The 72,089-nt window shown below is 25.3% G+C and overlaps 4 protein-coding genes across 4 annotated transcripts; 3 read left to right on the top strand and 1 right to left on the bottom strand.

The window, feature by feature from the left end:
* Positions 1-31,060: 31,060 nt before the first annotated feature.
* LOC145834328 (pyrimidine-specific ribonucleoside hydrolase RihA-like) lies at positions 31,061-32,540 on the bottom strand. The gene has a single exon (XM_082941730.1). It carries the CDS (start codon positions 32,495-32,497, stop codon positions 31,457-31,459), a length of 1,041 nt encoding a protein of 346 aa, XP_082797856.1. The 5' UTR covers positions 32,498-32,540; the 3' UTR covers positions 31,061-31,456.
* A 12,692-nt stretch (positions 32,541-45,232) lies between these two features.
* Positions 45,233-46,075, top strand: LOC145834471 (SET domain-containing protein 9-like). Its single transcript, XM_082941907.1, has one exon. It carries the CDS (start codon positions 45,249-45,251, stop codon positions 45,975-45,977), a length of 729 nt encoding a protein of 242 aa, XP_082798033.1. The 5' UTR covers positions 45,233-45,248; the 3' UTR covers positions 45,978-46,075.
* Positions 46,076-48,192: 2,117 nt separating this feature from the next.
* LOC145833485 (CDP-diacylglycerol--glycerol-3-phosphate 3-phosphatidyltransferase, mitochondrial-like) lies at positions 48,193-49,742 on the top strand. Its single transcript, XM_082940659.1, has one exon. The coding sequence runs from the start codon at positions 48,193-48,195 to the stop codon at positions 49,582-49,584; it is 1,392 nt and encodes a 463-aa protein (XP_082796785.1). The 3' UTR covers positions 49,585-49,742.
* Positions 49,743-50,754: 1,012 nt separating this feature from the next.
* LOC145834131 (ATP-dependent RNA helicase DDX55-like) lies at positions 50,755-52,749 on the top strand. Its single transcript, XM_082941489.1, has one exon. It carries the CDS (start codon positions 50,775-50,777, stop codon positions 52,533-52,535), a length of 1,761 nt encoding a protein of 586 aa, XP_082797615.1. The 5' UTR covers positions 50,755-50,774; the 3' UTR covers positions 52,536-52,749.
* Positions 52,750-72,089: the final 19,340 nt, after the last annotated feature.

Raw genomic sequence — 72,089 nt, 5'->3', positions numbered from 1 at the left:
TCCTCAATTCAGTTTACAATACACAGTAGTGATTTTTAAATGAGTATTAAATGACGGACTTGCTCTTAAAGAAATGTTTTTCAAGCAATAACTTTTTTAATTTGCAAGAAAAAATGGTTGTACTTATCTTAATCAATGAAGTACTTACCAGTTAATATTAGAATAAACTCTTTAGCTTTCAAACTTGTTTAAAAGTTGAGAAATTTACAACAACGTTTATTATATAACAATAGTCATTGTAAAAATTATAACAAGTTTGTGATTTCTTTTGTTAAGTCCAGCTATAGTTACGTGACTATTACTGTATTGTTTCAAGGGAATTCACTTGTATTTATTGTATTTATGTTAAAACAAACAATTAATTCTTAAAAGTATAGTTTAAAATTGAATAAAACTAATTCAAATTTTAATAGATAAATTCCAAATATAAAAAAATGTTTTAATAAAATTTGCCAATATGTTAAAAAAAAATTAAACTAGATTTTAAGTTATATCCTTCAAAATATTTTTTTCAGCTTGTCTAAATTATTTATTTACTAACTTTTTTAAAAAATACGTTTTTTTTTTGATTAATGTCGATTGTAATGTTTTAAATTCTACAAATTTATTTAATATGCACATGAGTTACATAAGTTTTTTACGAAATACTTTTGCACGGGTTGATTTTTTTTTTGTTATTATCTTTAATTATTTTATTAATTTTTTTTTATTAACTTTAATTTTTTATTTATTCTGTTTTTACTACCAATGTTACTTCTAACCCTTACCCTCATTCGGTAACTTTTTTTTCATTAATTTTATTAATGTATTTTATTTTTTTAGTAAGTTCTCGTAGTTATTATTCGTCTGTTGTTTTTAATTTTTACTATCACTTTTAACACTAACCCTTACCCTCGGTCGATAACTTTATTTATTTATTTATTTTTGTATATTATTAGTTTTTTTTTTACTATCACTGTTACCCCTAATCCTTATTCTCGGTCGGTAACTTATTGTTTATTTTGTTTTTTTTAATAATATTTTATTTCTATTTTTTTTAATACTCTCGTGCAAAATTGACCCCTCGTGCAAAAATGACTCCTCGTGCAAAAGTTTCTTCGTGCGTATTTGACACGTTCCCGACAAAAAAGGTTGCAATAAGATGTTTTTATCTGCCAAAATAAGATCTTTTTATCTGGTTGTTCAAAAAAATACATTACACAAAACAAAAAAGAAAGTTTAATTTTGTGTCGTGTTTTTTGTAAGATGTACTAAGCAGTTTGAGGTAGACAATAACTAATTTTTAAAGCTCAAAACAATAGGTATAATACTCACTATCTGTTTTATCCATAACCAGCATCTTAAAATTGAATAAAAAAATATTGAAAGTAAAATTTTACAGTTTTTTTGTTAAAATTAAATTAAAAATACAAACGATTACTTTATCAATTTTAAGTTTACAAAAGTTATATATAGTTTTAATCGGTTATTAGGTAAAAAAAAACATTTGTTATGAGTTGTATTTTAAATAATTTATTGTGAAAACATGTCTTTATTGTTTCTTTTAAGTATAAGTTTACATTAAAGCGAACTTTTGTTTCTTATTTACCTTTTTTTTGTAGTTTTTAAATTCAAACAATACCATCTATATGCTTTTTCCTTAGTTATTAAAGCAACTTGACCAAAATTACTTAGACTCTCTTAGGCCAATCTGTATAATTTAAGAAGAAGAACACTTTGAAAAAATGTCAAAATAACAACTATTTGTGTACAATAGTAAATAAAAGAAGAATTTTAAAGCTCTTATTTAAATATACTTTTTAAAAGTGTGATTCTTAACTTATCTCTTTCTAAAGTCTACACTATTGTTTTTTTTAATACAATTTAGCTGAAAGCAAAGTAATCTTTTTAAAACAATTTCCTTAAAGTTTATATATTTCATAACTTATAACTAATATTATACGCTTTGAATTACGACTCTACATGATTTACATTAACAAGGTTTGATATGTATAGTCAACAGAAATAACTAAAACTTGTTTAATGTTAAACTAAACATTTGGTCAGAAAATAAGTAAAGTTAAATAGATAAGATTTTTTTAAACTTGCTATTTGTTAAACTAATCAAGTGTTAATAAGTCTAGTATCAATATTGTTTCAAAAAAATAAACAATTACTTTATCATTTAAAGTATTTTTTGACCATCGTTAGATTTTTTTCTCGTAAACAGACGTCGGTTTTTGGTTTGTAATTTCTGTTATAAAACAAGTGGCTGTAAGTTTTTTGAATCAAAATTCCTGTGATTCTTTTGTGAAAAAAACAAAAACCTTAACATGAACGTGAATTGTTTTAGTGCGGCTCAAAATTATGGACAAATTTGTTGGCCTGCTTCACATATACTCAGTTCGATAAGCTTAAATGAGTTTGTTTATTTATTTATTTCCATTTTCATTTTTATTATTTCATAATTTTAATTTTAGTTTACCGTTTTTTGACCCTTTACCTAAACGCGTACTCTAACGCTAACACACAGTCTAACTCTAACTGTAACAGATTTACTAAAAAGTAATTAACAAATGTCAGTTTAAAAATGCGTGTATTGATTTCCAACACTTTAAATTGAAGTCTTCTATATTTGAAAAGCAAAAATAGCTTGTGAGGCATTTTTACTACTCGTGTACAAAATAAACTTAGAATTCGTTAGTTTAAAAACTTAATATAACCTTTTAAAGTATACTTTATATATGGTATACGTGTTTTATATCCTTTAAATTGATAATGTTTAAAAACAACAACTGTTTAAAATATAATGATAACAACAATAGTAATAAATAAACGATTCCATAAAAATCTTAACTTTTTTTCTGGTAAATAAAGAAGAAGTTTTGTAAGCTTTAAGTTTTATTAAAATATTGAAAATGTTGAACAATCTAATATGCTTAAATTTTATTAACTTTTTAAGTATGTTTAAGACTTAAGTTCTAAGAAAATAAAAAGTTTTTTTTGTCAGTTATATGCAAAGGGTTTTTAGATCGTGTTATGTTAATTCTATAAAGGTTACAAAAAAGTCTTACAAAAGCAGAAGAAGAATGGATTGCAAAACTACAAAATTCATGGGAATAAATTTAGTAGAATTTATCACACATAATCACTAAACGTTAAAAAAAAGATTTACAATATGTTTTTTTGATTCAGAAAAAAAAACACGTTATAAGTTAAGTTTGTGTTTACAGGGCTAAACGATTTACAAAAGACGCTTATTTGTTTCTTTAACAAACTTTAGCTACTAATAAAAAAACTTCTCTGTAAAATATCCATGCAAAAAAACTATTAAAAAAATTAAAAAAAAAACCGATATCAAACTAATTTGCAAAACTATTGAAGTTAAGAAAGACGCTTTTATAATTTTTTGTCCGAAGTTATAAAAGTTACTTTTTACAGAAAATTTCCCAATAACAGTGTCTTTAGACGAAATACAAATTTTTATTTAGACGTCATATTAAAAACAGTAAAAATTTGTATTCAAAACTTAATTTTAAATCCTAACAAAAATGTTTACGATAAAATATTTTTAGGGATTTTTTTTATTGTTGATCTAACGTCATCAAAAAAAAAGAATATTTAAAAATCAACTACTTAATTTCAAATACTTTTATTTAATGAAATAGTTTATGACATTGTTTTAGAATAGTTTTATCTTTTTATATTAGAACTCTTTCATAAAAGCTTTGTTTTGTTAAAAAGCTTTAATTGTTGAATTTTTGGTAGGTTTTTAACGTCATTTACGACAAAAATGTTCAAAATATTTGAAAATCTTAAGACTAAAAGAAACAAGCTATACATTTTATCTTAGTTTGTTTTCTACAAAAGTATTTTGCATCTACTTTATTGAATACTAGACGAATAACAAACAAGATTCCGCATTTTAGTTATATAAAATGTTTTGCAACACTGCGAATTTAAAAAACCTATCAGCAGAAAAACAATTAGCTATGTAGTATAGAGAAAGTTATTGTAAAACTGATCTACTAAGTACAGTTTAGCTGCAATCTCAAACAGCTGAGTAGGAGGTCACATTTGTTCAAAATAAGTTAACTACATCGTGTGTTAGTTTATTCATAGTATAAAATATGTTTTGAATTGAATTGAATAATTAAGTTATTTAAGAAATATAAGAATTGAACAAAGATTAATTTATTAAACAATTTCAAAAATGTTGGTTCAGACTGTTAAGAATTGAAATATTTAATTTTATAAAATCTTATTAGTTTCCTTACTTACTAGCTTTATTAAGTTTATGGATTTATTTTAAAATTTTAATGCATGGATTTCTTTAATATTTTAAAAATAATACATATTATATCTGTTTTTACGTTGACAAATGTAGGTGTTTTTTAATTACTAAGGTTAAGTTCAGACAGACATGGCATTTTTAGTGAGTTATTTAAACAAACAGGTTCACAACTGTACATTTAAAAATATAAGAAAAAAAAAAGCTTTTTTATAAAAGAATTGTTTATCTTAAAGTGCTTTGGGTTATGGCCTGTACTTTTGAAAAGCAAATAAAGGAGTTTTTAAGGTGAGGTTCAGGCGAATGTAACATTTTTGAAACATTAGTCTAAACAAAAAAAAAGTGGTTTATACATGTAAATTTAACATCATGTCTGCAAAGTTTGAAGTGGTTTTAAAAAGAATTCTTTGTGTAAAAAGGCTTTGTCTGATTTAGTCCAATGAAAAATCAACTATACTTATTATAATAATTACAAAAACTGTTTGTTATTCGACATGTAGAAAACTGAAATTAATAGCTACTACACAAAACAATGGTGACTATTTAAAAATTTTTAGACTGAGTCTGAATTTAAATAAATATTTTCAGGTTTTCTATAGAATTGTTATTATAAAGTAATAATAAATGTGTTGAAAGTAAGAATTCCAACTCCATAACCTTTTTAAAGTACAGCTGTTTTCAGATTTACTTTTGCATCTTAAAAAAGTTATATTATTAATTATATAATTATAATAAATAGTTTTATTGCTAATAATTAAGAAAAATTCTTAGTAGATTTTAAATGAAATATAATAATACATACAATTTCTCAAACTTTTTTAGTTACCTTAATGGTTAGTTTTTAAATAACAGAAATTTTATGTCTTAAGCATAGTATTCTAATATCGATGGAAACTTATCATCACAATTGAAAAGACTATTCAAAACACTGTTTCTAAAAAAATGTTGTCCTAAACCTCAAGACTATTTTTTTTTACTTCAAAATCTACAAAGAGTTGTTATTCATATCTACATAATAAATATTTTTTATTTAAAAGAATTAAAAAGTTTTTAAGCTTAATTAATAGTTATACTTTTTCATTTTCATGTAAACTATTATATCAGACTGATTTTTTTAGCCTTATGATGGGACAACTCTTAAATCGTAGCTTAATAATTGGTCGAGGTATTGTTATTATCTTAATTATATTTTATGAGCTCGATTAAAACAAAATTTATAAAGCTAGATAACCTACTTAGATTTTCAAATATAAAACTTTAAGATATATCTTGTTGCTCTTTATACATTACAAAAATTTATAAAATAGAAAAACTAAATTTGGTACCAATTTTAACAAAAAAAATAAAAAGCTAATTAGTTGGAATTTTATAGCTTAAATCATAAGTGAGCAAAGGCCATTCTTTATCAAATACAGTAAGCAATTACAGATGTACGAACATACTTTTTTTGTAAGCCTTTCACATAAGACCAATTTCAAATCATTTGAAAATAAATTAATTTGTTAAATAACTAGTACCATACCTTTACATATTATATTAAGTTTGTTTTAGAAACCAATTAAATTACTCTCACTCCACACAAAAGTAAAAATTAAAAATTTTGAAAATTCAGTTAAAACGGAATTAACCTCTCTTTGAAATTATAAATAATATGAAGTTGTTTAAATCTGTAATAATAAATTAGTAACACTAGTAAGTATTTGTTCAAGATTAAATTTAATGAGTAATTACAAAACTATTAATTCTTAATCAAACATTAAAGTGTACTAAATGTTACAATGATTACCTATTAAATTTAAAGCAAAGTTTCATTTTAAGAAGGGTACTTGTTGCTTAATTTATTCAAATCAAAATACCACATACCAAATAACAACATATTAAGTGTAGATAATTCAAAGAGTTTAAAAATAACTTTTTTATTACTGTCAGAATTTTATTAAACTATACATTCTGTTGAATTTTTATTTTGTCTCGAATTAAAAACAATTTCAGACAGACTGAAACAAATTATTAAAGTTTTTAAAACCTGTTGAAGTATAGCTATTATCAACTAAGAATTAACAAACTCTTTTTTTACCATCACAATCTTTTCCAACTAGATCTTCTAGTATTGTTATTATTGATTTAATTTCAAGTTATAATTTTATATATGGCTTCTAAAAATTTGTATAAGAAATGCAGTGTTTCAAAGAGCTTAACATAATTAAAAATAAATAAAAGAAATATATTAGATATTTAGTATTTTTTTTAGTTATTGGTTTATTTTACTTAAATTTTAGATTGTATATACTCTTACTTCTTTTGTTGAAGTAACTCTGGTTCTGATGCCAGAGTCCAATAGCACAATAGTCAAAAATAAAGATAAAAGATTAAAAATTAAATAAAATAGTTAAGAGAAAAAAAAGTGTTATACACTGCTGTAATTTACAAACCTTAACAAGCTTAAAATGTTTATAGTGATGATAAAAAAAATAACTTCAAACTAGAAACATCGTAATACAATTAATATTTAACACTAAAACTTATGTAGCAATTATAAATTGTTTTTTATTGACAAAAATGCCTAAGCACTTTGACCAAAGAGAAGCTTACAAACGTAGTAAGTTGGATCTGATGGATGATCATCTGAAAAATATTGGGTTAAAACGGAAGCCATTACCAAAAGATGGTTCGTGCGTTTTTAGAGCAGTAGGTGAACAAGTAAGTCCATTGGGCAATTTATACGAATTAATTATTGTTAAAAATATATTATTAGGTTATGTAAACATAAATTAGTTAAAGTTAATCAGAAAGTATAAATGCAAAACTTGCTATATCACTTTACTAATATATTCAGTATGTATAAACAGACATGTTTCAAAGTTCTTTAAAAATCTGAAGTGAAATGCTGTAAAAGAATTGTTTTTAATTAATTAACCTAAAATTTAAGGTTTAAGAACTATGGAAAATTCTTAAAATTTAATCCAGCGCGAAAGTTTGGTAAGCTTATAGTATATACCTGAGTAGGTTTTGTATAACTTAAATAAAATTTGACAATTTAATAGTAAATGAAGAACAACCTTAGCAAAAACTTTAGTTTAAACAAGACTCTTTTATTTTTAATATATTAATTTTGTTTTAATATGTAATATTTAAAACTAGCTAATGATAATAATAACAAATTTTGAGACTAATTTTGAGACTAATTTATACCACATTTAAGCAATTTATTACACTTATTTCATTTTTTTAGCTCAATTATCAATATATAATACATAATAAAATGAGTTAACATAATGAAATACTTGCTACACAAGTTTTTTATTTTTTTTGAAATATTTAAGATATACTCAAGTTTAGACTAGAAAGTTAAAATTTTTACTAAAATTTTGATTTGAATTAAAAAATGATTAACTTGGCATATTTATGCTTAAAAATAAATAAGCAAAAAATTTTATCAAAAACTCAAAGGATGAAAAAAAAAGTCCATACAAGTTTTATTTAAATCAATATTTAGATCAAACTAAAATAATTTGTACTATAGCTTCAAAATAGGCAAACGTTGATTTTAAATTGACCAAATCTCTTTTAGCATTTCTTACTTTATAGTTAATAGAAAAAATAATGACTTACTATACCTGAATACTACTTAACTCACGTTTTTACAGTACATTGAAAAGTACTAAATAAAATTTAGAAATCTTTTTGTATATACAGGCTTGCCACTTAACCTGGAAACCTTGAAAAACCTAAAAAAATCTTGAATTTGACAATTTAGGCAAAAAAAACCTTGAATTTAAACAATTTTCACATGTTCAGTAGTAGAATTTTGATTTGACTCAAAAATTCTATCATTTAAATAAAAAAAATTTATCATAATCAAAATTTTTTTTATTAAAAAACATATTTAAAGTAGTTTTACAGTATCTTTTTTATGTTTTTTTACTATAAACACAGTTTTTTACCTTAAACTTAGATTTAAGCTACAAATAATCCCAAAAATGTGTACTTTTTAAAACCTGGAAAAAATTTGGAAAACCTGAAAAAAAAATTGGAAAACGAGTGGCAACCCTGTATATAGGGTTTTACTTTGTTTTATTAGTGGTGGAACAATTGGTAATATTGTATTCATTTGTATACTTAAATACAAAAACTAAAGTTCGGTCAAAGACCTTGTCAGTCCTTATGAATATTTTATATAAGCACTGACAAGGTCTTTGACCGAAAATTAAATTCCATAACTAAGTCTAAGTCGAACGAACAAAATATATTATTTATCTAGAAGTTGAGATCTTTTCATTTGTTTTCAAAAAATCTAAACATATAAAATATCTATTTGTTAGTAACAAAAATTTTATATGGTGATAAAGTTGAGTTAAATGTTTTAAATATGATCCATCAAAATTTAAATATATTTAATATAATTTTATTATTCGTAAGCTTTCATTTTTTAAAACATGTGTAGGAAATTTTAGAAGGAAAGTTGAGTGTTAAAGGTTAAATAAATTTTACAGTAGAACTTTTGTCTTAAAGCCTCAAAATTTTCACTAACTCCTGTCAAAAAACTAACTTGGTGATCAAACATATGTCTAAAATACTTTATTAAGATAGTACACTAACATAAACAAAAAATTCCGCAATTTAAAAAGTAAAGATAAAACATTAACTTAAACCAGTGATCTTTAAACTTGAGAAACATGAGCACAGTAGATTATTTAGCTAATACGTTTCCTATACAAAATAGAAAGAATGTTTGATTGTATTTATAATTGCATCAATTACAAAAAAAAGTCTAAATCTACCAAAAAACAGTTTTTAAAAACGAATTCAGTTAAAAATTATGTTTTATAAAGTGTTTCATTAACTGTTTGAAATTAATTGTTAATTTTAAGAAACTGCATAAAACAACAGTACTCAAAAAAAACTCTATTATGCGTTCTTGCTATTAATTAATTATAATATTTTTTTAAACTTAAAATTTAAACATAACACATTATTTTTCTTTAAAAAAGTAATATGTAACCTAGTTAAACAACGAATTAAAACAAAACTTATGTTACCTAAGTTCCTAATTTAGTTTAAGTTAATAGATTTTTCTTTGTACTTCATGATAGTAAATTATTTTAAAGTTAACAGTATAATGAAATTTTTTTTATGAATGAGCAATAAATGCTTGTGAATAACTTAAGATAATTTAAAATATACTTTCAGCTTTTTTCAACTCAATCCCATCATGTAAGCATTCGACAAGCTTGTGTTGGTTTTATTAGAAAGAATGAAAAGGATTTTGTAGAAGTAAGTTAAGACAGTTTGAAAGTTAATTTTATTGGAAAATTAATACTTAAAGATAGTTTTAAGAAATAAATGACTGAGTTGTAAACTTGTTACATAATAAGTTCTCTTGAACTTTTTAATATGCTTAAATAACATAAATTAACTGAAACTATGTTCATATTAGAATGTATCACTGGAAATATTTTTCTTCATTCAAAAGAAATCGTTAAGTACCTGTTGGAATAACTCACTTCAAAAAAAATTAATCTAAAATATTAAAGAAAAAAGAAACAGATTATTAAAAAAATATTATTGAAGTTTTAACTTCTCGAGGCTTTTAAAACCTTTCAATCTTCTTTTAAAATGAAGGTATCCAAGTTCAATAGTAAATAAAACAAACATAATAGGTTTAGAATTTTCTGTAAATCAACAAGGATAAAGTTTCAGTTTTTTTGAAGTTACTATTTCAGAAGTGAAATATTATTTTTATATTAAATAAAACTCTCTTACAGTTTAAAAACTTAAGGTTAAGTTATGTATAAGTTAAATATGTTAATTAACATAAAAAGTTTCTGGTTAGGTTTTAAGTTTGAAGTGTGGTAATAACATTAAGTTCTATTTTTTCACTTCAATTGCTTTGTTGATAAAATTTTAATTCTAAGGTCATCTTAAGCAGCTATTTATAATAGAAGTTTTACGTTTTAGGACGTTGATGGTTCGTTTGAAGATTATTTGGAGAGAATATCAAATACAAAAGAGCGTGTGGACAGAATCGAAATGAAAGCCTTATCAATGATGTACAGGTAAATTTTGTAGCTCAATTTTTTTTGGTTCAGGATGAGCTATATATGTATAACAAATAAACTAAATTTATTATTGTAAATACAAACTTGAAACTATAAGTATGTGATATACAAGACAAGTATGATGTATTGCTTACACTCAAGCAATTGATAAGTTATAGAAGCAAATTATTTTTGTTCATAACAAAATTTAATTCTAAAATAAATAAGATCTTAAGTATATCTACTTATTTTCTATTTTCAAGTACTCAGTTTCGTATTGAAACTTTTCAAATAAAATATATATCCTTTATACACGTTAAGGTCTCGAAAAGTTTCTTTAGTACTTAAAATAGTATGTATGAAAACCTTTTCAAACAGCTAATGTAGTAAATAGTTGATTGCTTAAGTGAGCACAAGTAACAAAAAAAAGTTGATGTTGTTTGTAATGATAAAAAAGAAAAAAGTTATGTATCTAAAACTAAAAACCGAATAATAAATAGTAGATTTTTTTATATATATCAAAAACCTCAACAAGTTAGATATGTTTTTCAGTAAAACAAACCTTAAATCAATTACAAAAATGAAATATAAATAAATTGTGTGCTTAAGCATATAAGTATTTCGAATATAAACATATTTTAAAAGAGAAGAACTAACTGTTTGTATTCAAGCTTCGCTATAAAAATAAATAATTCACATTAAAATTACTGTCATCAAATACTTAAAATAATACTTCGAAAGTTGTAATTTAGTTATTTGTTTTTAATTTTTAGTTCTGTAAGCAAGATTTAAACAGTATATTTAAATGACAACTTGACAACCAAGAGCAGTGATTTTCACGGTGTACACTTAAGTGCAGTAGTATGTTTGGAAACGATTTGTTGTGCTAAAAGAAAACAAAACCATGTTGTTTATCTTCTCATTTTCCATAAAAATAGTAATAAATTCACAAATTAACAGTTCCTTACAGGCTAATTAATAATTAGACAATCAAGAATAGAATATATTTTTTTATGATTAACTTAAATGTTTTACATAGTGAACTCAAATTATTTACGAGTAACAAGCTGTGCAAAAAAAGGTTGAAGATAAATAATCTAGAAATACAGACCAACAATAGTTAAGCTTAGTAAACAAATAACTTTAGTTTCTTATAATCCAATCTAATATTTTGATATTATAACTTTAATAATAATGAAGTTGTTAAATCAGTCGGTAAATTTTAGGGCCGACTTCTTTATATACCAGCACCCTGGTCAGTCATCGGAAAATATTACGGGTAAGGGCTATGGCAAGAAAGTTGTACTTTGCAATTCTGGCCTCCAACAGTACGATTCTGTATTTCCCATTGACTATTTCGAATCACATGCTGTTTGTCAATGTATGTTGTTGAATAAGTTTTATTTATTTTTTTTTAAATATATGTATTGGTATGTGCCAAAATCCTATTATTTAAAGTTAGTTTGACTAAATCACTGCAATACACTTTTTTTAAATGAAATTTTTATTTTATCATGACTTTTTAATAATAAAGAGTTATCTAAATTTTAAATATGATAACTTACTTCAGCGAAACATTTGTTTCTACGCAATAACAAATAGAAGAATGTTCATACAATTTGTTATTTGCTTATAAAACTTTTTTAACAGCAATAGTATTTGAAATACTTTTTGAGAAAGTTCTTGGGCATCAGTTGAGTAATCGGGAGAAGTTAATAAACACTTTCAGAATGCTGTCTAGTTTTCCAGCTAAGCCTGCTGTGAAATCTAATTGTAATGATGAAGATGCTGAAACGTTGCCTCCGCAAGATTTAATTCCGAGAGAACTTCTTTTTTCACCCTGCGTTGGTACTGTAGCTAAAAAGTTAGTCTATTTTTAAATTGTTATCTAAAATATTTGACAAAAAAAAAATGGATTGTTATTTAACGTGTTTGTGTTTTAATTTTTTTATATATAATGACTTTTACTTGAAATCACTTCAAATTTGTAGTAAACCAATTATGGCACAATTGGGATTGGGTTATAAGCTTCCTATTTCACTTAATTTTATTCGGGGACTTGATCCTGAAGTTTACAGAGATATTCCCTACGATCTGTGGATAGCTGCTAAGCGGAGTAAGTTATAGAAATTATTAGTGTAGTAACATAATGTATATTATAGTATAACTCATCAAATTGATTATTAACAGGTTTTTATAATTTTACACTGCTAGCTAAAAATACTTAAAATAAAGTACGAAGCAAGTTAGTTAAAACCCAATGCATATGGTACAATGATGGTGAAATATTTTTAGTGTTTAAAAGTTGAAATTTTTTGATACTAGCTTGACTTAAAAAACTAAATATGCGGCAAAACTCAAATTGAATTAAATTGTAAAATTTTAATATTATACATTTAGTAAGAAATTCTTTAGAAACTTGTCAACTTGATCTCAATGAAAATAAACAATCCTTTGTAAGACTTGAAAAATATTAAATAATTAAACAATTTTTCTAAAATATTTAAAATTTAAGTTAGAAAACTAAATTACATTGTAAAATGCTTACTTAAATACTCATAAATTTAAAAGATGCTATAATACGACGTTCAATAATCATGCAACAAAGATCACCTGAAAATGTGTGTTCAATAAAAATTTCTAATATAATTAACCATGTAAACTTCTCTCCCAAAAATTTAATCATAAGGAAATTTTTACAAAACTTATTATTTTATAACAGTCCAATAAAACTGATACTTTCTTCAAAACTAGCTTATATATTATACTGTAAGTTACCATATATTTTTTGAAGAATAAACTAAACTAATCAAATGTCATTGGTGTTTTGTATACTCAATACCATAAAATGAGTTCGAACTTGAATGTTTAAATAAATTAATACTCAGCTAGTAGGGAATCACAAAAGAGAAGCACAAGAAAAGTTTCTTACGGCCACAGGGGTATAAGGAATTAATAAAAAAGATTTTCAATATAAAGAAATTTAACTTACTTTTTTAATGCTTATAACCTTTTCTAATTCAAACAAAGTTAGAGAGTGTAATATATCTTGCGGTAATGAAAAATTTATAACGCCAAAAAAAACAAGGTCAATAAATGTAATATTTTCTCTTAAAGTTGTAGTGATAACGTTTTGTAGTTATATAAGAAACAAGAAATTAGGATTTTATTTTACTTATAGTCATAAAGTACTTGTATTTAATTTCTCAAATCATCAAAATGTTTTTTTTTCACAATGCGAAGTACATTTACTAAACATTGGAGGTGAGATAAAATTTTCAACTAGTTTTATAAATTCTATGAATACTTATCCATAAAATAAATTTCCTCAATGTTTGGGTCATAGCCTTAATATTAAACTAAGTATATTTGAAAACCTAAATAAAGTGCTATGAAATTTGAACATGTTGAAAATAAAAGCCTACGTTAATTTAAAAAAAAATATTTGACACACCTATAGCTTGAATGTTATATATTTAAACAGTGTATCTTTGAACATTGATTAATTTTTACATCTTAGTACTTTACACTAATTTCTATTTATAACAACTTGCAAATACGCATTCGCTATTTTTTTTGTGTTTTTTGAATGAGCTTAGAATTATTTTTTATTACTACTCACTCAAGCCAACATACCAGAATGAGCCAAATTTTCTTAGTTAAAACTAAATTAAGTTTATTTAGCACGCAAGTGAACTACTTTTTCTAAAACATTAATTTTGAAGTTGTTCGGAAGTGTTCATGGTTATTTCGTTATTTTAAAAGAAAACACCATATATTGCTCTGTACAGAAAAGTTAGAGAAAAATGAGTAGCATGTAAAAAAAATAGATAGTACAACTAGTTAACAAATAGTTGATAATTAATTATAACTTTTAAGAGCCACACTTCATCGATTTCACAGTGTCTGAAGGTATGAAGTTTTTTACAGGAGACCGTTGCAAAATTTATTTGAATACATTCAGGTAAGTTGTTATTAATTTCTAATTTTTGTGGAAAATGTGTAAAAAAGACTATAAAAAAACTTTTACAAGAAAATAAATCTGGAGTTTTAAATGTTAAGCACTTATAAATCACGTGTTTATTCCAATTAGCTTAAGAACCTATGCTATATACTTATGTTCTAAACTAACTTATTACAGATAAAATATTTAGTCTTAAAGTCAACAAATTTTTAGCAAGCCTCTGTATGGACATGTGCAAGAAGTAACTCCTTTTAATGGACCTATAACTTGTTTTATTGAGCATCTCGGTCAAGTTCTTACAATAGCCGTTGTAAATGCTTCTAACCTCGATCCGGAGTTTTGTTAGTTTTTATTTAGTGTACAAACGTTTACAAAGTAAGAAAAAAAGACAATTATTGTAAATACATACCTGGTTGACTAAAACGTTTCAGTCATAATATTAATAGCAATAACAATATAATAAACATCTTTACTACGTAAATTTTAGTACAAGCTTGGTTTTAATTAGATTTTCTTAATCTATAATTAAGCTTATTAAGTTCTTATTTCATGAACTACTCTTAAAACTTGAAAACTCAGCTAGAAACAAGTTGATGTTAGTTAGAAAATAAATTTAATATAAATAAATGGTCATTTTTTTAGTAATCAAGTTGAAAAATTACAACAAAAAAGGTAGAAATGAATCCACCAGTTAAGTTTTATGATTATGAGATAGATTATTTAAACCGTACAGATAGATACTCACGTAAGAAGAGAAATCGAACACGTAAAACCACGAGAGCTCAAATGAGTTATACAAAAGACAAAAAGAACTATCGTTTAAGAAAATATCAGATGAGCTCAGTTAGTGGTCGATCTAAGTCATCTGGGTAAATTAACACAGTAATTAAAATTACTTAAGAGATTAAAAAAACTAACTAACCTAAGTAAGTATATACTACTTAAAAGAAAAAAGTTGACAAATTCTAAATTAATTTTCACACTTATGAAATAGCACTAAATATTGTTTTAAGCCGAAGTTGAATGAAATCCTCCAATTTTTAAACGAAAAGTAATGAAAAGATCACAATAAAATTTAAGTTCAAAAAATTGTTAGACTTAAAAAAAAAAGTTTCTATAGGTATTTAGAGAGAGATTTATTTATAAATTAAAAACATAAAACAGCCTAATATATGTACTTATACTAAATGAAAACAGTTAGATTCTAAAAACAATATATTAAAAAAGAATTAGAGTTTATAGTTACTAAGAAAAATTCTAAACTTAGTAGTGTTGAGGAAATTATGAAGGAAAAGTTGAGTCTTAATGAGAGTAAATCTACAACTAGCAATGGCAAGTTAAAAGTTTTTTTTAAATTAAAGCTAAAACAGATTAAATAAGAAAGTATAAAATATAATTTACAAAAATTTTTAGTAGTATTGAAAGAGAATATCCGGAAAAAAATTTCATAATATCTGAATTATAATAAAATAATTTAAACTTAAAGAATTAAAACTAAAAGTATTGTGTATTTTTTTTAAGAAGCTTTTAACTAAAACTGATGTTTTGAACAGTAACCGATAAAAGTTTAATGATCACAGCTATCAACCAAAGTAGTGGAAATGGACACGGTCCAAGCAGAAAATTCAGGTATAATGTTTTTGTTAAGTATCAAATAAAAAAATAAAATAGTATTAGCATATATGCGATTACAACTACCTATTATGTTAAGTTAAAAAAATATAAGCAGTAACAAAGTTAAGTAAGTAATTTAAAATAAGATTTTATTTTAACAGTTAAGATTTGAGTATTATTAATAGATAAAAGGATTTTTTGTTATATACATATACTGATTAACGAAACAATAATTAGTTACATAATCTGAAAGATACAAGAACAAAAAACAAGAATGTTCAGTTTTTTATTTATATTAAACTACTATTAATTTCATCATACTCAATTAACTTTGAAATTTAATAAAACGAATAATACTTAAAAGTCTGGTTTTGAGTTTTATCCTAAACTTTTGATTTTAAGTGGAGAGTCTAATGGGTATAAGAAAAATCAATATTCTGTTCCACCTCGCTTGAGAAATAGGAGTAGTGATAGATCTTCTGATGATCATGTTTTTCATCACTTCAATGATACCAGTAATAGAAGAGTTAGTTTTGTTCATATTTGTTGTAAGTTTGATAAAAACTAAGTAAAAAAAAGGTTATCTCCTACTGTCAATAGTTATACTTAAAAATTGAAAGTATTTATATATAGCAAAACTTGATGTTAACCAATTAAAAAGCTCGAAGTAAAAACTTCAAATTGATTTTGACAGCACAACTACCACGAAAGCAGATCGGAGTGGTGGAGTGCCCATTCCAAAAGTGATAGGTGGCGCACCGGGTCAAATAGAAGAGAAGTGTTTGACAGTGAAGATTTTTATGAGAGTAGTTATGATTCGCCAAGGTAAAAATATACTTAAATACACTGAGTGTTAAATATTTCTAAAATAATGTTGTAATTTAAATGAAGTTGTACACTAAAACAAGATAAATTTTGAACAGTATTTTTAGTCGAAGAAAATTTCCGAAAGATGAGTATTTTGTCTCTGAAAATCCAAGGGTAAATTTTACTTGTACAAAAATATTTCAGATTCACTTATAATCTTTTTTTATTAAAAATAGACGATTGTGCGAGAATCTACTGATGTTCAAAAGGACCGATCGAAGCGTTTTAGTAGGAAGCGTGACAATTTGCAAAAGAAAAACGGTAAATGTTCAAAGAATATTATATTTGAAGAGCTTTTTTCCGGTGCATAACTTACTAAAAATATATAACAGAACACATTTCATTTTAAATTTATTTAAGTACTTTCAAATAGGCCTCGTCAGAAATTGTTTCCTATTGAATTTGAATGAATACAAATTGAAATAAAATTATACTGAAGTTTAAAGTTTTAAGATATAAAATGACGTAATAATCAAAAGTTAAAATTAAGTAAGTGCTAATGTTAAACAAATTTGGTATACTAATAAAACTCGGTAGAACTAAAACAATCTAAATAAAAAAGCGAAAAAATTTTTTAAATTAAAACTATGCTTAAAAATGCTCAAAACTTTCCGAAAGTTTTGAAAAAGTGGTTTGATGGCCGTTCTGAGAAACCAACTAAAAAATACTTCTCGGCGATTGGGCAGCATTTGTTGGACAATCCTGAGTGTGTTAAAAATTATAAAAAGGACAATTTTTCAGTCTTAGTGGGAGCGGAGAACTCTTTCCAATTGCATATTCTGGAAGCTTTATGTATTCAATCTTTAAAGCCCAGTTTATGCAAGCAGAAAAAGTTTGTTTACCAAACTAGACTTTTTAAATCCTTATATTAGTAATTTTAACGTAATTAGTTTCTTGTTTAACTTTATTTTTAAACATAGTTTTAATTTAAAAAATTTTTTCGCTTTTTTATTTAGATTGTTTTAGTTCTACCGAGTTTTATTAGTATACCAAATTTGTTTAACATTAGCACTTACTTAATTTTAACTTTTGATTATTACGTCATTTTATATCTTAAAACTTTAAACTTCAGTATAATTTTATTTCAATTTGTATTCATTCAAATTAAATAGGAAACAATTTCTGACGAGGCCTATTTGAAAGTACTTAAATAAATTTAAAATGAAATGTGTTCTGTTATATATTTTTAATATTATATTTAAGATTTTTCCTGTTAATAAAGATATGGTTATAATGTAAATAGTAATAAATTGACATGTGCACTACAATTCAACTTCAAACCTTTCAATTTCTAATTAAATTAAGTTAATGTGAATAAATTATTTTGAAAGATTTCTTTTTAAATTTTTTTTCTGTCATATTTTATTATAGACCTTCTGGTAGGTTCTATTTTTTAAACTATAAGTTACATTTTGAGATGTGGATCATGGAATTTTTTTTATAATATTTCAGATTTTTGTAATCAAGTTGTCATATAATCAAATTAAAAGTGTGAAATTAAACCTGAAGCCCAGTAAAAAACATTGAATTTAAAATGGAGGCAAAAATGTCTGGAAATAATGGAGAATATTAAACGCTTAACAAATTTCAAAGTAGGTTTTGATTTCTAAGCAATCAAAGTCTGTGAGATCAATAAATAAAAGGCGCGTATCAAAAACTCGAGAAGAGATTATTTCACAAAATTATTTCTTCTCCTCCATTCTTAAAACCAATCTTTTCCAAACTTCAACAATAAATCTGGTACTAAAAATTTAACCTTACTTTTGAAGAATTTTTATCAGTATTAAAAACAGATTTTTTTAACTAAAAAATAAAGGTTAACTGAAAATTTGAGGTCTATAGCTAAAATAACGAAAGAAAAGGTTTTAAATGAGCAGTCTAACTTCCAAAAATTAACATGAAAATTCTCGGTCATTACGTTTTTTAATTTTGTTAAAAAAACTAAATCTCAATCTTTATTAGATTTTTTTAATTAATAAAAAACTGGCTGTAATATTCTTTTAAAGTTTTTATATAAGATATCATGTTGAATTCATTAAAAATATATACTTAACATACCTACTATAGAATATTTTATTACCCCTAAACCATTCTTACACAGAAAATTATAAAAAAATTAACAAAAGTTTGTTAATAATAAAAATAAGTAACTTTTTTTTATAGAATTAAATATGTTAAATAAATGGAAAAACAACTTCTATTTATTTTTTGTAGACCGTGGTTATATAAAGATGAGCAAGGCACCTAGAAATTGTATTTTAAATATATATTAAGTTAAAACTAAAATGAATTGATTTAAAAATGAAAATAATTTAAAAACCAACATCACATTATAGTTTGTTAAAAGACTAAATGTGTTAAAATAGTATTAAGGCTTTAAAACTGTCTACGAAAGTTACTTAAAAGAACTCGAATCAAAAAAAAAAATACAGGTTGCAATTAATAAAAAACAGGAAAACAATAATATATACAAATAAATAAAAAAGAACTAGAAATAGAAACTTAGCATGAGAAGGCTAAGTATTTTTTAAGTGACTAATTTATATACGTTCAGGAGTTTCTACTAATTCTAACTTGGAAGATCAATGTGGTGACAGCTTTGAAGCGTCGAATTGCCCTGCATGGAATCAACATGACGAAATTCAAGCTACGAGTGTGAGTAACAGTAACATTTGCAACAATGAAGCAAGATCGGCTAACAATCACAACGAAAGTTCTCCGGAGATTCCCTCATCAAGCTGTGATTCCAGCTATTTTTATAATCTTGGTGTTGAGGTTAAAGATTGAACATATTTCACATAATTAAAATAAAAGTTAATATCTTACAATTTTATACGTAAACAAATAAACTATTGATTAAGAAAATTAACAATAAGGTTAACACTGATAATAAAAAATTGAAACTTGTTAAACACGAATTTAATATCACAATAACAACAATTTACGAAGTACTTGCTTATTTAAAAATGCAGTAAGTTTCTCTGTGTTAAATTAGTTATACGTTATTTTTTTTATATTCAAGTCTTCTTAGCAAACATATTAGCAATCTTGAATTTTGAACATATATTTCTAGTATCACCAAATGATGGCCAGCCAAATGCAGTCGCAAATCGTACCACAGCAATCCTTACAAGTCGTTCCTGCTATCGGTCAGCAAGCCATGTACACTTACGCACTCACCAATGGTGGCCAAATGCAGCCTACCGCCTACGTGCCTCACGCGAACTCTGTAGTGATAGGACCTGGTCCTGGTTTTGTAGCTCCGAACAGCTACCATGGCAACAGCGCTGCTTCGATGGTCCATCAGGTTAATTATTTGAATTGGTAGTCTAATTACAATTTGGGTAAAATTTTAAAAAGTATTTTTTTTCAGCCACAAGGATCCGTTGTATCAATGCAACCCATGCCGGGGTCAGCTTGGAATAATTGTCATGTCAACGGGTCCAACGGTTCTTATGTCCAGCCAATGAGCGGTCAGTACCAGCCGCAAGTGTTGCAGCTGCAACCGCATTATCCCGCTAGCGCTGTAATGGTTCAGTACGCTCATGGTTAGCCGTTAACATGTTTATTGGTTACGAAAATTGTAGCTAAGATTAAAAGATAGTTCGTACTGGAAAAAAACTTGAAATATTACTCAAGGAGTAAACAATTTTTTCTTTTAGCTAGGTTTCTTTTCCATCTCTCGTTATTTGTTCGTGTCTTTTATTTTGTTATTTAGAACTGTAAAAAACCTTGTTAAATATGTGAAATATTTATAATTCAACTACTTTTAAAGGTTTTCATTAGCTTAAATAGTTATTACGTAATTAAAAACTTAAAATCTGTGTGGTATTGGTTGAAAAACACAATTTTATTAGTACTACAATCTTTTTTGGTTTATTAAAAAATAAATAATCACTAACGGGTAATACAAAACTATAGTTCATTATACTTATATGCTAAAGACAGATATAGGTCAAAAAGAAAAACTTACTTCAATCATGTTTATTAAAAAAACTTTGTGATTAAATAACAGTCTTGTCTTAGTTATAAATATATACTTAAGTATTTTTTCTGATAAGATAAATTTTAAATTTATTTTAAATAGCCTTCATTTTCTGTTCAATTGAACTGCGTCGTTAAAATACTAGAAACTGTAATATTTAAAATTTCTAGCTTAACAATATACGATAACTCTAATATATTTTGGTTGATAGTAACACAGTTTTCAAAAGCAATAAATTTTAAATAAGTTAAGCTTCGAACTAACAGGTAAACCTGTGAACAACTCTTTTATTGAAACTTTATTGTTGGATAAATTTTAAATATTTTAGTATAGCAGTTAATATTTTAAAGTTAATGAAATATATCAAAAAACTTCAACTTAATCTTAAATCATTAGAATATATGCTTAAATTTATTAGGTTACTTAACAAAAATAAATTGAATGTAGACGGTGAAGAACATACAGAGAATGGTCTAGTCGCAGTGTCTGAGTCAAACGCTGCCCTTAATGATGCTCCACCCAGTTACCAGGTAGCCGGTTACCAAGGTTACCAGTTACCTACGCCCCAACCGCACATTTCTGGTCAACCTTTCCAGTTCTATGAGACTTCTGCTAATGTTGAAGAGTCGACAGCTGAAACTAACATGCTTCATCAGTTTCAAACTAGCCAAGTCTAACACTCTTGGTACAATGAACATTTTATGTTAGTAAATTCAAGTTATATTTGTTTTCGGTGTTCATACAGCTTGATAAACTTTTTTTAATTAGTTTTTCTATTTAAAAGTTAAATCAAATCTTATTAATGTTTTAGTTTGATAATGAATATCAACAATAAAAATCAGTTTTCAGTTTTTGAATCAATAATGAATTATGTTAAATTTTTTATGACAATTCTACAAATTAAACTTTGTTCTGCCTACTCCTCAAAATAAACTTTGTTATTAGATCAGTAAAGAAATATTGACTGACTCGTATTTTTCATTTATTTTCTACTCTGTTAATGATAATTTTGTTGTTATGTTTTAATTCGTGCAACGTAAAATAATAAATCTTTACACCTTAAGTCTTAGTTTTTGTAAGTAGACACCAAGTTGAAACTTAATAAAATAAGTAAAACGAGAAAAAAGTTACTGAAAAAGAAGAACTTGAACATTGATAAAAGGTCTAAAATATATAATAGTAATAATTACAGTTTTTAAAAAATATAAAGTTCAAAATAAAATGTATCAATCCACATTAAACAGATAGTTAAACTTGTAAAAACAAAAGTAAAAGATAAAGCAGTGAATTTAAGTTCTAAAACTAGTACATAAAAATGTTTTTTAGCTGTAGTTCGGATGTAATATTTTACGCTACAACCAAGCCAATCTCCGTTTTCATATTGATAAGTTAACTTAAAATGAAAAGTTAAAATTATGCGTTAGAATTTGATAAAATTTACTGGAAACTTAGGTTGAGCTAGTATGTTACGCTCGAATTAATTTGAAGAAAAATAAGTATTTAAAACTGCATATGAATTTATTTTAGATATACTTATTCAATGGCTATTTGTATCACACTAGTGGTTTGTTAAATGTATATAAATAAATTTCTTTTCCATAAAATGATAATGAATTGAACTACTTTTTGGTATGTTTAACTCTAAAATGTGTACCAATTTTAATTATAAGTTGTCCTAAAATTTAATTTTCCTTATAAAATGCTTTGTGGAAAAGATATGAATATTTCATTGACGGCAAATGATGCATTTCCTCAATTATACTAAAAACCCACAAGTTGAAAATGTTTTAAATATATAAGATTTTTTATATAGAAGTATATATGTTCTTTTGAAACAAACGCTGTCAGTAAAGTTTGTAGTAAATAAAAAAAAATTGTTACATTGAAGTACAAAAATCTAACACTGAAGTACTCAAACTCCGGATAAAAACATTCTAAATAAAAATACTTCATAAGTTAATTGAACACTTAAAGTGAAGATTAAAGTCAGTGTTAAATTATTTTGATTATTTATTTTATATTTAATCTAATTCTTTTTCTGCAGTACAATAATATTAATTAGTACAACTTGACAAATTATGTTTTAGGAATCATTACTGACAGTCCTTGTATATACATGAGTTCTTGAGTCTTTCTAAAGTAATATATGAAAACTAAGTTCCAAAGGTATTAAAAAACATGAGTAGTTTGAGAAACCAATGTGCTTTTAGTATTTGATGCAAAACTTTTTACTGTTTTAGGAAAAAACTTTTAGAAATACTATTTTAATTTAAATTGATTCAATAAAAAGTTAAACTTTTCTTATCCCTACTTAATCTTCGTGTAAATTTTACTGTTAAAAAGTTGTTAGAACTTATTTCTAAAACTCAGTAAACTAAAAACATTTCGTCCAAAAAATATTTAAGTAATAATATTTTTAATACTGATTAAAATCCAAAACATATCCTACTGACAAGCCTAGTAATTTTTGTCACAACCTGAATAGCATTTGTGGTATTTTTATGAATTTTATGAAGGTACTAAGTTATAAAATTTTTCATCTTAACTGCTTTTCGTGAGTTTTTAGTTACTGTATTCTTATTTAAATAAATAAGTTATGTTAAGCGGAAGATATCTTGAAATCTATAATATAAAACGAAAATGCAATATTGAGCTGGTTAATTTAAACAAGTTTTATGACACATCTGAATGCAATTGCAAATAAAAACTTCTTAATTTTGTTGTTAAAATTCAATAGAAGGGCTCAAAAAAACTAATTGTAGGGCATGGTGTACTATAAAACCCTTCGGTTATCGAGTCGTACACGACTTGGATACAGTTTAACGTCATGTCAAACGACAAATGTTTAAGGCAGTGGTCTCCACGGTGTGCATGAAACTCCCTATTGAGTGCACGAAATTTATTCTGATACTTACACTATATATTGCGGGTTTTGTAGTAAAGATCAAAAAAAAGATCCAAGTACATTAAACAAAAAATTCGAAATATGCATATATATTTCTGGGTTCGGGGTAAAAAAAAGCAGTTTTAAGACCGGGTTGTTCAAGTTTTTTTTCAGCTTAGTATGCGCAGATTCAAATTACAGTGAAGACCACAGTACTAAACTTAAATATTTTACTTCAAGGTCATAAACAAGTGTAGTAGGTGAAATAAAACACAACCTTAAATCTTTGAAAAGCTAGTAGGTCTGAGTCTATTGATTCTAATCGCATTCGCTGTTAACATAAAAGTTTTGGTCCTCTTATATAAGTCTATTAAAGTATATTTTAAAATAAATTTAATTAATAAAAACTTTTTGGTAACTTTGAGTTAATTTCAATTTAAATGTTTAAATTGGTAGAAATTAAACTAAGTTATTTAAAAAAAATGGTTGAGAATTTAAAAAAATTCTAGATTTTATATGTTTAACTAAAAAGTTTTTATTCAAATTTCAATGTTACAGAAAGATTATTTTAGATATTTAACAAGACGTACAATGCAATACTAAAACTTAAAAATCTGCTAAATGCATTTTTTTTTGTATTGAAAAGGAAAATATTTCGGAGTAAAAGTTTAAATTAATAGTATTTATGTATTTGGTACTTAAAGAAGTCCTTTAAATAAATTTTCATGGTAATCTTAAGTTATCTGTTAGAACTTAATTTGTCAACGAAAGTTTTGTGCAGCTTATTAACTATTTTTTTTCACGTTGTAGATATATTTTTTATGCTTTAGCCTAACTTTGTCAAAAATTGTAAACCTTATTTAGATAAGATTTAAATAACATTTCTTTTATCTCCATAAAATTGTCTATGTTTAACCGATTCTAGAAAAAAAAATGCTTTTTTTTGACTTTGCAAAGTATAAATTCTTCTACAAAATTAATTTCTTTTTTTTTTGGAAAATTTTCATTTCTTTATTCGGTGAGGCTATAAATAAATGTACCTTTTAAATGGTTTTATTTGGTCTATCAGCTTTAAAGTTTTATTTATTTTTTAAGTTTAAATTAAGAAGACCCTTCTCTACTTAACAAAAATGAGCGTTTCATCTGTTTTTCGAGTAGACAGTATATTCTGCGTTTAACGGCAATTATTAAGTCACTGATCATAAAAGAAAACGATAGCTTTGTGTTAGAATATTATAAATACTTGTAGACTGACGTCTAACGCTTTCTCAAGTTACGGCTGACGAGTTTTGAGGAGAACAAAACTTGGATGTTAGTCTACCAAGAATTTATGTCGGATGATAGCCGATCATTTGAAATGTAAATAACGGGAACAGGTCAAAAATGCACGAAGATAAAACTGCACGAGGGGACTAAATTGTACAAAAACACAATTGCACGAAGATACTTTTGCATGAAGACAAGTTTGCACGAGGGCACAAAATTGCACGGAGGGTCATTTTTGCACGAGAGTAAAAAAAAGAACAGAACAATTAAAAATTTACTGACAGAGGGTAAGGGTTGTGGGTAACAGTGAGAGTAAAATAAAATAAATAAAAGCTAATAAAAAAAATTAACAAAAAAGTAAAATAAAAAGAATTCAATCCGTGCAAAAATGTGTAAAATTACCTGCTCGTGGAAAAGTGTCTTTGTGCAATTTTTTGTCCTCGTGCAAATTTGACAGCTAATTGTATTTGTCCTGGATAAGACGTTAAAAGGTATCCAAGTGGTTTGCGACTCGATAACCGAAAGGTTTTTTTCGTATACCAAATCCTAGGACCAAATTTTTTTAGCGATTTTTATTTCGTTCAATAAACTAATAATATTTAAGTTACTAATAATTTAAATTTATTCTGACACCCTTATTTTCATACAGACACTAATATTTTTATTATTTAAGATTATTCTATTACTCTTCGAACACGTATAAAATCTATTAAACTTTTGATTAGTTTTTATTCTTAAACCAAAAATTAAAAAAAAATGATGATGGCAAGTTTTGTTAATAAACACCAGTTTATAAGTGTACATCTTACAAGCCAAAAGTACAAAAATAATCGACTTAAAGTAGTTTATGGTTAATATATTTATACAATATAATGTAAAGAATAATAACATTTGTTACGATATCACTTTTCTGAAAAAATCCAAAGTCTTTAGTATCAATATGCTTTTAGCATATTTTTAAGTTAATTTAGAAATGAAGTAGATTACGAAGGGCTTAGAATTATTTTAAATTTATTTGTTTATTAGAGAAATCTGAGACTTAAACAAGATTTTATTATTGTAAAATAGGATTCGGGAGTTATAAATAAGTAACGGGCTAAGATTAGTACACAAAGTCTATTACAGGCTGTTGTTGAAAGCAAGTCGTCGCATGGATTGATGGTGGCGCAGTTTAAGATTTATTCAAAGTTGATTTTAAAAATAAAATAAAACTGTTCTACCATCAAACTATACCCAAATAATTTCAAAATAGCATAATAGAATGTTTACAACTATTTAAGTGCTTTTTTTATAAAATCTTTTTCAAATAAAACTACTTTTTTGTAGCTAAATTTGCTCTAATAACAATTCGAGAATCAAACATTTCTGTTTGACGTGCCGTAGTTTGCTGATTCCTGTATGTAAAAAATATTTTTGTATATTTTTATGCTGTGATAAATTAAAGCATAACAGACAATAAGAAAAGTTTCAACCAGTTTGTTAAAACAAATATTTTTATAATAAAATAGTTTAATCGAAACACATCAGCTAAAACTATTTATATTATGTGGTTTATTGAACAAAAACGAAAAATTGCTCAACATTTTTTGGTTCAAGGACCTGGATATGCAAAAAACCTCTCGGTCATCGAGTTGCAAACCCAACTTAATCAAAATTATAATGAGCTACAAATTAAAAAAAATAAAAAATCTTTACAGTCAAAATTTAAACTCTTAAACGAAAAACTCTATCTAAAATGAGACTATTAAACTTTATAACATTAAATATTAAAAAAAAAATTAATCAAAAAAATAATAATTATATACACACATGTATCTAACATTATATACACATAAAATATATATTGAGCTCTACGTCTAAAGGTATAGCTTCTATCTGAAGTGTTATTAATTTTAAAATTTATCAATAATTTTAGCGCATAATTTAACCTTTTAAATGATTTAAAAGAGAAAAAATAAAAGTTACTTAATAAATACATTTGAATTTAAAAAAAAATATGTTTAAGAATTTAGACTCTACTATCAACTTATTACAGCCTATTTAAAATAGGCAAAAATAAATTAAAGCTATAACATAAAAAAAAACAATAAATACATAAAATAAAGCTGCAATATTAAAAAAAAATTGCTTAAACTAGATAAAAAGTATAAAATAAATATATACTTTTAATCAAAACTACTAGTTTTTACAATTTTGAATAAATGTCTAAATATAGAAGTTTAATTATACCTAAAGAATCATGGAAATAACCGCAAAAATACACTTTAAATAACAAATAAGTTTTTCTTAAAAAAAAACATATACATTGATAATAAAATAAATAAGATAAAAAACACTAATAACCCTAAAATATGTCAACCTATTACTAGTTTTAAATTTCATTATGATTTCAGCTCATGTTTTAAATATTAATCTTTCTTTGTTTTCTGGCAAAAATATATTTAGAGACTTATAATTTTATTTACACAGATAAAATGTAGACTATGAAATTGTTTACTAATACACTAACAAACTACAAACAGAAAAAAAAAGTATATATATATATATATACATTACAACTTTCTACAATCTAGACTGAACCAATGCTATTGAGCCCAGTTAATATACTCAAAAAAATATAAATACCTACTCAGATGAAAAATTAATACTAATCTAATGTTAGTAAATGATTAAATAAATAAAAATTTTCTGTTCATCTTATGTAAACTCTATTGAATTAGTTGACTATTTGATAAATTTTCCTTTAGTTCAACCTGGAACCTTCCAAGATGGCTTTTGTTATTTAACTTAATAGGTAGGTTTGTCCAAAGTTTACTACCTTGATAAGCTAGTAGTCTATAGTAGTAAATCTGTTCGAGTATACAATTGTTAAAACAGATAACAATGGTTTACTTGACAACTAATTTTTTTTTATCAAGTACATGATTTAAAAACAATTAATAGAATTACTCAAGTACCTACTCAATTAGTTCAAACGTTTTCTAAAATAACCATATAAGCTTAACTTAATTGCAAAGTTATTATAAACAACGTAAAAGACTGATATAAAGTCTAAGTTATTAAAGTTAAATATCCTAGTTTAAGTTTTATTTGATATACAGTATTAATTTTCATTGTACATAAATAAAAAATTCGTTGGTTAGTTATAATCTTTGTAACCAAAGTGTAATTAGACCAAAAGTACATGTTGATGTTTTATTCTCATGCTCGCTATACTCATTGCAATAAAAGGGATTTCATTTGAAAGGTTATCGTACTTCTTTAAAAAATTTTTTGGCAAGCTGGTTAAATTAGACTTGTCGTGATCTAATTGCTCTACCTTGAAGTTATTCTTTCAAGACTTTTTTTTTACAAACTAAGTTTCGGTCAAAGACCTCGTCAGTGCTTAAATAAATCTTATTCAAATAGAATTATTCTTCTTGAATAAGACTTATTTAAGCACTGACGAGGTTATTTGCCGAAACTTAGTTTGTTAAATAAAGTCCTGAAAGAATAAATTCATTATTTATCCTCTAGTAGTTGAAATCTCTTTATTTGATTTCTAAAAATCAAAACATATGATATTAAAACGTATATAACTAAAAGTAGCATTTTGATTTTTATACCTTGAAATAACTGTATATGCTTCAAAAACAGTTTTAAGTAAAAACTTCTACAACTAATAAAATTTACGCCTACAGATATTTTAAGTGTTTAAAAAAAATTTCGATTTCAATATGGCACAGTTCTTATTATTTAAAACTAATGAAATTTTATATTTTAATACATTTAAAAACAAAAATTGTATAAAAAACCATTGAAAAAAACTGCCTCAAATCTAAAAACAAAAGAACTTTTAAAGAGGTCATTCGTCTATATAAACATTTTAATTCTGCTTAATCAATAGAACTAGAAGATTTCAATAGCTGTTTTATAAGAAGAAATAAAGGGTTCTTTAACCAATTTTAAGCTTATCACAATATTTCTGATTCTTTTATAAAAAAGGCAAACTACCATCAGTAGTAGTAAAATTTTTTCAAACTAAACTAGTTAAAATTTATAAACATGTTAAAGACAATTTAATGTATTAAGCGGGTCATATAACCTTTTGTATGAGAAAACATTGGTTGTTTATTCCAAATTAATTATATATCAGTGTTTAACAAAGCTGTTTAAACATAAACTTCGTAGCATAATATTAATTTTTTTGTTTGCTATTTAAGCATTATTTAAACAAATATTATACAGGGTTGACAATGGTTTTTGAGAAATTTATTCCAGGTTTTTAAAAGACACTTTTTTAGATCTGTTTTTAGTTTAAAATTAAGTATAATGTAAAATAAAATTAAATATTATAACAACATTGAAAAGATACTCTAAAACTACTATTAATGTGTTTTTTAATAAAAACAAATTTTGATGATGACATTTTTTTTTATTTATATGATACCTAAGTTAGAAAACTGTATCTATATAATAGATTTTTCGTGTCAAATCAGAACTTTACTACTTAACATGTAAAAATTGTTTAAAATTTAAAGTTTTTAAGGGATTTTTGATCAAAATTCCAGGTTTTTTGCCTAAATTGTCAAATTCTAGACTTTTCCAGAATATCAGGTGGCTTTGTGGCAACCCTAATTATGTCTTATAGTTAAAGGGATTGGTTAGAAGTTTGTACCAAAACTTAAGTTTAAAGATATGTTTCAATTAGTAATTTTTTTCCCATACTTCATCAGCATAATTCTTAGTTAATTAAATAAGGTAATTTTCAAATTTAAGCTATCAAAATGAAGTAATGATAGGATTGACTTTTCTTACACAAGCTTCTGTTGAATTTATAAATATTTTTTAAACCAAGGATAAAAAAGAACTATTTTGAAAAAAAAAATTTAATTAACCAGCTTCAATCTATACAATCAGAACACAGTCGTTTTAATCAATGTGTTTAAATTATTATAGATGTTTTACTACACTAACGTATTAATAATTACATAATATATATGTAGAAATCAACAAAATTAACAATGCTTATTCTACGTTTTTCACTATATATGTTTTATAGTTCTGGTTTCTTCTATTTTTAGCTAATAAAGTGAACTAATTAATAATACGTATATTATACGTTTATATTATATACGTATTATTTATATGTTAATATATATATTTATCTAATTATATAAAAACTATAATTTAAACAGCTGTTTCACACATTGAAATGTAAAATTTCATGTGATCGTCAGTAAGTTACAGTTTATTATAATAGTGAACAGAAATTTCGATTTTAAAATTTTTATAATAATTGTGACGTAGTAATGGTGTTTATTGTACGATTAGCTGAATTTGAAATAATACGCTGTGATGTTATTTTATGCTTTTTAGGAAAGTTTATAAAGGTTATTTTGGAAAAATGTTCTGAGCTATTAGAAATTTTTTTTTAGACTGTTGGGAAAAATGTTATAAAATACTCGTGTTTGTCGATTTTTTAATATTTAGTTGGTTTTAATTTTGTTAAAAAAGTATTTTTGATAATGGATGCATATGTTTTGTCTTTCGCTTTTCTTGTTTAGTGTTACGTTCTTATCTAATTTTTCGATTTCTATTTTTTCTAAGTTACAAAGTTTGCAGCCGAATTTAGTATTAAATTTTAATTTTGTCCTGTTTAATATTTCCCATTTAATTTTTTAGTCTGTATTGTTATCTTTTAAGTTCCATATGTAATTCGCTAGCTTACTGAGGAGTACATCAAGTTTTATATTTCATGTACGAAACAGCTGTCTAATCTATTGTTTTTGTATAAGTAAATAAATATATATATCTATATCAGTATAATGTTTAATTTAAAACGTTCTTTAATTAACATGAACTATATTATGTAGCTGGAATTTAAACTAAATATTATCAAGTTACTCAGGTTTAATACTGCATCATATTCTTTTTGACCAATTATTTACAAATAATAGTAAAAGTTCAATATATTAACAATATTCCAAACGTTATTTATAGTTTTGGTCTAAAAAAAAATTTATATTTAAAATCCTAAAAAATATTTGTTACCTTTTACCTTAGAAGTATAGCTCTTTTGCAACCTCCGGCTATGCAAAGGTCTTAATTTAAATAAATTTAATACAATTTTTCGTTAAAGTATATTTAATGGTTAAAAAATATTTAAAATTTGATAAGTTTTGATTTTTTTAAAAGTGATTTATCATACAATTTTTTAAAACTGAAAAACTTGAACTCATTGCTTTTATAAATTAGAAATGACTTAAATTAAACAAGTATAAGTAAATGCAGCATAATCAAATAAAAGCTTTAGAAATAAACTAATAAATTAACTACATATGATTAAAAGTTAACAAATGGATAAAAAAATCAAAAAACACAAACATTAACGGTACCCACTGTTAACATATTCAATTAAAATTTACACACCATCACCAGTAAACAAGCATAAAATAGTAAAAACTAGATAAATCAAAGAGTGATAAAAACTTTAATTAACTAGTTAAAACATATAAAAATGCTAAAATTTTAGACTAAATAAAAAATGTGCTTTATTAATACTAATTTTAAGCTACATTGTTATCATTTATGCAACAGAATTTACAAGCATTTTTTTGTACTTATCTAAATCAAAATTGTCAAAAAACACAAGTGGACCATTAAATCCTTCATGTTTCGAACGAGTATGGTTTAAAATAAGGTGTCCTCTTGACTTAACACCCCCTGTTTCCACAAAACCATCAAATTCTACAGGATTCCAGGCAATGGTAGTATCAAGGACAGTAGACATAGTGTACGCATCACATATTGAAAAACCAAAAGCGTTTCCATATCTATCTTTATAAAACTTGATAAGTGTTTGTAGTGCCATGTGGGCAAATCCTTGCTTTTCAGTTGCAATATTTCCTAACCAATCATTTTCAATCCACTGCATTGGCACAGAGAACTTGTTGCAGAAGCCATAATCTGTAATAAAAGTTAAGCACTTTGGTGAAAAGCTCATTAAAGTAATTTGGGCAGATTCAGGATCAACGTAGAAATTGAACTCGGCAGCAGGAGTCACATTGCCAGCTCCTTCGCGAGTTCCTCCCATTATGTATAGATTTTTAACTCTAGAAGGAAGATCTGGGTCAAGTTTTAAAGCAACAGCCAAGTTTGTCAATGGCCCAGTCGCAACAATAGTTAGTTCATTCTCATACTTTTTTGCCAAGTCTACTATTGCACATGCTGCTGGTTTCTCCTGGACGTGCTTCAGAAGTTCTGGATCAGATCTGGGTTCATACTCTGGATGACCACCCATTCCATCTGAACCGTGGATAGAACCAGTACCACCATGAGAGGAAAGTGGAAGCAACGGTTCACTACAACCTCTATAAACAGGAACATCATCGAGCATGTTATAAAGTTTTAGCAGCCTTAAGTTGTTCATGACAACATTTGGTAAAGCAGTGTTTCCATCAACACAAGTTATTGCAACCGTTTTTACATTTTTCTTTGCTGATTCTGAGAGAAGCATCATAAGGGCAATTGCATCATCAGCTCCAGTGTCACAATCAAACAAAACAAATTTGTTTGCACCCATTGCAGAGATGCGTTTTGCAATTGTCTTTGCGACATTTGATGTCATAATTTTGCTTAACTATGGTCTTATTTCTAAACAAGTTTTAAATACTGCTGTGTAAAATTAGTATAATTGTTTCGAATATATATTATGGTATGTGTGCACCATTTAGTTTTTATGATTTTATTCAGTATTAAGTTAAAATAATTAGAGTAACTTATAAGTAATATTTGTATGTAGAACATTTACTATTCGATGCTTTGTTTTTACTTAATAAACTTTCATGATAACAAAAACTAAATTTTTAATTTGTAACCGTTATTGTAGCATTTATCTTACTTAATTCATAATATTTTATTTATTTACTGAATTAGTGTGATGTACAAACCTATTCAATATTAAATTTTTTATTTAAAAAACATAATTAATATACTTAAATTAAAAAAAAGTTCAACAATCTAAATGCAATCAAAGTATTTTAATTACTATAAAAATAGTTCATGCATAAAACTAGATCTAATTCAGTTTTCTCCTGTCAAAGTTTTATTTTTGCAGTTAAGTATTATTTATAGTGTAGACTACTGAAAACTTATTATGTGTAATATAGTATTTTTTATGGTTAAAAAACCAATAGTCTCACTCATCTCTCTACTGCAATAAACTTTTGTCTATACCTTTTTTAAGGCTTTAAACGAACACAAACTGAATTTTCTAAGAATTTTTTAAGTAGTTGCCATTAAATTGTTATTAAGACCTTGCAAGAATATTTATGTTATATCATTGCTTTGTTGCAATTTTAAGTAGATATTAAGGCTTATATATTTTTAAATTCTTAAATATAACTTACCTTGAAGGTTTAAAAAAGTATTAATGATAAAAAACTTTTAATTGATTAGTATACTATAAACATAATGTATTGGTAACAATTATTTTTATCAAACATCATTACATACTAAAAATGGGCTTTATAATACACTTCCATGAAAAGAAAGAAAGAAAAATGTGAACGTTCACATCTATGGTCAATGGATTGGTGTGGAGAAGACCTTTCGGTCATCAAGCCTCACAACATATATTTGTAAATAACTTTGAATAGTTTTATTTAGAACTTTAATAAAATTTAACTTTGTAGGTTTAGGGAGTACTTGGGTGATGTTTGCTGGACTTATGAGTCATTATGATTTGGAAGTGTTTTTGCTTCATTAAGAAGAATCTGAAAAAAAAAATTAAAAAAAACAACTGCTGCGCAAAAAACTAATTTCAACCCCAAAAATCACACAGTTTTCGATCTTTTGACTTAAATAGTAATTATATTACTTATACATGTCCTAGACTTATAATTTATATCTTAAATGAAAGCTTGTAATTATAGGCATAAATTAAAAACATTTCAACTGCTTTTATTGTATTATGACGTCATTATTACACCAAATATGTAAATTTTGTCAGGAAATTGTACATTACTTTCTAATATTAAAAACAAATTCTTCTGCTGTTTTACTTTTTGTATTTTGATTTAGAATATAAAATTTGTCAAGTCAGCTAGGCAGAAAAATATTACTGATGTAATGTCATTTCAATTGCATGTTTATATATATATATATATATATATATAATACATTTTAAATCACTTTCTTATCTAATATAATTCTATTTTAGAAATTATGATTTTTGAGAGCATTTTATATAAGTAAAGACAATAACAACAGGGTTGCCACTTGTTTTTTCAAAAATTTTTCCAGGTTTTTCAAATTTGTTCCAGGTTTTTAAAAATACACATATTTGGATCTATTTTTAGTTTAAAGTTAAATTTAAGGTAAGAAACTGTGTTAAATGGTATAAAAAGATTGAAAAGGTACTGTAAAGCTACTTAAATCGTGTTTTTTAATAAAAAAATTTTGGTGATGACAAATTTATTTATCATTTATCTATCAAAATTCTAGGTTTTTCAAGGTTTTTTTAAAAATTTGTTAAATTCCAGGATTCCAGGTAAAGTGGCAACCCTGTAACAATTAAAAAATGAGTTTAAAGTTAAAAAACATTTGATAAAAAGCTTAAAAACTAGAGAATTAACGAGTTTAAACAAACTAACAAATTAAGTTTTAATTTATTTAGATGTACAAGACTTTATAAACTTTTACTAGTAGTAATTTGAAAACAATAACATACTTAAAGCTAATAAAAAATTAATACAGATAAACATTATTGTTTAGTTAAATAAAAATTCTTAAACTAATGAATAAAATTACACTAATTTTAGAAAATTTACATGCACTTTCTATGATAATTAAGTCTAGATCTTTTACTCTTAGACAGGTGCTCTCAATAATCATAATTTTTAGCAACGGAAAGTGATTTAAAATGTATTTTATATATATATATATATATGAATATACTATATAGACATGCAATTGAAATAACATTACATCAGTAATATCTTTCTGCCTAGCTGACTTGACACATTTTATATCCTAAATCAAAGAACTAAAAGTAAAACGGCAGAAGAATTTGCTTTTTATATTAGAAAAAAAAGTACAATTTTACAGACAAAATTTGCATATTTAGTGGAATAATGACGTCATAATACAACAAAAGCAGTTGAAATGTCTTTGATTTATGTCTATAATTACAAGCTTTCATTTAAGATATAAATTAACGAATAATTAGTCTAGGACATGTATAAGTAATTTTATTACAGTTTAGTTAAAAGATCAAAAATGTATGTGATTTTTGGGGTTGAAATTAGTTTTAATAAAATACTATAGTTTAACTGTTGTTTTCGTTAATTTTTAGTTGTTTGATTAGTTGGATGGTAGATCGATTTTTGTATTGAATATTTGTAATGTACAATGTTCAATTCTTACATCATATTGTTTTTGTTTTTTTGTAAACTTTTGCATCTTTGTTTACCAAAGTGCTTTTTATTTCAAATTTGAACTGGCTGAAGATTAAAGACAATCTTTTTTGTCTTTATGAAACATATGTTCCAGTATTTTTAAAATTGTCATTTCAATAAGTTATTTAAAAGCCCTTCAAGTGGGCTAAGTAGAAGGTGTTCAAGTTTGAATATTAACCTTATTTTATATATACATATATGTAACTAAATAGTTATTTATAAGCAATAAATACTAAAAAAAGTCTTAGATATGTTTAGTTTTTTGTTTTGTGAATGTGCACCACTATGTTTTGATCTTACAAAATTTAACCCTGAGAATTTTCAAAGCTAGGACACAAAATTGTAATGTTTCTGTGGGTAGCTTGGAAAATATGCAAATCATTAGCATACAGGCAGAAAGCTATATTTGCTGAATCAGAAAAAAATATTTTTGTATGTTACATTAAATTTTAATGATAAAAACTTATTTTTTTTTTATATGTGTTGGTAAGAATAAGGGTGAAAATAAAAAAGCTTTAAAAAATTTTGCGGACTCAGTAAATGTACAAATTAACTTGCTACTTTATTTAAACATATTTAAGCTACCCTTAGCTGTTGCCAATTGCTCACTAAAGTATTATAATCTGGTTTGTTTTATTTTCACGCTCTAGTGACTAAAGCAATTTTTTCACAAGTATGGCCATGACAAGCACCCCATGCCTGCAGGCCACATATTTTAACAATTTTGTTAATTATTAAGTGGTAAGTTTAGATAGGAAATGATAAAACTTAAATGCTTGACCTCAAAAGATTTGTAGTTACAGATAGAAGAGTAAAACTTTTTTTTTGATAAAACCAGAAAAATATTGTTAAAAGGATGACTCTAATTTGCATATTTGCTAAGTCAGCCGATTGTATTAATTTTTTTTTTGATTTTAGAAAATTTATATTATACCCTTAAGCCTTAACCTTCACCCATATAACCAAAAGTTTTGTATTTGTTGATTTCTTTTTGAATGTAATTAAAATTTAAAAATAGAATTTAGAAAAGTCTTATGGACTTTGAAAGGGTAGTTTTTAAATATGAAAATGTTTAAATCTTAAATAAGTCTTTTGTTCTTTATATTCATGAAATTAAATTTTTAAAGAAATAAATTTCTGTAAGATGTATAAGATTAATTCTGCTTTAAGTTTTTTGGGTAATAAAGTGATTTATAGTTTAATGTTTAGTCCATGGTAAAAATAGTATAAACTTTATTATTTATCTTTGACAACATTTTAAAAGTTTGTATACAGTATTCCTCTATATTTTATATTCATTATTTTAAATTTATGAAAACTAGTTTTGATAAAGTTTATATTAAGAAAAATGTATTTCTAACGTACTAATCCGAAAGCGTTTTAAAAAAATATACAATTTTTCTCTTAATGTTATGGTATAATAAAAAGCCATAAATTTTAAAAACACAATTTTGGACAACAAAGTTTACTTAAAATAATAAGCTATTTGAATAAGCTATGTAATGTTAGGTATTCACGTCATAACTTATAACAAGGTTTATAAATTAATAGACTCAAGAAGAAATAGCCTCTAGTACAGTATTAAAGTCATTTGCAATTAGTTAAGCATGGAAGGAAAATTATATTATTCAAAAAGTTTTCTAGGAGAATAGAAAAGTTTTCATTGCATTGTAAATAAGAATTTATTTAAACTGAAAGTTAAAATGATTTAAAAAAAGAGAACTGTTGTTCAACCTATCTATATACAATGCTTGTTTAGAAGATAATCGTGAAAAACTAAAGCTTTACCGTTTTTGAGTATAAAGAATAATAAGTAAAGTGAAGAATTACATCCTTTTCTTGTGTCAACAAAGTTTAAATTACAATGAAGCAGTCAAACTCGCATTGGTTAAAAAAAACTTACTTAAAAACGTATGATTTGAATTAGATTACTTTTATTAGTAAGTATATAAAAAAAAAGATTTTTCGGTAATAGACTTAATTTTAAGTGAAAAATTCTTTTAGGTTTTTCATAAAAAGTTTATTCAAAAAAGCTCTTTGTTATATTATGTATAAAAAGGGAATTACCCTAGTTCAGCATGTACGAAGTAAGATACATAACTTTGTAATAATACAATTACTATTACAAGTGGTTAACAAGTTTTCTTTGTTTGTCTACATACCACTGGGTCTATATCTTGCATGTTCAACTCAGAGAGTTTTTAAAGCTGTGGTTCAGACCTTTAAGTTAGTTATAGGCCAACTTTTAATTTTTTTTCCCTCTGTTATTTCAGAATAAGTTTAATTATATGTTGTAATTATAAAGGTTATACTTTATCACAAGGTAAAAAAAAAATTACAAAATTAAACTTAAAAAACAAAGATTAATGTTATTTTTATAGACAAATGTTTTAATACTTTTGTTGTTGTTGTTGGTATAAATTTTAAGTTACTTAAAACAGCATTAACAAGTAAAAATTGTGTATACAGGGTTCGTGCGCGTCAGGCTAAGTCAGGCTAAATCAGGCTAAATCAGTTTTTTTGAAAAAAGTTGAAAAACGTCAGGCTAAATCAGTTTTTATGTTTAAAAATTTGAGAATCTCAGTTTTTGTCAGTTCAAATGCATGAAATTTTTTTAATTAAGATCAAATTGAGATGTGAATCTATTTCTAAATAAAGATTTAGTTATTAAAGACGAAATCAGTCAGTATTTGTAAAAATAAGTGCTTTAAACCTTTTGTTGAATCTCTAAAATAATTTTAAGAATTTTCATTATTTTGTATTTATTAGATTATATACGTCATAATTGTAAAAATTCATAAAAAAGTACAGTTTAAACATTACAGTTTAGTTCAACAACTTAACTGTTTGTCTGAATTTGTTTACATGAGCTTTGTTTTTCAGAACAACCCATATACAGGGTTTTGACACGAACCCTGTATATGGGTGATAAGTGGTGGATGTAACTAAGCCCCAAAATTTAATAAAGGTATGAATTCATTGAAGCAGAAATTATAATGACCAGCTAAAAATATTCAAGTTGCTGGGTAAGCGATTGATAGATGTTGAAAAATAATTCATTCAAATTTTTATTTTCTTTAAAAGTAGTTTCGTGAATACTTTTATTGCGTTAATTTGCTAATTAAGACCCCCCGATACCCAAAGTGCCTACTGAAAGTGATTTTTTCTACTTTGAAAAAATGTCAGGCTAAATAGGTCTCTGTCAGGCTAAATGAAAAGGAATTTCGCGCACGAACCCTGTGTATAGCTTTACAACCAAAACGTCTTTCTCCACACTGTAGTTGTAAGCATTCACATTTTTCTTTCACATTCTTTTAATTTGTTGCTTTTTTTATTATTATTACATTTTGTCTATAAAAGATACTTTGAAGAGTGAATTACAATTTATTTTAATAGTTCATATCCATATCTGAGCACAGAATTGTAACAAAACCTAGAAACTGGGAAAAATATGAAAGTTTTTATTCAAATCATGGAAAAACCTTTATTAAAAAAAAAAAAATATTAAAAAGTCTAGTTATTAACAACTTTAATGTAAGTTATATTTTAAGTTACCTAAAATTTATATAGTACAACTTTTTGTTTAGGGTGGCCACAAAACCTGGGAAAACCTGGAATTTGAGAAATTTTGAAAAACCTAGACCAGTGTTGCCAAAAAATCTTGAATGCTGGAAAAACATGGAATTTGACAAGTTAGGCTTTAAAAGCCTGGAAAAACCCAGAACTTGAGAAATTTAAAAAAACCTGGAATTTTGAACAAAAATCACAAAAAAAACAATTTTTACATGTAAGTAGTAAAATTTTAATTTGACACAAAAAATCTACTACATAGATACAATTTTTTGTCATCATCAAAAACTTTTTTTATTAAAAAACACGTTTAAAGTAAGTTTACAGTATCTTTTCAATGTTGTTATACTACTTAGTTTTTAACCTTAAACATAGCTTTAAACTAGAAGTAGACCCAAAAATGTGTACTTATAAAAACCTGGAAGAAATTTCTCAAAAAAAAATTGCAATCCTGTCTGGAATCTTCTACAAAAATTGTGAAAAAAGCTGGAATTTTTCAAATTTTAGTTTTTTAACAATTTAGATATAGTAAAAGTCGTAAATTTCAAAAAAAAATACTACAAGTTTTTATACAGTAATTGAAAAATTATTATATTAATTAATGAAACAACTTATTTACTGGCTCTTCCATTTTTTGAATGTCATGTAAAGTCAGTCAACAAGAACCAATTTCTGACTGATGCATTTTAATAAAGTTTATTTTAGAAGTCAATAAATCATTTACTTTTTTTATTAAAGTTCATTGTGTTTTACAGAAAATAAGTAAAATTTTTGTAATGATAAAGTTTAAATTGCACTAAAAAACTGTTGTAGAATACTAGAGCAAAGTAAAAAAACTAGAAATACAACACAAATTGTAAGCTATATCAAATTTTAATTATTAATACTTAATAAGTTTTCTTTTAGTTATTGTTATCATTTTTATTTAGCTTTACATTATTTGTTGCAAATATTATTTAAATAAATAGATAGATAAATAGTTATCAAATTAAAACTAACAACATATTTTAATTTGATTGCATGGCTTTTTATCTTGTATATCATCATAAAGGCTTTTGAACAATCAAATGAGAAGAAATTTAAAGAAATTGATACAAAATAATTGTACAGCCTGTAATATGATAAAACAAAGACCAGGTAGTAGTAATAATATATAGTTTAAGTAGTTTAAACCTATCAAAAAACACCTTTTTTAACATAAGATAAATTTACTACTAAAAAAGGTTAAAAAAGATAAACTTTAAAAAACGTGGAAGAATTTCTGAAAAACCTGGAAGAAATTTTGAAAACCTAAAGAAAGGTTGGAGAAACCAGTGGCTACCCTGTTTACTTTAACTCAACAATTACTTCCTGAAAAGTTGAAGTTAAGTGCTTTAGAAATGAAATAAAATAGACTTTTAGTTAACTTTTAAATACTGGACAGAATTAACAATGAGAGCTTCTACCCAGATTGATATTGAAAATGTCTTTAATCTGACTATATCTCAAAAGAAGTTAATTATGTTTTTATTTTCTAAAGAAGTATTTTAGTGTATAGTTTGAGCTTACACTTAAAATTTTATATTATTTTTCTGCAAAAAAAGTTTTGAACTTACCCTCAGCTTTTTAAATGTTGTTTATATGTTTAAAAAATATCTGAGAAATGTGTGTGGTGTGCCTGATCTTACTTAAACATATGTGTTGTTGTTTAAAACTTGTATGCTGTACATAATTAGGTTTTTTTTGCTGGTTTGTAAATTGATGCAAACTAACAAATATTTGGACATAATTTGTTGTTGACTACAGGAGTTGTATTCTTGTTTGTTTTTTTATTTACACAAAATATGGTTTTAAATACATAAAAAACTTGCTTTAAAAGATTTTAGTATATACTTTGCTGAAACTTTTATGTGATAATTAGTCTTTTAAATTTTCATAAAGTATAAAGACTTGAGTTTTGAATTCTGTTGGTTTTTGCCTTATTTTATGGTTTCTATACTGTGCTGAGTATGTTGTTGGATTCAATTAGTTATTTAAGAACTATTTGTTTATATATATATATGTATCTTACTTGTGAATGAGTACAATTTAGATGTAATTTTGATAACAATTTTCATTTTTTTAACTATTTTCACAGGAAATGCTTAGCTTTATGCTTGATCTATTTCCAATAGTACTTCATTAAAAAATAAATAGCTACTTAAAAGCCTACCTGTTTTATGTTATTCAAGGTGCTGCAAGTATTCTAAAATTTTACTTCAATACTTATACCATGTGCTTTAAGTTTGTCTTGAGTGAGTTAGGGATAAGATATATATTTAAATAGGGTTGCCATAAAACCTAGAGTCTTTGGTTAACCTGAATTTTTAATTCTGGAAAACAAAATTTTGAGAAACCTAAAATTTATATTTTGTAAAAATATGGAAATTTTAACTAAAGTTAAAAAAAAAACCCAGAGTTTTGAATAATTTTACATTTAAAATAATGAACTTTAGGTTACAAAAAATGCATAAAATTAGATATTATTTAAAATTAATTTTTTATAAAAAACATAAAAGTAGCACAGTATTTTTAGTAATTTGAATATACTTTAAACTTAAATTTAATATTATACCTGAAAGAAAATTGTACTTAATTTAAAAAAATAAAAATAAAACCTTGAAAAAAATGTAATCCATAGTTGTAGGTTACTTAAATATTGTACTTTTGTGGTTAAAGTTTAGTGTACTACTATAAACCATAACAATTGTAATAGAATACCAGTTATACTACTGTTCCAGTTGGTTGAATACTGAATTATGTAGGACAAAGTTTGAGAATAGAAGAAAGTGAGTCTGATTAAATATTCAGCTATATGTATACTGATTTTGTCAATGACAATTGTTCTAGACCACGTTGCTGCTGCTGCTAACATGAATACATTTGTATTATCAGTTGTTTATTGTTAAGTTCTTTTTTAAAAAAGGTTAGTTCTCATAAGCAGTTTTTTGATTTTAACTCCAAGTAGTTAATTCTTAATTTAACCTACATTATTTATACATTCTTAAAGTATATATCTGTTAGAATTAATTTTTGTGTAAATGTTTTGACAATATCTAAAGTAAATTATGATGTTCTGTATTTTTGAGTTTTTGATATGCTCTTTGATATAAAATATAACCACCAAAAGTTATGGTTTATAGTGTGGTTGTACACTACACTATAACCATACAAGTTTAATTTTAAGTAACTTACATCCATGGGTTACACTAAATTTTAGACTTAAATTATACTAATCTTAAATAATACTTAGGGCTACTCTATATAAAACTAGGCATGACAATAAATGAACATATCATATAAAAGAACAGTTGCAAAAACTAACAAATATATTAAAAACACCATACTTTAGCAAATACTTTAAATGTCATAAAAACTAATACACAAGAATTAAATCTAACAAGAATATAATATTAAGTATGTATTATTAAATTAAGAATTAACTACTTTGAATTTAAATCAAAAAACTGCTTATAAGAAATCAAATTTTTTATAAAGAATTTTACAATAAACAACAAATAACACAAATGTCTACAAAACGATTTCAAATACAACTTGATGTACTGTTACAAAATTTCTAAAAAATCATTGACCATCCTTTTAACAAAATAAAAAAATATTAAGTCTATAAAAATGTCACTTAGTTAAACAACATCAATAACACTTCCTACAAAAAGTTTTCTTTTAATTTGTTAAGATTTTGTTCTTAATTTTTAAGGCCTTGTAAACAAGGTAGAGATTCTTCATTGAAACCTTGATATCATGGAATTTTTAAATTTAGGTAAACAAAACCTGGAATTCTGAACAATTTTTTTTACAAAATAACAAAGTTTAGTTTAGACTAGAAATACCTATTATATACAATAGTAACTTGAGTTATTTAGAGTAATATATTTTATAAAACATATTTAAAATAGCAATATAGTATCTCATCTGTAGTTTTACTCTGTAAAAAACTTTAAGTACCTTTAATTTTATCTCTCCTAAATAAAACAACAAAACTTGAACCTTTAAAAACCATAAGTCATCCTATGTACATTAACAATATTAAGTATAAGCTAAAAACTTGCTGTAAATGGATTAGATTAAACAAGATCCCTTAAATTGAAGAACAATAATTTTTAAATTAACAATAAATTATATGTATTTATTTGAATTTAAAAAAAGTTGTTTTAAAAACTATCAAGAAAAGTGTCAAAATAAATTCAGCAACATAAATCTTAAGAAAACAGGGCCCTTTAGCTAGTAAAGTTCAATAAGTTTATCCTTACAATAGTTTTCTAACATTGATTTTTTTTTGACTCATTTCGTAATCCTACAATTATGTTTTTTACTTATCTTTCTGAAAGACACAACAATGTTACAAAATAGATTCATCTCTTTTTAAAATCTCTAGAAAACTGTCTAAAAATTTGAATAATTTGGGCTAAAACAACCTAATTTAGTTTAAAAAAGTTCAAAACTAAATTAGTAGTATTAACCATATGTAAACTATTTATAAATAAGTATACAGATTGTTTTTCTCAGTTAAGGTAAGGTATTTTGTAACTTTTTGCAAGATAAAGGTTTAAATGGTTAATATTAGTGAACTTTTCTCCATTATCTATGTCTAGCTCAAGATAATGTATATGAATAATAAGTTTTGTTTTAGATGAGTAAGATATTTTTTTTCAGGATGTCAACCCTGACATTCTTTGTAGTCACAATTTTTTAAATTAGTCATTAAATTCCTTACTTTTTTTTTGAAAAATTTAGGCTTGTTTCATAATACTTTCAAAACTTAGGCTAATTTAGATGTTTTACTCTATTTCCAAGCAAGTCTTTTTGACCTAAAACATTTTTTCTTTAAGCTTAGCTTTTTAAAAATCCTTTTGTTATTAATTTGGTACTTCAAAGTATTTGAGGTTAAGGCCATAGGGGGAGTCCAACACTTTTTTTTTACAAAAATTTACTTTTTTATATGAAAGCTTAAACACAAACTACAAGCCAGTTTTTTAGAATTAAGAAATATCATTTAAGTTTTGAGATATTTTATTTTTTGTAAAAAGTTTGCAGCGTATGGACCCACTTTTCACATTTTTCATGGACCCACATTTCTAATTTTTCACATTTTTACGGGTCAATTTTCTCAGAAATTTTAAAATTCACTAAAAATCTATCTCCTCCTTCATTTCTCAAGTAATCTTCTTCAAATTTTCAGGAAATGTTCCTTATATTAAAAGAAAAAAATGTTACTTTTGAATTTTAATAATTAAAAAAAAATTATCACAAAAATTAAAAAAAAAGTGTTTTTTTTTAAATTCCCAAAGTAACGTTTTTTTTTTTTGTTATTGTATAAAGAATAGACTGTGAAAGTTTGAAGAAGATTGCTTGAAAAATGTAGGAGGAGATAGGTTTTAAATAAAATAGTCTTTTTTCACTGTTTTAGTTTTCCCTTCCCATAGGGAATCTATTATGCGGCCTGATTTTGACTGGTCATATCTCAAAAAATAATTCGATTTTTTTAAAACAATAAAAAGCATCTTGAAGCTTAGAAAAAATTCTATAAAATAAGATCAACTTGTAAAAAACATGGCTTACTCTCCCCCCCTCCCCCCATGGCCTTAATTAACTTTTTTTCAGTTTTTGGCTCATAACAGTTATTGTTTTCATTTTATTGAAAACTCAGACTAGCTTAATGTAATTTAGACTAGTTTTTTGGTCATTCAAGCTGGTTGTTTTGCTTTATAAAGTGGCAACCCTGAAACAATCAAATTGTAAAGGAAGTGTAATAGTTTTGAGTATAAATATGATTTTTCTTAAAAAGAAACATTTTTTAGGTCAAAAATTTCTTATAACTAATTTTATGTCTAATTGTTACAGTTGGGATTTTTTTTAAGTGCAAGAAACATTTTTGAGGTCAATTGTTTAGAAAATGAAGGAAAAGATATATAGTTAGTAAATACTTAAATAGTTAAATTTTTTAAAATAAAGCCATAAATAAAAAGTTGAGGTCTATTCGTTTGTATTGGAAACTTAAAAAAAACAATATTTCAAATTAGTATTAAAAGTTCATATTCTATACAAACTAACTTGATTTTAGAAGTTTTCATAGAAAAGCAAATGTAAATTTAAAAAAATAAAAACACCTTTATTCCCTGGCCCTTGAGATCAAAAGTGATGGTAAGTTGTTATAGCTTTAGTTTAGTTTTATTGGATAGCTTGATCTAGATTACTGCTTCTTTATCTAATAAGTATATTTTAAATGCGTGCTTTTACTTAGTTAAAAGCAAATATATGTAACCAAAATAAAAAAATTAATGTTTTTAAAGTTTCAGAAAAAAATTTATAAAAATGAAATGGATTTTAAACAAATGGAATTCTTATAAGTACAGATTTAAGCCTTGGATATTAATAAAACTACCCAATGTTAAACCAGATCAAAAATTATTAGATAAAGAAGGTAATGCAAATTTAAAACTATTAGACAAATTTATTGAAGTACTATCAAGTCATGAATCATATTATAAAACAAGTTTTAAGTTGAAATTAAAAAAAAGTAATATTTTAGAAGCTGGTTTAGGAGTTTTTATTGCTCATGGTCATGTGAAAAAGGGAGATATTGTAGCACTTTACCCAGGTACTGTATATATGCCTTTTGATTCAAAGTTTTTCCAGTCTTTGAAAAATTCATTTATGTTTCAATGTCATGATCATGTTTGCATAGATGGTAAAAATACAGGTATTTCAAAGTCCATTTACAAATCGTGTGGTCACAGAGACACATTAGGCCCATACAAGTTTTGTGATTTTTCTTGGCTAAACCCTAAAAGTCCAAAGTGCTTTAATTTGAATGTTGGTCAGTTTGTAAACAATCGTAATAAGGTTTTCGAACAAAATGTTGAATATCAAGAGCTTGATGTACCTAACAATATTTTACCTTTAAAACTGCGCTGTAATTTTCCTAATGTTAATTACAGCAATATAGGTAAAAGTTCTACAAGAACTGTTGTTCTAATAGCAACTAAGGAAATTTTAAAAGGAGAAGAGTTGTTTTCAAACTACTTTACTGTTCTTAGATGATCCTTTTTAACAAAGTTGTTTAAAAAAGAGCATGACTATTTTTTGATTTCAAAAATAGATATATTTACTCTAGAATAAATTCAAATTACACTAAAGGTATTTAAGGGCATAGGGGGGGGGGGGGGGGTAAACACCCTTTTTTGGTTTTTCATCTTATTTTATATAGTTTTTACTAAGCTATAAGATGCTTTTTACAGATTTTAAAAATTCAAAATATTTTTTGAGATATAGCCGGTCAAAGTCAGAGCCAACAATAGGTTCCTTATAGGAGGCGCAAACTAAAACTGCAAAAATAGACTATTTCACTAAAAATCTATCTTCTCCTACGTTTTTTGAGATAACTACCTCAAACTTTCAGGAAATGTTCCTTGATATATTAAGAAAATTCTGTCAGAAGGAATTTTGAAAAAAATAAAAAATAAAAATTATATATAAAAAATGAACAAAAAAAACAGTTTTTTTTTTGTTTTTTTATTATAAAATTTTTATTATTTTTTTTTTTAAATTCTGTTCCAACAGAATTTTTTAAATACTGCAAGAAACATTTCCTGAAAATTTGAGGTAGTTATCTCAAAAAACGTAGGAGGAGATAGATTTTTAAAGATTTCTAGTTATTTGCCGTTTTAGTTTGCGCCTCCCATAAGGATCCTATTGTTGCCTCTGACTTTGACCGGCTATATCTCTAAAAATTTTTTGAGTTTTTAAAATCTGTAAAAAGCATCTTGTAGCTTAGTAAAAACTATATAAAATAAGATCAAAAACCAAAAAAGGGTGTTTATCCCCCCCCCCCCTATGCCCTTAAATATCTTACTTCGTACTTCAAAATATTTAATACTTGTTGCAAGTTGTTTTTTTTTTCTAGTTTGGTTTAGTTAAATTAAATACTTAAAATTTGAATCAGTTTCCTAGCATAATTTTAATTTATTTATAAATTGAAGTTTTTAAAGCAAAGGAAATGTGAAAAAATGTTTTGGAGATTGATTCATTTAGTATTCTTAAATGTTTAAGATTTAATTAAGATACAAGTTCTATAAAGTGTTATATTTTGCATGTCAAGTGTTTTGTTTTAATTTTTTTTTAATCTGTTTTCTACAGCTGGGGTGGGCAAAGTACAACTTGCAGGCTGGATCCAAACTGACAGCTTAAATCTCTAACACAATGTTTTAAGTTTAAAGACAATCAAAAAATATCTTTTTAATTAAAAATATTTTAAAATATGCTCTTGATTTGATTTTAAGTACACATCAGTTCTTGTTAAAAAATCTCTTATGAAACGTTTACTTTTAGTTAGTTTTATAATTTTATGTATTAGTATTTTTAAATTAAAATGGCCGACAAAAATACTTTTTGATCAATCTTGTCAGCTATCTAGAAAAGTTGCCCACCCGTAAATATAAAGCGTACTTAAAAAGTGTAAAGTAATGTTGTTGTTTAAGTTATTAAGTTTAGTATTGTTTTATGCTCCTTTATAACATTTCTAATAAATATAATAATTAACTCTTATTGTTAATTTTTTTTCGTTAAGGTTAAATTAAAAAAAAACTTGTATTGAAAGTAATGTAGTAATTTAACATCTTTATTTTTTAGTTCAGTAATTTGTTTTAAGATTTAAAAAGTTTTCTAATGGAACTGCAAAGTTATTTTTTATAATACTTTTTTGAACTTTAAAAACCTCTTGCAGCATCATGTCTTTTGCTACGATATAATTTTTTTACTTTTAAATTATCTTAGATTAAAAGGTTTTGTACTGATACATTGTATAATGATTGGTAAGTTTTTCAAAGACCTAATAAAATTCTGCAAACATTTGTTGTCAAAAATTACTCTGTTTATTGTGTAAAATTTGTTTTGTTTATTTAAATATTACAATATGTTGTTTTATAAAAAAAGATAAATCATATAAAATAACTTTCTCTTTTATTTTGTTTGATGAGATAATTTTAAACTATTATGAAAATAAAATTTTTGTTGATGAAAATAGTTTTGAATTACAATAAACTATATTAACTTTCATTGTCTACAGTTTTAAAGTAAATTTTGTAATTACAATTTTATGTGATTCAGTTAGTCTTAAAATGTATAGTCTATCAAAAAATGTTGAACCTTTTTTTCACAATTTACTATTTAGAAAAATAAAACTTTATTATTCACAAAATGTTTGTCGGAATTCTTTTATTATAACTAAAGTCTGTTTACAAACTTTTAGGTTTATAAAATGACAACTAGTAAACAAGAAAGTTTAGATACTAATTTATCCAATAATAATTTTTCTTGGTTAAATAAATATGCAAAAGCATATCCAGTAAATGGAGACAGTGTAAAAGTGTTGAAAGAACCATCAGAATTCTATGAAGAGCTAGTTAAAGGAGCAAAAACTTCTGAAAAAAGAATTGTTATGTCTGCTTTGTATTTAGGAACAGATGAAAAAGAAGATAAGTTAGTAAAAACAATTGAAAATTCTTTAAAATCAAAAGATTTAGAAGTAAGTTTTCTATTTGATTTTTGCAGAGGTTCAAGGGGAAACATAAATACTAGAACTACTTTGTTACCTTTGCTAGAAAAGTATTCTAAAAATGTTAAAGTTTCACTTTTTCACTCCCCTCTTTTGCGTGGTGTTTTGAAAAAATGTTTAGGTGAAAGGTTTAATGAAGTAGTAGGATTGCAACATACTAAAATATACATTTTTGATGACACTGTAGTTTTAAGTGGAGCTAATATTAGTACTGAATATTTTAAGAAACGTCAAGACCGTTATGTTGTTTTTGAAAAGTGTCCAGGTTTAGCTGATTATTTTGAAAACCTTGTAGGAGCTATATCTAGTTTTTCTTATAGTTTAAATTCAAAGAACGAAGTACAATTCTCTTCGGAATGTCCTGAAAATCCAATTGATGGTAACTTTGAAAAGTTTGCTGAGTTTGCCAGAAGAAAAATTGAACAAGTTGATTTAAATAATCAAAATAACTATAAAGAGTCTTCTGATACATTAGTATATCCAACAGTTCAAATAGGTTGTTTTGGCATAAATAATGACCAAGTGTTAACTTCAGAGCTGCTGAAGCAGTTTCAGAGTGATTCAAAAGTCACTATCACAACTGCTTATTTTAATTTGACAGAGGAATATTCAAACTTTGTTGCAAATGCAAAATACAAAAGTGATATAATTATTGCCTCCCCAGAAGCTAATGGCTTTTTAGGTTCTAGTGGGCCTTCTGGTTATATACCTTCTACTTACATTAAAATTACACAACTTTTTAGAGATTTTCTCCTTCAAAAAAAGCGTTTAGAAGATATTAATATTTTAGAATACAAAAGACCTGAATGGACCTACCATGCAAAAGGAATCTGGTACCAGAAAAACAGTGAAAGCTTGCCTTCTTTGACTGTTTTAGGCTCATCAAACTTTGGGTATAGATCAATGTATCGTGATATAGAATCCCAGGTGACAATAGTAACATCTAATGCTAAGCTACAGAAAAGTTTTAATGAAGAAAGACTGGCTATTTTAAAACACTCACAAATAATTTCTGATAAAACGTTTAAACAGACTCGCTACAGAGTACCATTTTTTATCAATTACATTACTAATTTTCTGAAGCACTATTTATAAAAAACTAAAGAGTTTTAAAACTGAAAAGTACTAAATTATATTGATTACCACGTAGTGTTTCAATTAAAAAAAAATGTCTAAAAGAAAATATCTAAAAATTATAAATAACAATTACTTCAGTTTGATTAAATTAAATTTGAACATTAATCTTAAATTTTGTGGAGTTAATTTTGAGTATGCTGGTATGTACAAAACTGGGGTTCAAGAAATTTTAGATTCTAATAATTAAAATTCAAAATTTTTATTAAATTTTATATATTTTATAATTTTTTACCATCATAATCTTGTTAAGTTAGACTTTGTGGTACATTTATAATACTTAAAATTTAAAGTTAACTTTTGAGGTAAATGAGTTTAAATTATCATGTAACTGTTAAGTTGTTACATAAATTTAAGATATTTTATATTCTTTTAAACTCTTGTAAGTTAGTTATACCTTACAAAGTGCGTTTGTAACATAATTTTATAAAGAGGTATGTCATTTAGAGCTGAATAATTTATTAGTTATTTATTGAAAAAGAGGCTTTTGATGTTTAATAACTTGTTTAATATAAGAGTAATTAATATTAAAAGTTGTTTTTATTTTGTATCAAAAATGACAAATACTATCTGAGAAATAATTTCATTGATACACGAAAATTTAGAGGTTTTTTATTAAAATTCTTTCTAATATCTTTACATTTTATAATTAATATTTTCAAAATATAATTTTTTATTTAATATATTTATTTTTATATTAGAGAAGTTTTTACAAATTAAGTATTATCTCTCAGAAATTAAGTTAAATATGACAAAAAGTATAAAGCTAGTGTGTTTTATGTACTCTTTTGTATTTGAATTTTCAAAAATATGCAATTAATTTTAGAAAATATGTTTTAATTCAAAAATTGTTTTATTATTTTATACTTTTAGTGACACTTGTTTAAAATTGTATACTGTTAGCTAGCGCTTATTTATAAATATTTGTGGTATAAAACAAGTTTTTAATACTAAATATCTTACTTTATACTAGTAAATTTTTTTTATTAATTTTTATTTTCTTGTATAAACTTAAATGTTGCAACTACTATTTTAAACATAAGTTTTATAAATTGTCTTTTAAAATTTAAACAGCTGCTTTCTAATCAGCTACTTCAAAAGTCTTAATTAGTAATACTAATTTTCAGAGAATAGAGCAATAAAAATTAAATATGCAAAATACTATCTGGCCATCCAATTTAAATAAAAACATTTTAAATGTAATACAAAACCAAAAAAAGTTCGAGTTCATGACTCCTGTTCAAGCTGCTACATTGAAATATTTTTGTCATAACAAGGACGTCTTAGTTCGAGCAGAAACTGGAAGCGGAAAGACATTAGCTTTTCTAGTTCCAATTTTGGATACTTTAATGAGAAAGTGCCAAAAGCCTAAGAAGAACGCTGTTTTGAGTTTGGTCATCACTCCAACGAAAGAGCTTGCTTGCCAAATTCACGAGGAGCTAGAAGACTTTTTAAAGTGTCCGGAAATTCCATTCACGTCAGAAATTTTAGTTGGAGGAGTGAAAAAAGAAGAGAGGTACCGAGGTTCAAACATAATTGTTTGCACTCCTGGAAGGTTGCTTCATGAGCTCGAAATTTCATTTCTCGCAACAAGTGTTAAGCAGTTGGAAGTTCTAGTTCTCGATGAAGCTGACAGACTTTTTGAAAGGGGATTTCAAAGAGAAATAACTTCTATTTTTGCGCTTTTACCCAAGCAAAGACAAACAGGGCTCTTTAGTGCTACTCTTGAAGACAATGTAGAATTGTTCAAGAGAGCAGGCTTAAGAAATTGTAGTAAAATTGATGTTGCACGCCAGAAGAACAACAGTATAATAAGAACACCTTTAACATTGGTGAATAAGTTTATAATGTGTAGTGAACTAAACAAGCTTAACAAGCTGTTTTCTTTTATTGATTTACACAAAGATGAAAAGATAGTTGTTTTTTTTTCTACTTGTGCTTCTGTAGACTACTTTGGTAATGCTATAAAAGAGTTGATTGATAATAATAACCCAGTTTTTTTGCTGCATAGCAAGCTTAGCAAAAAAACAAGCCGAAACGCAGTATTGAAGCAGTTTAGAAATGTAGAAAAAGGAGTTTTGGTATGCACAGATGTCCTTGCTCGTGGTATTGATATACCTGACATTGACTGGGTGCTGCAGTATGACCCGCCTTCAAAACCAGAAAATTTCCTTCATAGGTCCGGAAGAACCGCTAGAAATGGTAGAACTGGGAAAGCCTTGATGTTTTTGCTTGTACAAGAAGATGCCTATGTTCCTTATTTAAAAGAAAGTCACAAAGTAACTCTAGACGAATTTAAGTTTGATAACGAAGATAATAACTGGTTAAAAAAACTCAAAAAGTTGGCAATGAGTGATAGAGCAATGATGGATAGAGGCATAACAGCTTACGTTTCTTTCATTAAGGCTTACACTAAACACGAACTCAGTAGTATTTTCCAAAAGAAGTACATAAATTTCGGTCTGCTGGCAACTGGCTATGCTCTTCTAAAAATGCCTTCCATGCCCGAAACAAAGAATAGAAAAATTGTGGGATTCACTCCCGTCAGCCCTGACATCATCAAAAACATCAAATACAAAAACCAGCTGCGAGAAAAGCAGAGGCTGGAAAAACTGAAGAGGCCGGCGCCGGAACCAACGAGGCCTCAAATGTACAACAAGAAGTCCAAGGCCTTTTCGAAGACGCGCCTGGACAGGGAAGAGCGCAAGAACAAGAAGCAGCAGAAGAAGTTGCGGAAGGAGCAGAGCAAGAGGATGAAATTTGACGAGGAGGAGGAGGAAGAACTGAGGAGAGATGCGGCCATGGTGAAGAAGGAGAAGAACAGGAAGATCACCAAGGAGCAGTACGATCAGTCGATAAGCGCCGCGGAAAAGGATATCTTTCACGGCAAGCCAACAAATTGCTCCAATTAATTTTTGTTTGCTTTTGATCTTAATTAAGTAATAAATCGTTAGAACGTTTTTTAATTCTAGGAAAGTAGTTCTTTATTTATAGGAAAATGTGTTAAAAAAATCCTTATTTATAAAGTTTTTATTATTTATCTAAAAAAGTTATAAGGTTTTTGAATTTTTTATGAAAAGAAAATTATCTGTTAAAATGCCATTGCTAAGTGTTGAATGAAATTTTTTGTAAGATTTTAAAGTTTATTAAAAAAATTTTATTTAAAATTTCACCTCAATTAACATTTTTAACACGTATCTATAAAAACTTAGAATTAAAATTGTAAGTTTTATACAACTTACTATTGATTTAAAAATAATAGAGCACTTTTCTTTAGTTTTTAATTTACTAAACTTGATTCCAAAATATGTTTTTAAACTTTAATTCAATATCAATAAGGTACTAATTTTTAAAATTTAATAAATAAATATTTTCTTTTAAATAGACATAAAATAAAACTTTTATTCTCTATATGCAGGGTTGCCAAAAAACCTGGAATTTGAAAATTTAGGCTAAAAAAACCTTGAGTTTGAGAAATTTTGAAAAAACCTGGAACTTTAAACAACTTTTACATGTTAAATAGTAAAATTTCAAATTTACACAATAAATCTATCGTATCGATAATTTTTTTTGTCTTCATCAAAAAAAATCATTAAAAAAACACATTTAAAGAAGCTTTGAGATATCTTTTCAATGTCGTTATACTATTTAACACAGTTTTTTTACCTTAAACTTAATTTTAAACTGAAAATAGGCCCTAAAATGTGTAGTTTTTTAAAACCTGGATGAAATTTTGAAAAGCTTAAGAAAATTTCCCAAACACATTTGGCAACCCTGTATATGTTTAAATATTTTTGTTTTGAATACTTTCTTTGATGTCATTTCAAATATATGATATGTTAACCTAAATATTTAAAAGTGACGTTTTTAATATTAAACTTTAGCTTTTGTACAAAATTGTTCATTGAAGTTTAGTTATGAAATATGAAGAAAAAATAGCACTGAATTTTACTAAATTTACAAAGGGGTTGATCATGCCAATTCAATCATCAGACTGCAAGCTTTCGGTAGACTGAGACCGGTTTCGTCCTTATTAGGGCTCATCAGTCAGTCACAACCGAAAAACTTGCAGTCGTCAATCTACAACGTTTTATGATGCTTTTACATGAAGCAACCATTTGCTGGCAATGATCAGTCAAATTCATGGTTGTCTTTTGCCGTGCAACGTTTAAGACATTGTTCACTAGGCAAGACATCTGGTACGCTTGTATTAAATACGACCAACAAAAACATCGTTGAAATTCGATCATTGGACCACAAGCTTTCGGTAGACTGAGACCTGTCTGATGATCAAATTGGCATGATCAACCCTTTGTTAAACTTAAGCTTGTCTCACGGCAAGCAAAAGTCCAGGCTTCTGATCGGCAGACTTTCGCCAATGTTTTTGTTAAATTTTACTAATTTTATTAACTAGGTATTCGTCAAAGTTTTTTCAAGTAATAGTTAAAAAGTTTTTATAGTTATGGTATTAGCACGTTTTTGTTTTTACTTTTAACTTGTTTAGATAAATTAACTTTGGTATTTATTATTTAGATTTTAAATTTTATTTTCATTTGTAAAGTGATCTACCGGATCCACTATTTAAGATCCGGACGATTTTGGATCCTTTTTCTAATTTAAGATCCGGCCGAATTCGGTTCCGGATCTAATTTTTCAAACTAAGATCGGCTGGATTCGGATCTATTTTTTTAATTAAGATCCGGCCGGTTCCGGTTTCTAAATGTTTTAAGTTATATGTAGTTTCAATAGAAAACAAACTTATAAAGTTTAATTATTATATTAACATTAGTTAGTAAAAATTGCTTAATACAAATATTTTATTAAAAATCATAATGTTATTGTCTAAATGTTTTATCTGAACACTAGGAAAAAGAACATTGTAAAAAAAAAAAACAAATCTACTTATACGAAATCTCAGTCTAAATGTTAAATTTCAAGCTACTTATACGACTAATTTATAACTTGTAGGACGTAAAACAGAATAAAATTTAATGTTACACTGCTTTAAAAAAATAACAAACTTTTTTTTTATGATAAGCTTTACATTAGACTTTTACTTACAATAACTTCTTTAGCAACTGTTTATATATACAAAATTGAGTAATTTAATAACTAAAGCATACTCATATCAACGCCATTAATCTACAAAGAATCCTGTTGTTGTTTTTTCAAGTTGTGATGGAGAAATAAAAAAAATTCGCCAGTTTTGGAAGTAATCGATTTCGCTTTTGTTCGTACAAATTACCAGCTTCTGAAAATAACATTTTAGAATAAACAGAAGATGGTGGTGCGGAAAGAAACCTTGCAAACCTGGCAAGATGTGGGTATTTTTTTCGGGTAGCTGTCTAAATTGCGCGAGCGTACAAAATTGCACGAGGAGACAAAATTGCACGAAAACACAAAATTGCACGAAGATACTTTTGCACGAAGACTAATTTGCACAAGAGCACAAAGATAAAATTGCACGTAGACAAAATTGCACGAGGGTTCACTTTTGCACGAGCAGAAAATTTTGCACGTAAACACTTTTGCACCAAGGGTCATTTTTGCACGAGTTACAATTTTGCACGGAGGGTCAATTTTGCACGGGTTTTGTTTCCTTCCCAGGGACGTGTCAGAATTGCGCGTAGACATTTTTGCACGAGGGGACAAAATTGCACGAGAAGACTCTTTTGCACGAAGACAATTTTGAACGAAAAAAATTTATATAATATTTAAAAAAAAAAATCAGAATTAAAAATTTTAATAACTAAATAATAAATAGAAAAAATAAAAACTTAAAATTAAGTAAAAATTTTTAAACAAAAATAACAAATTAATGAAAAATAAGAATAAATAGATATATATTAAGTAAAAAATATCAAATAAAATAATAATTAAAAATAACGTTTTTAATTAAAAAATAATATATAAAATGTCAAATAGATTAAAACAAATAATAAAAAAAGTCAAAATTTAACAAAAAAATAATTAAAAAACAAACAAACTAAAAAAAGTTTATAGAAATTAAAAGTTAATAAGTTTAATAATAAATACATTAAATAAAGGTCCTAAATAAGAGTTAATAAAATTAATAAGAAGAGTCAAAATAAATGAAATAAATAATTAAAAAAATTTAAATGAAATAAGGATAATTAAAAAAGTTAAAATGAATAAATTAAGTAGTTAAACAAAAAATCAATCAAAAAAAAATTATATAAATAAAAATAGAAAACTAAATAATAAAATTAGATTCTAATCCTTATCAAATATATTTACCATAAAAAAGTTTTGTTTATATTAATAAATATTTTTTTGCTAAAAATTGAAATTAACTAATTGTAGCTGTTGTATTATTTTGTTTGTTTTATTTTAGTCAAACGCTTGTATATTCTTTTTCTTCTCTAGTAGTAAGAAGAAAATATTTTCTGACAGTGCTTTTTCGCAAGTCTGGGTTAGATAAAGAGAAAAAACAGAGCAGGAGTAACTTAAGAGCTAATTAGAGTAAAACGCGTGCAAATAGTGATGCAACTAAGATAAAATTTAGAAAACTAGTAAATAATGATGTATAAATAATGTTTATAGTATTAGAATCCTTAGATTTTGTAGATATAAAAATAAATCTAAGAAAATTGGCAGACCTTGCCAGATTTTTAATCAAAAAATCTCAAAATTCCAGTATTTTTCACCATATAGAGCCTAAATCTTAAATTTACGTTAAATATTTGTCGTAGAAAGAATTGTTTTTTCTACTTTAAGAGCTTTGTATTTAGTATCTACTAAACATTTACGAGCTATAAAAAATCGAAATAAATTAAAAAATGAGTTCAATATGCCTCAATTTAATTCTTAAAACAAAGATATTTATGATATAAAAAATTAACCTTGAACGTAAAATTATATATAAACTTTAAACTATAAAACACTTAAAATAATACTAAAATATTTAATTGAAAACTTTTATATAAAACAAAAAGAAACAATTTTAAGTATAATTTATGAAAGTACACAGCCATAACAGAACTTTCTGTATAATGCACAACAAAAATTTCATCAGACGGAATTTCTCCTTTCTAAATTTATCTAATTGTCTCACTATTTTGCATTCTTGTTTTTTTCTGTGCAAAAGTATCTTCGTGCAATTTTGTCCCCTCGTGCAATTTTGTACGCTCGTGCAATTCTTACACCTACCCATGTAATTATTATATATTTATCATTTTTTAATATTGTTTTGTTTCATATTGAAATTTAGTATAATTTTAATTTAATTTAAGTTTACATCAATACATATTTATTCATTAATAAGGGTTATTTTATGAAAATAAAATTCTAGTTTTATTTTTATTAAAAACGTTTTTAATTTATATTAGTTTTTAAACATAATAAATTAATTTCAATTAAAAAAAAGCTAAATACATTTTAGAAAATAAATAAAGTTGATATAGACCTAATTAAATTAAAATTTATTACACTAATACATGGTTATTATTTTTTTTATAAAATATAAATATTTTAATATACTTTTTATTTAGCTATTTTAAGTTAGTATTCTTTTGTGCAAAATTGACCCTCCGTGCAAAACTGTCTATCGTGCAAAATTGAGCTTCCGTGCAAAACAGTCTTCGTGCAATTTTGTCCCCTCGTGCAATTTTGTGCCAGCGTGCAAAATTATCTTCATGCAATTTTGTACACTCGTGCAATTTTGTTCTCGTGCAATTTAGTCCTCACGTGCAATTTAGTAACCTCGTGCAATTTTGTCTTTGCGCAATTTAGACCGGTTCCCATTTTTTTCTTGTTTGAATTCTACCAAGACTTCAGCTTCTTTAGCAATTAAATTTTCTTCAGCGAAAAAAGCCTTAGTTTCTGTCTAAATTTCCTGATCAACTGAATCTTTTTGCTCACTTTCGTGAGTGTTGCACTTGTTTCAGATTTAAATTTAGAGTGTAACAAAAAAAATTGTGAATATAACTTTTAGGTAGTTGAACTTTAGGTTTATTAGGCGGTACTAGAGGAACTTGACTACTTTGACCAGTCTCACGACAACTATGTTTTTTTACTTGTGATTTCAGTAGCCTTACAACCTTCTATTTGAGATTAGCAGGGAAAAAGTCAGGTTGATACCGTGGATTAACAGCTATTATCAGTAAAAACAAGTCCTTATAATAAAGGTTTATTCGTGGGCTGTTATTAGTGGTATAAAACTTTCTTTCGAAAGCTTCTTCTATATTTTCTGCTAAGGTTGTAGAACTACTTTAATCTAGATCTGGTGGACTATTAGCTTTATGATTAAGATACTTTTTTAGTACTGTTGCATACGGGATTACACTTGACTGCATGCGTTGTAATTACTACACTTTTAAGTTACTATATAAAAAGGTTCGAGCAGTTCATTAATTAGGCTAATAAGTTTCCATTCTTCAGCAGTAAGAGTTTTTTCGGGTTTAATTTGCTCCAGCAGTCTTAAAGCTGGAAAGCTAATTTTTTTTTGTGCTGTCTATTTATGTGATTTCTCAACGTCAAAAAAATTTACTCAGCAAAATTCAAAAAATTTCATTTTTGAGGGGCAACAGATGCACCCTACAGTCCATAGCAATCATGTTCTTTTTTATATAAATTTTATTGCTTTTTGGTCGTTTATATTCCATTGTTTAACAGGGCAAAAACTCTCAATACTAGATTGGTTTAAAGCTGTTAGTTTCGTTTGTTTTAGAGTTGGGAAGATACATCGCTTACTTCTTTATTTAATGATGCTGATGATTTTCTAGCCTCTAAAATTTCTCTTTGATGTTTTGAATTCAAATACTTTAGTAAAGAAGAAGTGCTTTACGAATTAACATTACCTCTTTAATTAGTTTTATGCAAAGAGTGAAAATTGCATAACAAAGGTCTTCCTCACTTACGTTGAAAAAAATCCATGTATTTGACATCTCTAATTACGGAGAAATAAACTATGTAACTGTTAGAAATTAGTTATTATAAAAATAATATGATTAGTCTTATATTTATACAGGGTTGTCACTCTTTTTGCCAATGAAACTTTTGAGTTTTATCAAATGCTTTAAAAAAATTTATAACTTTTCAAAAGCATTTAAATTCAAATTTTTATCAAAAAATGTGGTTATAAAAAAATTATTTTTAAGAAATTTAATTCAATTATATCATACTTAAATTAAAATCTAGTATATATATTTTTTCTGAAATTTAAAAAGTTCTTAAATTTACAAAACTATCCTGAATTATCCTGACCGTGTGTAAACCCGGTTCTTATTACTTATTTAAATGAAGAACCAAATCATATCTCCCTAAATTTATTATAATGGGTCTAAAAAAATGTTTTCTATTCCAAAAATGTTTCAAATTTTCAATAAATTAGGTTAAATAATGGTCATAATTAAGACGAGAACTTGATAACTTTTTGATAAACTACTGTATGCACCTTCATTTTTACAACAAATGATTGCTTAACTAATTGTTAGTTAGTCTTTTTTGCTTGACTAATTTAATATATATATAAATATTCAAACTAAAACAATCTAAGTATATTAAAGTGAAAGAAGTTGATCGCAGAAAACAAAGTCTTTTCAAGCTAATTGGATCCGGTCCCGGCCAAATTTTAGCTAGAATCCGGCCAGATCCGGGTTTGGATCTATTTTTAAATTAAGAACCAGCCGGATCCCGTTCCAAGCAAAAGATAGCCGGATCTTGGATCCGGTAGATCACTAGTTGTAATTATTAGTTTACAACGTAACTTAAGTTGAGTGTATTTTTGTGTAATACTCCTTTTTTTTAATAATAAAGTAAGTATCACCACATATTTTTTAGTTGTAAAGTAAATTAGTTATAATTTAAACAGCTTTGAGTCATAACGTTAGAATGGTATTTACAATAAATTGAAAGCTTACGTTTTCCTTGCTTGCAAAGCATTATGGCTGACTTAAATAGTATTTTTTTACCCTAAAGTACTTAAGTAAGTACTGTTTGTATACTAATTTGAATTAAATCCTAAATATATTTCCTTGTAAGTATTTCTATATATAAATAAAATAAATATGTTTAAAACTCAGAATAGTTTATTTGAAATCGCTTGTAATCGCGATTCTGAAGACTTATTAATATTTGATCACGTAAGAATATTTTCCCACCGAAATCTAGTAATAAACAGAATTTTTTTTTTGCACTTGTATTGTTTTAAATGTTTTAATTAAAAACGTTTACTGACAGTTTTCTTCTCTAGTACTTACTTTTATTTTAACGACTTTGATACTTTTCTGTGTAATCATTTAGTGATTAAAAAAAAGCTTAGTACTGTATTTACCTTTTTAGCCATACTTAGATTTTTATAGTAGGCAAACCTACAACTTTTATTACTAATAAAGTATTTTTTTTATAGGTTGAAAGGTTATTTAATAATAACTTTATTAAAAACAACGAAAATTTATCAAAAAAAAAAATTGGTCTAAGGACACCGTGTCGGTCATAGAGTGGTGTTTAAAATATAAAGAGCAAAAAAAGTATTTTTAACAGTTAAAACAAAAAAAAAAAAAACAAACCGCATTAAAGGTTTAAAATAAGTACAATAGAACTAAACACGAGATAATTTTTGAAAGGTTTGTTTTTCGCTCAAAATAATATTTATAAATTCAATGTAAGTATAAAAATAGTCTAGCAAAAATTATATAATTTTAAACCTTTACTTTATCTACCTGACTTAGGTTTTTTTACAACTTTTGTAGATATATGTTAATACGTTTACAGTTGTTATAACGTCTCTGAAAAAATTCAAACTTGCATTTAAAAGTTTTGATAGATAGGTTTAATTGGCATGTTATTTCAAAAGTAATTTACCATACATTTTTAAACGTAGTAATGCTACATGGCATAGCTGTCATTTAACAACAGTTTCATGACCAGTTGTAGTATTGGTTAAAATATAAAGCTTCTTTAGATATAGCGGTTCTAAAACTTAATTTTTCTTTTAGTTCATCAATACTTTACACATGAAAAACAAGTGTGAAAATTTAGTCATTACAACTGGTGGACATAGAAAATTTTAAATTATGACTAGCCTATGCTACAAGGTTATTCAGTATAATAAAAAATGTTTTGAATATTTTAATCACTCTAAAAAATATACGAGTAAGCACGATGTATAAAATTTTAAAGATTTGTGAAGCTTTAAAATAGTAGTTGCTAAACCTAAAACATTTTTAATCTAAAACGGGGTTTCCCAAAGTAGGCCAAGTGGCCCCCTAGGGGGCCATGACAGATACTCAGGGGACCATGAGCAGCAAAGGGGGAAGAGGGGGGGCCATGAGCAGTAAAGGAGCCACAGGGGGGGCATGAGGCGGCCATAACTTGAAACTTACACTAGATATTCTTGAGTTGCAGATAAAGAGCAACTTTTTCAAACTCTTTAAAGGGGGCCATTTGCAAAAAAGTTTGGGAAACCCTGATCTAAAAGTATTCTTTTTACGAGGCTTATAGAAAAAAATATTCTAACTTAATAGTTTTTCCAAAGTCCATGTACATCTATAAAATACGTACTACAGCCAAACAGACCACAGTACAACTTACAAAGTTGTATGTAAGATGTCATTTAAAATTTTAAAACTTTGAGAGCAGGGTTTTCAGTAATGCAAACGAAACACTTAAAAAACATTTGCTTATTTTAAATTGAAACATAACGCTCAAGTAATTTTGAAAAGTATTTATAAACTGAAGTGATAAGCCTGATTGAAAGCTCATCTATCTTTAAAGTTTTAACACTTAACTCTAGTGATCTACCGGATCCGGATCTTTATTTCATACTCAGATCCGACCAAGTCCGGAATTCTTTTTCAATTTGAAATCCGACCGTATACTTGATCTAAAATTTAAAAACGCAGTTAAGTAATAAGTTAAAATTAATTCAACGACTAGTTTTTCGATAATTATCAATAACTATTATTTAAAAGTAAACAAATTTTACTTGTTTATACTTAAAAAAATATTTAGTTTAAACTAATTAAAACTAAAATTAAGCTAACTTAAAAAATATTTTTATAAAATCAAAATCGAAGAAAGCATCGGCAAAAGTCATCAAAGCTAAGGCTTGGAATTTAATGTGCCGTGAGGCAAGCTCAAGCTAAAATAAAGTCTCGAATAAAACTCATCAGACCATAAGTTCCCAGTAAACTGAGACTACCGGGAGCTTGTACGTAAACATCGAAAATGAGGCTGCGGTCGAAAAATAAGATTGTTGATTAAAAATAAAGAACTTAAGAGCTTTTTTTTTCCTTAAACTGTTTAGTTTTACAAAAAAAAAGTGAACATTCTTTATAATTATATTAAAAAAAAACCTATAGATTAGTTTTGTGTCTAAATTTCAAAATTTTTAAATGAACTTTTGTTATATTTTTTACTTTATGAAAATAAATTTTATGCTTACTTTTATGCCAAAGAAGAAAATAATAAGAGATGTTTTTTATTTTATTTTTTCGAGTTATAAGAATTCAATTTAATGTTTGTACTGGAGTGCAAAATTTAAGAATAGTCTAAACTTGACATGCTATTATCAAGACAACTTTATAACCAAAAAGTTATTATCCTTTACAACCAATTCTTACGAACAACTTTAAATTATTTGTTGTAAAGAATGCTTGTTTTTCTTCGAGTTTAGGTATCTTGCCTTCTACGTTGTGTATTTTTATTAGGTTATAGGTCTCATCATTAATTTTATTTACATATTTATTAGTTTATATTAAGTGATAGTAAACTTTAAATTCTTTTGGTAACACTTTTAAAAATTTCTATAGAACGTTTTGTATTAAAATCTTCATTAAAAAAGTATTGTGAAACTCCTACCTACTTAAAAAAGAAAAACTACATTTTAATTCTTAACTCAAGTTATGGAAAAAATAGTTATTTTCTTTTTAATTAAATAACTAATATCCTTTTAAAGAATTGAAACATGTTGCTAAAAATTGTTTTAAATACCTTAAAAAATAAAACAATGTTTATAGAAACTTCATTTTATAAACGTGCCAACTAGACTCTCATTAATTACTTAGTTATCTATAAACTTTTTATTTGTGACATTGATGTATAATGATGGTAAGTTGAAGAAACGAAACAGATTTTTACATGCAAAAATTAAGAACTAATAAAGTCTTAGGACATGAATAAAACAACCTTTTAAATTTGACAATGTGTGCATATTTTAATGTAAAAGTAAAAGGTAAACAAGTTTATACAAAAACTTGAACAACTTAAAATAATATTAAACCAATAAGATAAAATAGTGATGAAGATAAATAATATGGTGAATAAAAATTTCAAATTGTTTTTTATTTATACAAAGTAATTTCTAAAAAAATATGTAAAAAAAGATTTAAATATGCAGAAAAGATCTAACGAATAAACTGTTTATGTTGTACATATATAAGCAGACATTTTGATTTTTCGAGACGTTCATTGACGTCAATTGCTAGCAACAACAAATAGAAAGTTGCCGTCGCTGAGTGATACTTAGACAATCTTTGTCATAACGCAGTGCTTAAGTGCTACGTGAGGTCTGAGAATTATTAATACGGTACAATAGAGTTGTCAGAGTTTTGAATATCTGTTTTAAATCAAAACAAAAAAAAATATGTTGAAAAAAAAAAACGAATAATTTTGTTCCTAACATTATTAAGCTCACTATGAAGATTATTGGCATCATTATAGTGGAAACATTTTGAAAAAGTTACTCATTTATTATAGAGTATAGTGAGTGATAAACAAATGTCAAAAAACTTATAATCTATCAAAAATACTAAGTTATTTTACATTAACCTTTTGGGCTATTTGCTTGATGGTTAGTAGATAACTAGTTTGGTTTACTTTAAATAAAAACAGTGGCTGGCTATTTGAATTAAGAAAAACTATATATAAATCAAATGTCTTTTTACAACTTCCTTTAATTGTAACGATTTTTAGTACAAATTTATACGACTAAAACTAGTATATAGTTTAAAATAAAAATTTAATATCATTATTTAAAATAAAGTATTGTTATAAATTTTTATGTACTTGTTACCTAAAAAATTACTAGCATAGCAGGTAAGCAATATAAGAAGTACTTATACTTAAACATTTAAGTTTGGTTAAATAACCTATAAAAGTTTCAGGATTAAAGTTATAAATATTCAAGATGGTGCTAAAACAACAATAATATTTAACTTACAAGTCTTATTTTATACAAAGAACGCAAAAATATCGGTTATGTTTCTGTTATATTATATAGATATTATAAAAGGTTTATGGGTTTATTTAGTCTATTTGTTTGAGCTGTTTTTTTTATGTTAAACATTTTGATTTTTTTTTTCATAAAGTTTTGCTTTTTATGTAACTAAACAAAATTACAAACTAATGAAAAATAGTTTAGTATTTGCATGTACATTCCTTTGTCTGCGCAAACTTTTGTTCTTCAACAATGTTTTTCTTAATACAAAACTGTAATATTTATAACAAATTTAGCGACAATTAAATAGTTCTAAATAATGAATGTTCTAAAATGTTAATATTGTACTTAACAAGTTCAACATTCGTTTGCTAAAAGAGTACCAAACATGACTTAATCGTTTAAATTCCGAAGTTTGTAAAGTTCTAAATATTTTTGTCGTTAATAAGAGTTCATTTTATTAATAATAAGCTTATAAAGTATAAATTTAGTATAATTATATTTCAAAACTTGTGAACTCTTAGTTTGTTTCTGATTACTATATAACGAATTTTTTTTTTTTATCAAAAGTTTAAAACCAAAAATAAATTATTAAAAATCTTAAAAAAATAATGCTTAGTAAAATTTCAATAACTTAAATCCATGTAAACGTAGAAAAGTTTTAAGAGCTTATATATTAGTGACAGTTTAGTAAAGAAAAGATTCATTAAAAACGACCCCTAAAAAAGCAAATACCATTCAAACTTGCAAGTTACTACTTCGACTGCAGTAAATATATTCCTTTTAATAAAATAAACTTAGTTAGTTAGATATTACTATTTACAACCTGCTATCTTTAATTTTCAATGGTAAGTACTAAATGTTAAGTATGTACGATTTACTGTTTGCATTTAGTGTCATTATTTGATAATATTACAAAGTACAAAATTTTTAATTTATTGTCTCAAGACAACAAATCAAATAAAACCTTATAAAATTATTAATTAAAATAGCTGATTTTCCAGTTCGACTAAATGATAAAGTATAAATCATAAATAATACTAAAAAAACGTTAAAGTACATAGTTGTATCGAGCTTTAAGTCAAAAAATTAAAGATTCTATGAGTTATGAATAACAAAAACCTATGAATAATTTTTAATAGTCCATTTTAAACTTACGTTTACTTTTTTATTAATTTAAATAAACATAGTTAGTTACAACGTTATATGTGTAAACTATGCGCTCTTTTAATATATTCTAATACTTCAGAATTGATTTACAATTACAACAGATGGAGTTTCGAAAAAAGAGCATCCACGTACTTTTAAATAAAAATGGTTGAAACTTAATAGATTAGTAAAAAACTTTTAGTTTAACATCTTTTAAAACATGCTTGTACTAGTGCAATCTAATTTTAAATTTTGTTTACAGAAATCTTTTATGGCTTATGTACAACGTAAATATTCTCAACAATACTGTATTCTTACTCTAATTCAGGGGTCGGTAGCCTTATATAAGTAACGGGCCAATTTTCTTACAAAAATTTGCTTACAGGACGCACTATACAGAAAAAAAAGTCTTTGCGGGCCGCAGTTCATAGGAAAATATTATAGTAAATAATACAAAAATACTATTTAAACCAAAATTGGGACAAAACAAGCTATATGATAGCACTAGTAATGAGTAATTACTTAAATTTAACCCTAATTGTAAGTTTTCACCATTTTTTTTTAAAGAACGTTTTTAAGCTGGAATTTACCTCGCGGGCCGCAGATTTTGTCTTCAAGGGCCGCATTTGGCTCGCGGACCGCAATTTGCCGACTCCTGACTTAATCTAATGAATGTAAAACTAAAAAAAAATCTATTATTTTAATAAGTTAAACTAACCTGCTATGATAATTACACGGATATACCTAAACGTTAATGGCTATAAAAATAAAAATAAGTTACTTTATTCTTTCTTTTCTTGTAATCTTAAAACTACATTTAATGTTCATATTCCAACGAAACAAGTTTAAAGTGAGTATGATTACTTTGTTATTCTTTTTTTAGGCTTATAATTAAAATTTAAAAAAAAAACATACTATAGTGCATTACCAAATATTCAAAAAAGTTTCACTATACCTACTTTTTTAGTTATCAATTACAATAAAAGTTTAAAAAGTAGAGTGATGCACACACGGGTGTAAAAAAGTACCAGAAATTTTTTTGTTGAGTTTCTAGTTTAAAAAATGTTTTATTTTTCATAGAATTAATGCGGTAAAAATGAGTTGGCACATTCAATTTGCATTGCTCACTTTGTTGCATCAAATTATTAGTCTTTTTTTACTTATTATTGGTTATATTTATAGCATAAATAAAAATTAACGATAAAAAAACTTGTTATTTACAATAAAATATATGATGTCTCTTTATTCGGCTGTGTTTTATTATTTTAATGATTGTTGAAGGATGTTAAAGCATGACATAAAGGTTTTTTTGGACTGTTTTAATTTTAACAAAACAGCATCAGACAGATAATATTCTATTATTATTCACGAATTATCAGGTAAGAAATCCAATTTTGTTAAACAAGCTGTTCAAAAAATCATATCAATTTCAAAGAAAAATTTAAATCATGGTCTTAAATTCAGTCTGAAAGAAAAAACCTGGGCGAGAAGACGTTGTTGTTGCATATTAAAGCGCATATAACAGCCACAAATAAATGTCTCATGGGATCATAGCAACGGCGGTAGACCGCATGACAACGACACAGCTCCCTTGACAACAATGCCGAAACAAACAGCGGGCAAGCGAGTATGGGCAAGTGCTATCGGGTGACACTGATATCGCTCTGTAGATCAAACTCTGTATATGAGTATGATATCGTTGTGTTAATACATAAACGAAGAAGGAATTGGTAAGTGTTTTAAAAATGTATCAGTTTTTTGCTTACCAGCTTAATCAGATACTAAATCGTCTGGAAACTTTAGTTAAATTAAAAGCTTTTGTTCTATATTTTAATAAGGAAAAAAGTTCAATGTTAAAGTTATTTTAATAAACATTGTTGTGAAATTCCTTTAGAATGACTTTCAGCAGTTTTACATTATGCTATAAAGTATACAAAAACTTTTAAACATCCTAAAGCATACAAAATGATTAACTATCCTAGCAGTATGATTTTTAGAATAATAAAAAAAAAAAAGTTTAAATGCTTAAATTAGTTTTTTACCTAATTTGAACTACGATTTCGGTAAAAGATAATTGAAAAACTAAAGACTATTCATATTAAAAAAAAAAAAAAATTATTAACCTAAGTAACAAATATGTTAACAAAATGACCTTAATAAACATTTTTACTTGACTAAAGTTGAAAACTAAACTGCACAACTGAAAAAAACTTTATAAAAAAAATACAAACAGTGAACTAAAAAGTTCGTGTTTAAAGGGATATAGTTTAAAGTTTAAAATCAATAAAATTTTAATTGAACAGCACGCGTCTGGTGATATTACACTTACAGTAACTAAACGTTTTCGGATTCCTAATTATAAATGTAACTTATTATCAAGACTTAATATAAAGACGAGATGTCTAAAGTTTAAATTATCTAAGCATTTAGTGAAAGAGAAAAAAAGTTTAGTAAGTTGTTTTCAAACATTATGTAGATGTATCGAACACTTTGTTTAAAAAATAAACTACTTAGACTTAATAAAATTTACCATGTAAAAAGAAAATGACACTTAATCTAACAGTTAAAAAAAAGATTCTGAGTTAAAGTAAAAGGCTGTAGTTATAAAGTATTCTATTGCAAATTATTATACAGGCGAGTGTTTATAAGTTGGAATAAAAACAAACAAAAATATTTTAAGATGACAGTAAAATCAAGTATTTTTTAAAACTTTAACTTTAAAAGCAGCTAAAATGTAACAAACAAAAGCAGTCAAACGTCACTAATAAACGCATAAGCACTGATACTATATTGCTTTATTGCCACTAAAAGTATTTGTAAAAATTTATAAGTATGAAACTTTGGGAATTGAAAAATATTAAAACATGAATATAAGAAGTATTTACCATTTTCATTTTTAAAAGTGTTTAACTCAAATGTTCAGATAAATGTAAAATGTAACAAGTTGAATTATTGTTGATAGAACTATTTATTTACTAATTACTTTCATATAACTTTTTATGTAACTTAAAATTAAGAAATTTTGAATACTCGAACTAAAAGTATTGTAGTTTGAGCTTTCGCAATTTGACAACCAAGGTTTATTCACTTATTATACTATTAGTTTATGTATAAAAATATATAAATAATAATAGACTTTTAACTTTTTTAAATGAGAGTAGTTAAATCTTATATTAACCTTTTATTCTTCTTAACAAAAGCAGAAAAAACAAATACATCATTTTGGCTATGCCTTATCTTAAAACAGTCAAAACATTAAAATACTTAAAAACATAAATCAGAACTTTTGACTAAGTCTTGTAGAGTTTAATTTACAAGTTTAGTATTTCAAAGAATTTATTTACAAAACAATTTTTTGCCCCGTAGGTCTCTTCAATTATATTTAAGTAATTGAAAACTAAATAAACATATATGAAAACATTAAGCTTTAACTTAAATTTACAAACTATTTTTCTTTAATATTTAAAACTAATAAAGACGAGGGGAAAAATTTAAAGCTGTTTTGGATAAAACTATAAAGAAAATTCATTGTTAAACAATATTACAGGCTTAAATAAATTAAGATTAAGCCTCTATGCCTTTACATATATTTGTTTTTATCTACTATTGAAACTAGTTGATTCAAATAAAAGTTTTACAAAGGTAAAACTAGTTTAAAGCATACAAATTAGTTAATTGCTAAAATTTCTATGTGAATTAAATTTTTAAAGTAGCTTTTAGTAGAAATAGTCTGTCAAACTTATTTTTTTTTCAATCTACTGTGTTAACAAGTAGAACTTAATTTAGATCATATTTATTCAGTTCTATAAGTTTTAAAAAAATGTTCATTTGTTTTAACAACCATTTAAATTTATCCTAAAAGTACAACGTATACCAATTGTAAACTTATTTTTAAACAATTTAATTGAACAAACAGACACAAGGTGTTTTAATCAATATGTATTTTAAAATAGTTTACTTGTGTATCATTACTCATCTGACAACATTAAACTAACTTAATCTGAAAAGCCAATTAAAATTAAGTGTACATTGTATTCTAAACTTGAAACTCAAACCATTACAACCTTTACGTGTTCTTCTCGCCATTTTTAGACTTTGAACTTCGTCGTACACTCACGCGTCAAGAAAGTTTTAAATAACTAAATATTATTTTTTATCAAGTTCAATTTTTTTTACAATTAGTACTAAATAAAATACGAAACCAATTTGAGTTGTAGGTTTCTTATTTTTAATTGAACGTTACTGTATAGCAATGCTGTTTAGCGGTAGTAATTTAACCAGTAACAACTTTTTTTAATTAAGTTAAAATATAACATTTTCAATAATTTGTGTATTCATTTATATAAAAAACTGTTAAAAACAGAAAAATTTTAATCTTATCGATTTAAATAATATTTATTTATTTGAACTTAGTAATAGTTTTGACCTAGTAGTGGTCAATTACATACTTAAAAAAAACTTTTTATTTAAAAAAAAATCTTATCTTAATTTAAGCCTAAAAAATATTTTCAAAATGCTGTACTTAAATAATATAGCTACTTCAATAAACTAGCTTCTTAAAACACTTACTACTTTTATCTATCTAAGTTAATAAAGTATTGGTTCAACTAGTTTAAGAAATAAACCTAAAGCAAAACAAACTACAGTCATTTTTTTATAATATTTATATACTGTTTAATTTATGGTTTTAATTGTATCAAAAGATAATAAAAAAAGTTACAATACTGTTCACTTATTAAATAAAATCTTTAACAAAATAGCATATATTTTTTATTACCGTTCTTTTTTTAATTTTCTGTAAGCTTTAGTAACATAAGATTGACATGCTTAATTGATATAAGTGATGTAATTTAAAACAGCTATAAAATGATTTGTCCATAAACAATCTGTTTAATTTGTTTAGTCATTACTTTAACACTAAAAAAACCTTATTAAGTATTAAAACTTACTATTTATATAGTTTCAATATTTTCTTTAATTCATAAAATTTTGTAATTTTTTGAAAACTTCGAAAAGTATAATTTTCTCGATCGCTTTTTAGAGCTTAAATTGATGTGATTTTTACGTTTTAAAGCCTCTTATAAAAATAAAATAATCCGAGCTTTACAAAACAAAAATAGATAAACACTGATTTACACAAGCTTTATGTATAAATAAATACTACTTTATAACATCTAAGGATATATTTGATTCACATCGTTCATAAAAAAAAACTTCTTATTTATTTTATTTTGGTATCTTTAGAAATATTTAACGACCTGTAAAAATAGTTATTATTATTGAAACACGATACAATAGGGTACATAACTCTAAACTGTTAAAAGCAACCTTAATAAAAATTTAGTCTACCAGTTTAATAGTTCATAGATAGTTTGAGCAGATTTAAGATTTGTAAAAAATGTTTTTCTGTGTTTCTTCTTCAAATTTGACAATATTCTTTTTAGTTTTAAAAAATTATTTAAGCTTATTTTAATCAAAACTTATTGTCTATATTTAATAAATCTTCATATTTAGTTTTTATATGAAACTTTGTCTTAAAATATTTTATTCTATACTATTTATATACACTTAGAATGTTCTAATAGATCATTTATAGATTAATAGTAAGGTTTAAAGTATATTTTGTTAATTTTTAAATTGTATCTCAAAAAAATCGAAAAATAATCGTAACTGAGAAGTTTAGACTTAAATTATTATTTTTTAAAGTTTCAAAAACAATCAACCAGCTAATTTAGCCCTTGAACAGACAAATTTTGCTAATAACTAAACTATGTTTTATAACCTTTATCATTATTTTATATAGTTTCGTCGTTAATAATCAATATAAAACAACTATGAGCTGTAAGTATTAATTTCGCTCGCGATTTTACAAACACTGAGGTGTTTACAGCTTAAAAATATTAATATTTATAAAGTATTGTTTATGTTGTTGTGCATTTTTTATTTCCCGAAGTTGATGTGATTGTTCATATACTCAAATATGTTTTATTCATTTAACTTGAGTTTTAAAACTTAGCCTTAAACCAATATGCATTAAGTTTTATTTTTACTTCAATTTTAAATTCAATCCTAGGTTATAACATAGACTTCTTTTCATTTATCTTTTTATGATGTAAATATTTAAATAAAATTAAAAAAATGTTTTTATTTTTTTAACTAAAAATATTTATTTGAAAAAAGCTTAAAAAAGTAGTAAAAAACGTTTGAATTTTTTTCAAATAAATGACTTGAGTGTAAATTTATTTATAAGAAGTAAAATTAAGACAAAATTTTTCAAAATCAGAAGTTTGTTTGTACAAAAATTTTATAAATTAAATTAAATTGTTTGTATGCAAACCATAAGAAAACTTTTTTTTTATTGTCTCTAAATTACCGTTGAATAAACTTATAAAAACAATGTATGCAACAATACCTTTGACTATGTACAGTATTTGTTCTATCAAAAAACTTAGGTAGTTCAATAAGCATCATAAATGTAATTAAAAAAGAAAAATGTCAAACACAGAAATAAAGATTGTAAAATTGTTTTTAAACTCTTTTTGCTGTTGTATTAAATTTCATTTCTTAAACGTATGAGGAAGTTAAAACTTTATGCTAGAAAACATATTAAAAAATTGTTTATTATTAAATAAATTTTAAATCGGAAATAGTTTTTCAAAAGGTTTAAATATCACAAGGCTGTATATAGAGATTGATGTGAAAATAAAAATAAACTCTCTTTTTATTACTTATGAATTATTATTAAATATTAGCACAATTTTAGGCTATTTTGACTAGCACTAGTTTTAATTTTATTTTATTTGTAAAAGGTAGTTGATTAAAGAAATACACAATAAAATATGTTTTGAAAAGAGGTCAGTTTACGAATAAAAGTTATTTTTATAGAAAAAAAAATATATAGTTATAAAAAGTGAAAAACACAAATTATATAAGCATTTTAGACAGCAGATTTTATAATAAAACATTTTAATAATATAAATGACAAAGAATATCTCATTAAAAATAAATTAAGTTATAGTACTACTTGAACTTTTTGTTGAGACAGCTTTTCAGATTAATATCAATTTAGTTTTAAAAATAACTATTAAAGATGTATAAAAAAACAATTTTGTACTTTTCAGTTTTTTTTTCAAAGTAC

Source organism: Thalia democratica, chromosome 4, assembly GCF_965202585.1.
Source record: "Thalia democratica chromosome 4, ktThaDemo2.hap1.1, whole genome shotgun sequence".
In the NCBI taxonomy this organism is placed as follows: Eukaryota; Metazoa; Chordata; class Thaliacea; order Salpida; family Salpidae; genus Thalia; species Thalia democratica.
The sequence above is the reverse complement of the archived record's forward strand: the minus strand, read 5'-3'. Positions and strand labels throughout refer to the sequence as shown.

Coding starts and splice junctions, on each gene's coding strand:
- LOC145834471 (XM_082941907.1), top strand. CDS start 45,249: ATGAAATGGATTTTAAACAAATGGAATTCTTATAAGTACAGATTTAAG.
- LOC145834131 (XM_082941489.1), top strand. CDS start 50,775: ATGCAAAATACTATCTGGCCATCCAATTTAAATAAAAACATTTTAAAT.
- LOC145834328 (XM_082941730.1), bottom strand. CDS start 32,497: ATGACATCAAATGTCGCAAAGACAATTGCAAAACGCATCTCTGCAATG.
- LOC145833485 (XM_082940659.1), top strand. CDS start 48,193: ATGACAACTAGTAAACAAGAAAGTTTAGATACTAATTTATCCAATAAT.